Source organism: Salvelinus alpinus, chromosome 2 (assembly GCF_045679555.1).
Source record: "Salvelinus alpinus chromosome 2, SLU_Salpinus.1, whole genome shotgun sequence".
Classification (NCBI taxonomy): Eukaryota; Metazoa; Chordata; class Actinopteri; order Salmoniformes; family Salmonidae; genus Salvelinus; species Salvelinus alpinus.
In genome coordinates, this window is record NC_092087.1 from 77603929 (window position 1) to 77675516 (window position 71588).

A 71588-nucleotide genomic window follows, 5' to 3' on the forward strand; every position below is an offset into this window, starting at 1 on the left:
AAACATGTAACACCCATAATCTTTATGCGAATGATTGGCAAATGTTTGTTAGCGGGTGAAGAATATCAGATGTTGGAATTAGTCTGGTAGAATATTTTGTGACGATATGCAAGCTTTTATGTACTACATTACTTGGCTACTTTTCAGGTGACTTTCTGACTGTAGCCTATTACTTGGACCATACCGCCCCCTTATGGTGTGTGTATATATACAGTACCAGTCAAATGTTTGGACACACCAACACGTTCCAGGGTTTTTCTTTATTTTTACTATTTACTACATTGTAGAATAATAGTGAAGACATCAAAACTATGAAATAACACATATGGAATCATGTAGTAACCAAAAAGTGTTAAATAAATCAAAATATATTTTATATTTGAGATTCTTCAAAGTAGCCACCCTTTGCCTTGATGACAGCTTTGTACACGCTTGGTGTTCTCTCAAACAGCGTCATGAGGTAGTCACCTGGAATGCATATGAATTAACAGGTGTGCCTTGTTAAAAGTTAATTTGTGGAATTTCTTTCCTTCTTAATGTGTTTGAGCCAATCAGTTGTGTTGTGACAAGGTAGGGGTGGTATACATAAGATAGCCCTATTTGGTAAAAGACCACTTACATATTATGGCAAGAACAGATCAAATAAGCAAAGAGAAATGACAGTCCATCATTACTTTAAGACATGAAGGTCAGTCAATCCTAAAAATGTCAAGAACTTTGACAGTTTCTTCAAGTGCAGTCGCAAAAACCATCAAAGGCTATGATAAAACTGGCTCTCATGAGGACTGCCACAGGAAAGGAAGACCCAGAGTTACCTCTGCTGCAGAGGATACGTTCATTAGAGTTAACTGCACCTCAGAAATTGCATCTCAACATCAACTGTTCAGAGGAGACTCTGTGAATCAGGCCTTCATGGTCGAGTTCCTGCCAAGAAACCACTACCAAAATACACCAATAAGAAGAAGAGACTTGCTTGGGCCAAGAAACACGAGCAGTGGACATTAGACCGGTGGGAATATGTCCATTGGTCTGATGAGTCCAAATTTGGGATTTTTTAATTCCAACGGCCATGTCTTTGTAAGACGCAGAGTAGGTGAATGGAGGATCTCCGCATGTGTGGTTCCCACCATGAAGCATGGAGGAGGAGGTGTGATGGTGTAGGGGTGCTTTGCTGGTGACACTGTCAGTGATTTATTTAGGATTCAAGGCACACTTAACCAGCATGGCTACCACAGCATTCTGCAGCGATACGCCATCCCATCTGGTTTGCACTTAGTGGGAGTATCATTTGTTTTTCAACAGGACAATGATCTAACACACCTACAGGCTGTGTAAGGGCTATTTGACCAAGAAGGAGAGTGATGGAGTGCTGCATCAGATGACCTGGCCTCCACAAGCACCCTACCTCAACCCAATTAAGATGGTTTGGAATGAGTTGGACCGCAGAGTGAAGGAAAAGCAGCCAACAAGTGCTCAGCATATGTGGGAACTCCTTCAAGACGGTTGGAAAAGCATTCCAGGTGAAGCTGATTGAGAGAATGCCGAGAGTGTGCAAAGCTGTCATCAAGGCAAAGGGTGGCTACTTTGAAGAATCTCAAATATAAAATATATTTTGATTTGTTTAAAACTTTTTTGGTTACTACATGATTCCATATGTGTTATTTCATAGTTTTGATGTCTCCACTATTATTCTTCAGTGTAGAAAATAGTAAAAAATAAAGAAAAGCCCTAGAATGAGTAGGTGTGTACAAACGTTTCACTGGTACTGTATATATATAAAACATTGTTCCATATCATAATCATAATGCCATGTAATTTAACATAGTTTATTCAAAATAAATATCTCATTTTATGGAGTTTATTATCATCATATATGAGAGCTACATATTGTTGTAACGACAGGTCAAGGTACTTCATATAGCAAGATATATTTTAGGGATGCTGTTGTAATGAAGAGGCCTAGGGCCGTGGCCTATTCAGACTTGAGATAAGAACACTTAACTTGGACTCAAGTCAAGAAATGTGGACTTAAATCCATGTTAACTACTTATCTCAAGTCTGAATTTGGCCCCTACTGAATATATACAGTTGTCTCTTGTTTTGGTAGATAACTTGAATGTTTGCAGTAGTTTACAATATATTCTTATTGTTATATGAATCATTCCACTTCTTGTTATTCTCTAACTGTTCAGAGATGGGTGGCTCTTTAGCGTTATTCTGTGACTGTTAGTTCTACCTTCAAATATAAAGGGAACCAGATAACATTTTGTCATATTTCTCATGTTATCAACCTGATCACTAAGGTGGTCTTTATCGTATTATAATCATTGAAACATCAGGAGTAGATAAGTTAGTCAAAACAAGGTCTGTGAAGAGAAAATACATGCACATTTTGAATAATAAACTCTTGTTTATTTGTATGTGAGGTTTTTTGCAGGCATATTTTACTCAAAACTTTGCATGGAGGAATTCCGTGGTATATAGAGATCTGTTTTATATGTTAACGATGGCAGAAAATGCACATCCTAATCATGATTATGATGACTTGTTTGAAATGCACTTTATATTTTCAAGCGTTTGTTTCTTCATTTCTAAGTGTTTGTTTTGGTCTGTATTGCTACAGTTGTGTATTATCTGGGCGAAAATAAAATCTAAACTGTACTTAACCAAATATACAATTATATTTATTCGCAATGGCCACCAACGATTAATATATCTCATTCACCTCATTTGAAAATGTTATGTAGATAAAGGGCAAGCATGGTGACATTCTACCTTTCTCTTGTTGTTTGTCATTTCGGTGTTTCTTATTTACATTGTACATGTTGGTCCATTAGCTAGCAGATGCTCTTATCAAGAGTTACTTACAGTCAGTATAGTCAACTAAGGTAGATACAGCAATCACATATTACAGTCATTGCGGGTATTTCCTCAATAAACCAGATATCAGCTAAATCAGTGCTAGTAAGAAAGGACAAATGGGAGCGTTAGTGCCAGAAAGACAAGTACAACAGTCTAATACTAGACACGTGACGGGGAGAATGTGTAATAAAATTCAGAAAATGTATCCAAACTTGAACTTCTGCCACCGTCATTTTCTTGTGCATGCCGATAAGAAATACAGGCGTGGAGCTCATAACGTCAGCCTATGATCTGCACAACCTGACTCCAGATGGTCAATGTTCAACAGCAAAAGGTTACAGAAACATTTTTATATTCTACAACCTTTGTTTTCCACAAAACACCTTGTGTGAATTTATTAAAATTACTTAAGTCTAGTGTAACCTAATGTGCATTCATAACTACATTATGTCCATCATAAAAAAATATATAATTATATGCAGATCAACTAGGCTAAATGTAGGAAACTAGACAACAGAGACCTTTGGTAGTAGTAGTAGTGGTTAATCATAATAAAATGTGAATGAAATTAGTTCATGCAATTTCACTGGTACAGTATCTGTAGCCAACACCCATGGACGTCAGATGCTTTACATGACGTTAGTGTAAAATATTATCCTATGAAATGCGCGCTATGCCTTTAAATATATATATATATTTTGATATGATAAATCATACATTTTTATTACAAATTATACAGTACATCGAGAAAGAGTAAACACAGAATTGTTGTATTACAAAACAGATGACAGAAAAAGTGTATACATTTGTCTCACTGCCCCCACTCTCTGATCATCGGTACTCTCTCTGATCACACTGATCGATCTTTTATCTCTCCAGATAAGACGAAAGACAGAATATCCACAGAGGGCATTCCCAGGCTCCATCACCACTGGCAGAAGCAGCCCAAGGCACTCCACCTGTCGCCTCCACCTGGTCGAGAGCCTCCAGGGATGCAGGGTGGCTCAGGCTTCCTGCGACGAGGGCCATCTCCCCAAGAGCTGCTGGTCTAGTTGGGGAGGATCCATGGGCTTAAGGAGGTCCTCACAGCCTAGAGCAGCAGGAGTTGATTGGCTAAAAGACAGGAAGCAGAGGAGAGTCGTGGCACATAGAGCGAACATGGCTTCAGTGTCTAGGTCTCACTATATCTATGCACCAGTATATCAATCAATAAATGAAATGTATTTATCAAGCTCTTTTTACATCAGCCGATGTCACAAAGTGCTATACAGAAACCCAGCCTAAAACCCCAAACCGCATGCAATGCAGATGTATATCTATCTACTGTGGGTCTATTTATATCTATAGTATCTACAATATGTATCACTATATCTATGTTATAAATGTATATTTCTCAATGTATCTATCTTATATATTTCTATGTCTATAGTATCTATCTATTGTATGTCTGTCTATGTGTCACTGATGTGTCTGTCTGTATCGAACACGGGTTTAGCTAGAGGGGTCCAGTCTTATACATGTAGCTCTGCTGTCATGCTATGTCACAATGTTCTTCAATATCAGAAAGCTCCCAGTTGCAACAGAGTGCCAGTAAAATGGCAATTTTCCCTGGCAAATACAGGATTGCGAAATAAAAACAATACTTTTTTTGGTTTATCTATGTTTTGTGCACGCGTATTAAAAAATATTGACAAAAAATAACAATTCAATATAAAAGTCAGGCAAGATCCCACATTACACACACCACTGTACACACACATTTAAATAAATAATATAAATCAAATAAAGGAGATGAGAGATCACAATTTCTTTATACATCAACAATAATATTTTAATGTACAAATACTTTGTTTTGTAACTTAAGGGAATTCAAAAGGCTTGAAATCTGGGGGTCATTAAAAAAAGTAATTTATGAATATATAATTTACCCATAAGTATCATAACATTAACAATGAATTCGAGTTTCTTATCTATGTTACTGGAATTATTTTTTTAAGTATTTTTTGCTCAGGGTAAAGTTATGTAGAGACTTAGCTAGGTTTTTGTTTTTTTTAGCTAGTTGAGAAATATACAACAAGATCATCCCAGAGTTCTACAATTATGACTGAACGATATTTAGACAGCAGGCTTTTGGTAGTTTGCACGATTAGTCACATGACATGCTCAGGGGAGCATGCCAAGGATAAGCAGTACAGGTTAATCATAATAAAATGCATGAACTCATTTCATTCACACTAGGTCTATACACCCCATAGACGCCAGCTTATTTACGTAATATAACGAACGTCAATGTGTAAAATATTAGCCAATAAAACGAGCGCTATGATTTATTGTTAGGATTTAAATCAATATATTTGCTCGTATCAGTAGGTTGACCAATCATGTTGTTAGTACAGCCTGTCAGGAAGTATCTAGAGCCCTCCTTGTTGTATGTTGTCAACCCGCTGATCCTGCAAGCTAACTAGCGCAGACGTAGAGCAACTAGCTAGCATGCGAAGTAAATCGATGGGTGAGCTATAATTCGACTGAGTTTAACGTTACTCGTTGGATGTAGAATAATTCCTTTCAATCGCTGACATTGGCTGTGGTTGTCCTGGAGTCGTCAAGAAAGGCGAGACATTAACGCGTTAGCCTGTTTTCTACAAAGTTGCTAACCAGATGCGTTGACAGCTAGCTAGCTACTGTAGCTTGGCAGCTAACTATCCGTATTGAGTTACCACAGCAAAGCTACGTAGTACGTGGTCTCAACCCTGCACTCCCGAGCCGTCGCCGTCCTATCAAGCAATTTTAGGATTTTACTTGGTTAAAGACCTCATGTCAATGACACTCTTCACAAAGTGGTAAGGTTATGATCTTGGCTATGTTGTGTTGGATGAGGTTTAGCTAGTAACTAGCCGGCTAACTAGCTAGGTAAGTTAGTAGTTAAGCCAATATCATATAATTAAGCCAGCCTGTAGCCCCTTAATAGGTGTAACTAGCTGTCATGTTAGAACTAGTGATTTTTAAGAAACGTGACAGCTTGGTTACTTCTTTAAATAACAGGATGGTTATCATAGCTAATAGGTAGGCTACAGCATGGGTGTCAAACTCTGGCCCGCGGGCCAAATTTGGCCCTCGGGGTAATTATATTTGGCCCGCGAGACAATACCAAATTACTACTAGAGCTGGCCCGCCGGTATTATACAGCGCATTCACCGCTAATACTACGAATCCCATAATGCTCTGCTGTTGTTTTCGCGCGCCAATCAGGACAGGACCCAGAAACGCCCTCTCTAGTCATAGCAACATAGACGCTACAACTGTCAGCGCGCTATCCCTTCCCAAAAATGGCGAAAAGAAAGGCAGAAAACAGGAGCTTTCTGGACAAGTGGGAGGCAGAATGTCTGTTTACATATGTAAAAGACAAACCTGTTTGTCTTGTTTGTGGAGTCAACGTGGCTGTAAGTAAGGAGTACAACGACACTATGAAACGAAACACCATGACAAATACAAGGACCTGGACATGACTCAAAGGAGCCAGAAAGTAGAGGAGATGAAAATAAGTTTGGTTTCACAACAGAATATGTTCAAAAAAGCCACATCACAAAGTGAGGCTGCTGTAAAGGCTAGTTATATAGTGGCAGCAGAGATCGCAAAATCAGCCCGGCCCTTTAATGAGGGAGAGTTCGTGAAAAAGATTAGATCAGTGTGCAATAATTAACGTTTTCTTTGTGCACTTTTTCTTGCTACAAGGCATGGGCTTGAATGGTTGATTGATTTATTATCATTTTATTTGTAAAATTATTAGCCAGTGGAAAAAGTAAAAAAAAAGTTTATTTTGGTATTTAAATCAGAAGGCTGCAAATAGAAAAGAGGCATACGATTTTTATTTACATTTTATTTATTTAATAAATGAATGCCATTGATGTGTTTTTTCATTTGAAATTCGATTTTGCATGTCTCCACTATTAAATTATATATTGTATGGTAATAAGCGATGCTTGTTCCATATTCAATGTTAAAGCAAAACTTGTTTGGGTCCATATTAAAAGGTTAATTTGTTCAATGTTGGCCCGCGACTTTGTTCAGGTTTTACATTTTGGCCCACTGGGTATTTGAGTTTGACACCCCTGGGCTACAGTGTAGAAAATGCTAGTTAGTTAGCTACATCTTTTGACCATCCGCTACCAAGGCTTCTCACTGTCACCCCCAGCTGTTGTCACACACCAATCACATGATGGCTATTCTATCGTGTTTTCCCAGAAAGGACAGAAATTCCTCATTAGGTTAAATAAACTATTTCCAGTTTCAGTACAGAGTAGGAAGTGAAGTCACTTGTTCTACATTCCAGTGTTACCGTGTCTGTTACTGTGTAACATTTGTTCTCTTGTCACTCAGGCACATCATCCTGTGATGACTCTAAACTAAGTGATACCCACAGCTTTTTTCAACTATACTGAACAAAAATATAAAACGCAACATGTAAAGTTTTAGTCCTATGTTTCATGAGATGAAATAAAAGATCCCAGACATTTTCCATATGCGCTAAAAGCTTATTTTTCTCAACTTTTGTGCACAAATTAGTTTACATCCCTGTTGGTGACCATTTCTCCTTTGCTAAGATAATCCATTCACCTGACAGATGTGGCATTTCAGATCCACTTTCTTGTGAATCTGCATGAAATGAGAGAAAATCAGCCTCACATCAGTCATTGTTTAGACGCACAACTAGTTTAACCTCTCTGTCTTTCAATGTTAATGTTTAAACTTCATCTTAGTGCTGTGCAGACAAAAGGAGAGCGACACATATAGCCCTTACTCCATAGCTAATCAAATTACACATGCATGCACTGTCGTAAACATTGATTTTCTATATCTCTTCCCCACCCCACCCCTCTCTCTCTCATCCCTCTCTTCCGTCAGGCCCCTATTGCTATGAGAATCTGCAGAGCCCAGCTGTAAGCCTGAGCCATGAACTCCGTGTCTCCCAGTGCAGTTCAGTATGTGGGGGGAGTAGGAGTGGTGTGTCAGGATGACACCCTCCAGAGAGAGGAGACCAAGAGGTCTCAGCAGCCCCAGGTGGTGGACCCTGGCGGAGGAAGTAGCTTTGGTAACCAGCAGGGTACTGATGTCGGTGGGGGTGGAACCAGAGAGGCCACCACCGCTGGAGAGCCAGACGAGGTGGACAAACTCAAGACCAAACTGATGTCGGCGTGGAATAATGTCAAATACGGTCAGTAAGTGGGTTCAGTTGAACTTTTTTCCATAAGGCGGATAGTTCTGTATCGCTGTTTAATGAGCAACAAACATAACTTCCAGTGTTTCCATACAGTCAGTTTTAACAATGCCTTTATTTTCTTAAGAAATAGCAACAAGGGGGATTTTATAGTCTTTGTTCTTTCTGTATGAATAATCTTTGTTAGGTCTTTTTTTATTTTTTTTTATAGCTTTGTATGAGACTTCCGTTATGTGTAATAGCCCTCCCGAAGTCAACTTCCCCCTTCCTCACCCAGTCATCAAGACATAAAGAATCCCCTCTAAAAAGGTCCATTCTGTTTCTTTTCCCTCTTTAGGCTGGTCGGTCAAGTCGAAGACCACATTCAACAAGAGCTCTCCGGTGACTGTAATGGGCCACTCCTATCTGCTCAATAGTGAAGGTAGCTAACCTCCAACAACCCCACAAGTCTTCAAAAGACTTCCTGGTAAAATAAATGATGCTCTCTGCTCCATACCCAGTGAGAGAAACTGGTTAGAAAGATGTATTCTAACCAGTTCTGCTCACTGGGTATCTCTCTCCCCTTCCAGGCGAGGTGGAGCGGTTCAGACGGGCGTTCGTGTCTCGGCTGTGGCTGACCTACCGTAGGGAGTTCCCCCAGCTGGAGGGCTCCACCTTGACTACAGACTGTGGCTGGGGCTGCATGCTGCGGAGCGGACAGATGCTGCTGGCCCAGGGCCTACTGCTACATCTGCTGCCACGAGGTGAGACAACTCATAGAGTTAGAAAGAGGGCTCTAAATGGGTAGAGATACAACGATGGGTCCTCTTCCTAACTCTGAGACAACTGCACCAACTCTGGCCCAATCCCAAATGGACCCCTATGCACAAACAATTGTGGAGATCTGAGAGGATTTGTTTGGTATAAGCAATATGATCGGTGAAACTTACCCCTAGCAGGGTGGAGCTATTAACATATTGCATACACCTGTCAGATCCTCTCAGATCTCCACCAGTGCATAGGGCGTAGGGGTCCATTTGGGATGGGGCCCCTGCCTGTCTCTCTCACTCTTGTTTCTCTTTCTGCCACATCTCTCTTCAACTGTTTCTCTCTCTCTGTTTCTTGGTCTGTCTCCCCTCTCTCCTCCCTATGTCTCCTCCTTCCACCTCCCCATCGATCACTACTAACTGTCTGTATTGTGTTGTCTAGACTGGTCGTGGCCAGACGCCCAGCAGTTCGCCGACGTGGACTTTGAGGCTCTGAGACCCCGCTCCCCGTCCCGCGCTGGGGGCGTACCCATCCCCTCCTTCGGCTACTCCTCCTCCTCGCGGACCCCCACCACGCCCCAGAAGACCTCCATGCCAGGGGGCACGGCTCTCAACCATACCCAGAAGAAGAGGCCCGAGTCGGACAGGCAGGCTGAGCCCCTCCACCGGAGGGTTGTGGCCTGGTTTGGGGATGAGCCCCCGGCCCCGTTTGGGGTGCACCAGCTGGTAGAATTGGGGAAGAGCTCAGGGAAAAAGGCGGGGGACTGGTACGGCCCCTCAGTGGTGGCACACATACTACGGTGAGGGGCCCTCCATGGGGTGTGGTCAAGATAATGATGCTGTCAGAGCATCAGCCATAGAAGTAGAATCTATTGAACACACCTCATTCAAGTCAATGATGGCATCAGCATGCATTTGATTTCTATACCTAGATTTGATAGATGTCTGTAATGCCATAGTGCATCAGAATGATCTCCAGCAGACATGTTTACGGATGCACCTTTATTGCGTAGATGTTTTGGTTGCTATTATATTTTTTAAGAAGGCTCGGTGGTATGCCTGACTGCATGTTGACGTTTACCAGGGTTGGAGTCAATTACATTACAATTCCACTCAATTCAGGAAGTAAACTGAATTTCCAGTTGTTTTCAATGTTGTTCAATGAGGAACATTTGGAATTAGAATCAACATTTGGTTTACTTTCTGAATTGAAATGGAATTGAACCAAACCCTGATATTTACTTCATGCCCAGTAGCATCAGTATGTTGTGATATTCAACATGAGCCGTATGTTTGTTTTCCAGAAAAGCAGTTGCCAAGACTTCTGAGGTTCACAACCTGGCTGTATATGTAGCGCAGGACTGTACCGGTGAGTGTGACTTTACACTGTGCCTTTCCTACTGGGTGGTTGGTTGGTGTTGTTGGTTAGTGTTGTCATTTGTCGAATTCACCAGATATTGTATGTTTGGTCCATCTCAAATGTTCTCGTCATAAGTGATGTTTTTGTCATTGGTCTTCTGAATGTAGCTGAACTGTGTATCTCATTTCTGTATCACAATTCAATTACAAAATGGGGAGGGCAAAAACTACATTTCAGAATGTGGGGGGGGGACATGTCCCTAGTGAAACTTAGGCCCATAGTGTCATCGTGTTTCTTTCAGTGTACAAAAAGGACGTGGTGCATCTGTGTGACCAGTCGTTGAACCAGAGTATATCAGATCCTGAGCCCAGTGGTCCAGGCTGGAAGTCTGTCATCATACTGGTTCCAGTCCGACTAGGAGGAGACTCTCTCAACCCCTCCTACATCGAGTGTGTCAGGGTGTGTACACGCATGTACACACACACTTTCATAACCTAACCTTAGTCACAAAGCTTGTTTTTCTCCATGGTTGATGTCGCTCTAACATGAATATGGATTTCTTTGTGTCTGAAGAACATTCTCAGGTTAGAATGCTGTATCGGAATCATCGGCGGCAAACCCAAGCATTCGCTGTTCTTTATCGGCTGCCAAGGTAAGAACTGCACTCTACTTCCTGGTTCAGTTGCTTCTGATTGGACGGTGGGCTGTCATTTAACCTCGCCTTCTTCCTATTTCCTGTCCAATCAGACGAGCAGCTGCTGTATCTGGACCCTCACTACTGTCAGGCCGTGGTGGATGTCACTCAAGACAACTTCCCACTGGAGGTTTATATCACTCTTCTTTCTCCTTTGCCGCTCCGTCTGTCTTTGGACTTTGTCTGTCTGTGCTATGACCCAGATAAGCATGTTTTGACTGGATCAAAGTAGGTCATTTCAGATTCAGACGTGTACCTTGTCTGTAATGCTCTCCCTCTCTCGCTCCCCCCTCCCTCTCTCTCCTCCCCACCTCCCCAGTCGTTCCACTGTAGCTCGCCCAGGAAGATGCCCTTCAGTCGCATGGACCCCAGCTGTACTATAGGTTTCTACGCCAAGAACAAGAAGGACTTTGAGTCTCTGTGTTCTGCCGTCTGTGTGGTGAGCTCAGCCTCTTGGCCTCATTTCAAGTCTCTTACTCATGTATACATTCATCACTTATGCATCATTTTAAACATCAGTTATGCATCACATATAGATCATTTATAGATCTTAACATAATTTATAGATCTCTAACTTTGACGCTGATATGATTTATAGATGCATGAGTTGAAGCGACGCAACTTAGATGGCTTATTCGTCACTTATAGATAGACATGTTACACGTCTCTTACGCATCATCGATACATCACTTATACATCTGTTACTGTATACATCACTTATACATCTATTACTGTATACATCACTTATACATCTGTTACTGTATACATCACTTATACATCTGTTACTGTATACATCACTTATACATCTGTTACTGTATACATCACTTATACATCTGTTACTGTATACATCACTTATACATCTGTTACTGTATACATCACTTATACATCTGTTACTGTATACATCACTTATACATCTGTTACTGTATACATCACTTATACATCTGTTACTGTATACATCACTTATACATCTGTTACTGTATACATCACTTATACATCTGTTACTGTATACATCACTTATACAGAACCAGTCAAAGGTTTTGACACCTACTCATTCCATGTTTTTTTTCTTTATTTTGACTATTTTCTACGTTGTTGGATAGTAGTGAAGACATCAAAACTATGAAATAACACGTATGGAATCATTTAGCAACCAAAAAAAGTGTTAAACAAATCAAAATATATTTCAGATTGTTCAAAGTAGCCACCCTTTGCCTTGATGACAGCTTTGCACACTCTTGGCATTCTCTCAACCAGCTTCATGAGGTAGTCACCTGGAATGCATTTCAATTAACAGGTGTGCCTCTTTCCTCCTTAATGCGTTTGAGCCAATCAGTTGTGTTGTGGCAAGGTAGAGATGGTATACAGAAGATAGCCCTATTTGGTAAAAGACCAAGTCCATATTATGTTAAGAACAGCTCAAATAAGCAAAGAGAAATGACAGTACATCATTACTTTAAGACATGAAGGTCAGTCAATCTGAAAAATGTCAAGATCTTTGACAGTTTCTTAAAGTTCAGTCGCAAAAACCATCAAACATTATGATGAAACTGGCTCTCATGAGGACTGCCACAGGAAAGGAAGACCCAGAGTTACCTCTGCTGCAGAGGATACGTTCATTAGAGTTAACTGCACCTCAGATTGCAGCCCAAATAAATGCTTCACAGCGTTCAAGTAACAGGCACATCTCAACATCAACTGTTCAGAGGAGGCTGTGTCAATCAGGCCTTCATGGTCGAATTGCTGCAAAGAAACGACTACTAAAGGACACCAATAAGAAGATGAGACTTGCTTGGGCAATGTAGAAAATAGCAAAAATAATGGAAAAATCATGGAATGAGTAGGTGTGTCCAAACTTTTGACTGATTACACCAACTGTATACATTAGTTACACTGTTACTGTATACATCACTTATGCATCAGTTGCACTGTCACTGTATACATCACTTACATAAAGCTCTTATCTTATTCTGGGGGACTTTAATAAGTGACCAATTCAACACTTTCATATTCCCCCCCACCCTAGGCCCTATCGTCGCCCGACGAGAAGTACCCCATCTTTACCTTCATGGAGGGCCAGGCCCAGGACTATGGACTGGTGGGCCACAGCTCCTCCCATCCTCACTCTGACACCTCCCCCATCCCTGGCCCCGCCCACATGCTGCCCCAAGGCAAGCTCAGCAGGAGCAACAACATAGGCAGCTCTGACGACTTTGTCTTCCTGTGAGTACTGGTTTGTGTTCCTGAGGAACGAAATGTAAGCAAACGGGGAAAGACTGACTTAGAATTTTTGGGATGGATTCCATTTCCCTGTTTTTATAGAGCTCAAAGTTGGTAAATGCTTTCTGCTATATCACAAACTCTGGCTTTTGTGTCCGTCATATTCGAGGCGAGGCTTCAACTGAATCTCGCTGTCGGTCTGTCTCTGTCTGGGCAGAAACAGGTCTTAGAAACTAACGCTAGGCATTACTAAATTGGACTGTTGCCCCATCCCAAATGGACCCCTAAGCCCTATACACGTATGGAGATCTGAGAGGATCTGACAGGTGTTAGTAATATAAACTAGGCTAGGTGTAAGCTTCACCATATTGCTTATACCAATCAAATCCGCTCAGATCTCCAAGGACGTAGGGATTTGGGATGGGGCCTCTGACTTCATTTTGGGACTAATAACAACTGGAAACACGGAGCCTGTTTGATACATGACAGGGGTCACTAGTAGTGGAAGATGAGGTACTCAGCCCTCTTCTCTCTGACTTGTATTATAATACTGCTGTACACTTTTTACATTCATTTCTGTGTTGTAAGAGCTATTAAGTGTGTGTGTGAAATGATTTGTGTGTGAACTGAAGCTGTTGGTGTGTTGCGTTGCTGTTATGTTCACATTCCTCTACTGTACTCTCTTATATTCCCTATGCCTTAATTCAGTGTCATGGCTATAGTACTACATTCATACTACATGGCTGTAGTACTACATTCATACTACATGGCTATAGTACTACATTCATACTACATGGCTATATGAATTTCAGTGCAGCATTCCAACCCTCTCTTTAGTTGTGCCGTCCTTTGACACACCATTCGGTCAACCTGGGCTGGGCTCACTGTTTTCCAGACCTGGGACCTGGGTTTTTTTCTCCAAAAGGCACTGAGTTGATTTAACTTGCCTGGAGTGCCAGATGGGCAACGTTTGCATTTTTGGGACTATTCTTTTTGCCCTAGCAAGCTCAGAAAACACCAGGCAAGCTCAGAAAACCAATACTAATTGAACCCCAGGTCTGCTACACTCTCACACTATTTCATCAGCTCTCTCTTGTCAATTAGTCTACCAGTATCAACTTCCAACACAGGATTCCACTGTTACAACAATAGCCTCTTCTGTGTAATGTGTTACACCAGCTCCTATCTAGATGATGGGAAATTATACATTTACCAAGAGGCTGTGTCCAAAATGACACCCTATCCCCTACATTGTGCACTACATAGAGAATAGGATGCCTTTTTGGATGAAGACAGTTATTGGTTGGAGTGAGACTTGTTGAATGAATGATTCTGAGCTCCGTTCCTTTTAGGGTCCTCCTCATTGTTTTAACAAGGTGGTGCTGCTGAGTTCTGGCGGTGGGGATGCCTCACTTTGGACTCAGATTGCGTTTTTGAACATGTGTAACTTCAATTTATTATGGTAGAGTTAAAAGCCTTGCACTTTGGAGACCTGCATATAAATATCTAAGCCAGGGCTGTTCAATTCTGGTCCTGGAGGGCCAAAAAACTTCTGTTGTATTGTTTCTACCTGGTAGTTAGTTGTACTCACCTGGTGTGTCAGCCAGGTCTGAATTAGGTCCTTATTAGAAGAGGATGAAAACCAGAACCGACATTGAACAGCCCTGATCTAAGTATTACCCCCCCCCCCCCCCCCCCCCAAGTTAGATTTCAAAGTCACGTCACAAGCTCCATCAATCCCAAAATAAAATGAAATAGTCTGGGCAGTGGTTAAAACACTGTTGATTGGATGCTTGATCTCACGTTTTAATCAGGCTTCTGACCTGTAGCCAGAAACATGGAAATAAGTGCTGTATCTCACTATGGTCAGAAGCATGTCATTGCCTACAGAATATGCATGCATAGAAATAGAATCGGTAGAATGCATTTCTCCATTCAAGTCCATCAGTAAATTATTCTATTTCTATGTTGCAGTGTTGTCAGCAGTCCAGTCATGTGATCTTGCTTTCATGGATGTGCTCCATCCACATCGTGTATCATGTGACGCACTAAAACAACAGTGGCTTGCTTTAGTTTTCATGTCCTGGAAATGGCACTGTGTGCAACAGGGATCCTCTAAGGGGCAAATCTTGACTTTCACTTAACCTGAAGGTTCACTGATCATTCATTGAAGTCAATGGGAGAGTAAGAGAAAATGTGAGGTTAGCGAGTTAGGATTCACCCCAGTAATCTGTCTATTTCACTCTTATCCATGTGTATATTATCTCATAAAGGTGACATTTATTTTCTCAATAAAGTGAAGAATTGTCATGTGTAGAAGTCTTAAATGTGCTAATGACCACCCTAATAGGGGACTGCATTCATGTGGACAACATGACTTTGTAAAACTGTTGTATAGAATGTTATTAAAGGTAACTTTTTTTGTATTTATTGTCTGAATATAAGATTGATTGAATTCTTGGCCTACATGTGTATGTTGTTTTGTGCCAGCCAGGATTCTGGCGAGTAACAACCTCCTTATCCAATTATCTATTGTCCCACATAGTCACCATCTTTATCCTGTATAAAAACCTCTCCTACAGTGCCTTGAGAAAGTATTCACACCCCTTGACTTTTTCCATATTTTGTTGTTACAAATTGGGATTAAAATGAATTTACTTTTTGTGGAAGGAAAAATTCTAACACTTCAAAATATATATATATATATATATATATATATTCACACACACACCAGTGCATTTGAAAAGTATGCATACCACTTGACTTTTTCAGTATTTTGTCACGTTACAGCCTTATCCTAAAATGGATTCAAATGTTTTTTTCCCCTCTTATCAATCTACACACAATGTCTCAATGACAAAGCAAAAACAGGTTTAGAAATGTATTAAAAATAAACTGAAATATCACATTTACATATGTATTCAGACCCTTTACTCAGTACTTTGTTGAAGCAGCGATTGCAGCCTCAATTCTTCTTGGGTATAACGCTACAAGCTTGGTACACCTGTATTTGGGGAGTTTCTCCCATTCTTCTCTGCAGATCCTCTCAAGCTCTGTCAGGTTGGATGGGGAGCTTCGCTGCACAGCTATTTTCAGGTCTCTCCAGAGATGTTCGATCTGGTTCAAGTCCGGGCTCTGGCTGGACCACTCAAGGACATGCTGTGTGCTTAGGGTCGTTATCCTGTTCCTTCGCCCCAGTCTGAGGTCCTGAGTGCTCTGGAGCAGGTTTGTATCAAGGATCTCTCTGTACTTTGCTCTGTTCATCTTTCCCTCAATCCTGACTAGTCTCCCAGTCACTACTGCTGAAAAACATCCCCACAGCATGATGCTGCCACCACTATGCTTCACCGTAGGGATGGTGCCAGGTTTCCTCCAGCGGTGACGCTTGGCATTCAGACCAGAGAATCTTTTTTCTCATAGTCCGAGTCCTTTGGTTGCCTTTTTAGCAAACTCCAAGCGGGCTGTCATGTGCCTTTTACCCAGGAGTGGCTTCCGTCTGGCCACTCTACCATAAAGGCCTGATTGGTGGAGTGCTGCAGAGATGGTTGTCCTTCTGGAAGGTTCTCCCATCTCCACAAAGGAGCTCTGTCAGAGTGATCATTGGGTTCTTGGTCACCACCTCAATTTTGAGTCTCATAGCAAAGGGTCTGAATACTTATGTAAATAAGGTATTTCTGTTTTTTATTTGTAATACATTTGCAAAAAATAATAACTGTTTTTGCTATGTTTATGGGGTATTGTGTGTAGCTTAATGAGGGGGAAATATATTTAATCCATTTTAGAATAATGTTGTAACAATGTGGAAAAGGGGAAGGGGTCTGAATACTTTCTGATTGCACTGTATATCTCTATCTACAGTGCCTTCGGTAAGTATTCAGGCCCCTTGACTTTTTCCACATTTTGTTACGTTACAGCATTATTGTAAAATTTATTGAATAAAAACAATTCCTCAGGAATCTACACAAAATAGCCCTGTTTTTGCTTTTACATTTTGAGGTATGGTGTGTAGATTGATGAGGGGGGGAGAATCTATTTTAGAATATTGTTACTGTAGCGTAACAATGTGGAAAAAGTCAAGGGGTCTGAATACTTTCTGAAGGCACTGTATATCTCTTGTATTCACCCCTGAGCCAATACATGTTAGAATCACCTTTGGCAGCGATTACAGCTTGAGTCTTTCTTGGTAAGTCTCTAAGAGCTTTACACACCTGGATTGTACAATATTTGCACATTTTATTATTTTTAACTTCAAGCTCTGTCAAGTTGGTTGTTGATCATTGCTAGACAGCCATTTTCAAGTCTTGCCATAGATTTTCAAGCCTATTTAAGTCAAAACTGGTAATAAGCCACTCAGGAACATTCAATGTCTTCTTGGTAAGCAACTCCAGTGTATATTTGGCCTTGTGCTTTGGGTTATTGTCCTGTTGAAATGTGACTGTGTCCCAGTGTATGTTGGAAAGCAGACTGAACCAGGTTTTCCTCTAGGATTTGGACTGTGCTTAGCTCTATTCTGTTTGTTTTTATCCAAAAAGCTTCCTTGTCCTGGCTGATAACAAGCATACCTATAACATGATGCAGCAACCACCATGCTTGAAATAAGTGGTTCTCAGTGATGTATTGTGTTGGATTTGCCCCAAACTTAATGCTTTGTATTCGGGACATAAAGTTAATTTCTTTGCCACATTTTTTGCCGTTTTACTTTAGGATGCATGTTTTAGAAAATGTTTTTATTCTGTACAATCTTCCTTATTTTCACTCTGTCATTTAGGTTACATTTGTGGAGTAACTACAATGTTCTTGATCCATCCTCAGTGTTCTCCTATCACAGCCATTAAACTGTTTTAAAGTCACCATTGGCGTCATGGTGAAATCCCTGAGTGGTTTCATTCCTATCTGGCATTTGAGTTAGGAAGGACGCCTGTATCTTTGTAGTGACTGGGTGTATTGATACACCATCCAAAGTGTAATTAATAACATCATCATGCTCAAAGGGATAGTCAATGTCTGCTTTTTTTATTATTGTTTTGCCCATCTACCAATAGTATTAACAATATTATTGTTTTGCCCATCTACCTTCCTTGCATTGGAAAACCTCCCTGGTCTTTGTATTTATTAAGGATCCTGTCAGCAGCTACTCTTCCTGGGGTCCAGCAACGTTACTGCAGTTATATACTATTTAAAATATTACATGACATTACATAACCCTTAACACAATACATTACGTGTTTGTGGTTGAATCTGTGTTTTGTAGGCACTGTATGCTCCTACATGGATAGTGGTATTTGTTTTAGATATAACATCTGTAACACAGAATAGACCCTTTGCTGTAATAGCTTCAAATCAAATGGTATCCTTGGAACTGATGTTGATCTAAATTCAGTCTGGAAATAATAGTCTGTGCGAAGGATTCATCTTTGCATTTGGTTTTTATCTAAATATCAGTTATGAAATAACATGACTTGGAAATCTAGACAAGAAAAATAACTAATATACAATGTATAGTGTGTATCCTAGCCTACGGTCAGTTTGCAACAATACACAATAGGCTACCTTCGCTCTGTTGCTGCACAGGGACGCATGCGCAATTCTCGGCGGCCGTGACTCTACAGTCGGTCATCACTGCAACGGTGAGGAAGGGGGCGCTCGAGCCAAGTCGTTGAATCAAATAACCGCTTCAAGCGCAGCTCCACTGTTTACGAAAGAGCAAGGGTGAGAACATTAATTACGACAGTCGCGACGTCTCTAATAGAACCAAATTCAGGACAACGGGACACCGGCGAGCCTTGAATTTATCCCGGGTAAGTCCGACTGTGGCACAATCACAGACAGTCCGCCATTCCCCCTTCATCAAGACTCCCATTTAATGCTCTATAGGCAAGTGATAATATAATGTTCATGTTAACCCCCTTTTCAAGTTGAGGCGATAGACCGACGTGTATAAACAGCGGTGTAATTGCTATGCAACGGGAGGCTGTGCGCAACGAGTGCTTTGATGCAGCGCAGGGTGTGAGTGCATCAAACAGCCAGACAGAAAGGATGGATAACTAGTGAAATCATATTTTTCTATCAAGCAATCGCGATTTAGTAGCGATAGACAGATAATCGATAGGTTATTGGCTTTATATATTTCTTCAATAAACCTCCGGCATGTCATCATTCCAAACATTAATTTTATTATGGCCATACCATTTTTGCTATCATGGGTGGGTCCTATTAAAACGCTTATTACATTGTCATGTCTATAAATAAATAAATTACTAACTACACACATTTTAAAGAATTAGGCCCAATGAGATTTCAGTACTAATTAATGATCAGTCTTAATGCACGTTTATCCTCTGTCTCGCTCTCCAGTGGTCCCTACTATCATCCAAAAGCAGGAGGGTCTTCCCCCTCCAACCAACCCATCCATTCAGGATGTCCACTCCAGACCCTCCCATGGGGGGTACCCCTCGACAGGGTCCTTCCCCAGGCCCGGGGCCCTCTCCTGGGGCAATGCTTGGCCCCAGCCCTGGTCCTTCTCCAGGGGGGTCCTCTCACAGCATGATGGGGCCCAGCCCAGGGCCTCCATCCTCAGGTCACCCCCTGCCTCAGGCTGGGCCCTCTGGATACTCCCAGGAGAACATGCACCCTCTGCACAAAGTAAGGACACCTTGTGGATTATTGAGTGCTACTGTACCTAACCAGCTGTACCCTTCAGAACCAAAGGCACATTTCTACATTCTGTGGACAATAACGTTGTTTCTTCTTCTATTGTCTTCTATTCTATTCCATGCTACTCTGTCTGCCATCTACAGTACCAGTCAAAAGTTTGGACAGACCTACTCATTCAAGGGTTTTTCTTCATTTTGACTATTTTCGACATGGTAGAATAATAGTGAAGACATCAAATCTATGAAATAACACATATGGAATCATGTAGTAACCAAAAAAGTGATTATTCAAAGTAGCCACCCTTTGCCTTGATGACAGCTTTGCACACTCTTGGCATTCTCTCAACCAGCTTCATGAGGTAGTCACCTGGAATGCATTTCAATTGACAGGTGTACATTTTTAAAAGTTAATTTGTGGAATTTCTTTCCTCAATGTGTTTGAGCCAATCAGTTGTGTTGTGGCAAGGAAGGGGTGGCATACAGAAGATAGTCCTATTTGGTAAAAGACCAAGTCCATATTATGGCAAGAACAGCTCAAATCAGCAAAGAGAAACATCATTACTTTAAGAAACTTTGACAGTTTCTTCAAGTGCAGTCGCAAACACCATCAAGTGCTATGATGAAACTGGCTCTCATGAGGAACGCCACAGGAAAGGAAGACCCAGAGTTACCTCTGCTGCAGAGAATAAATTAATTCGAGTTACCAGCCTCAGAAATTGCAGCCCAAATAAATGCTTCACAGAGTTCAAGTAACAACATATCTCAACATCAACAGTTCAGAGGAGACTGTGTGAATCAGGCCTTCATGGTCAAATTTCTGCAAAGATATGGAATCATGTAGTAACCAAAAAAGGAATTAACACATCAAAACATATTTTATATTTGAGATTCTTCAAAGTAGCCACCCTTTGCCTTGATGACAGTTTTTCACACTCTTGGCATTCTCTCAACCAGCTTCACCTGGAATGCTTTTCCAACAGTCTTGAAGGAGTTCCCACATATGCTGAGCACTTGTTGACTGCTTTTCCTTCACTCTGCAGTCAAACTCATCCCAAACCATCTCAATTGGGTTGAGGTTGGGTGATTGTGGAGGCCAGGTCATCTGATGCAGCACTCCATCACTCTCCTTCTTGGTCAAATAGGCCTTACACAGCCTGGAGGTGTGTTGGGTCATTGTCCTGTTGAAAAACAAATGATATTCCCACTAAGCGCAAACCAGATGGGATGGCGTATCGCTGCAGAATGCTGTGGTAGCCATGCTAGTTAAGTGTGCCTTGAATTCTAAATAAATCACTGACAGTGTCGCCAGCAAAGCACCATCACACCACCTCCTCCATGCTTCACGGTTGGAACCACACATGCGAAGATCATCCATTCACCTACTCTGCGTCTCACAAAGACACGGCGGTTGGGACTAAAAATCTAAACATCCAAAGGACAGATTTCCACCGGTCTAATGTCCATTGCTCTTGTTTCTTGGCCCAACCAAGTCTCTTCTTCTTATTTGTGTCCTTTAGTAGTGGTTTCTTTGCAGCAATTCGACCATGAAGGCCTGATTCACAGAGTCTCCTTTGAACAGTTGATGTTGAGATGTTATTTGAACTCTGTTAAGCATTTATTTGGGCTGCAATTTCTGAAGCTGGTAACGCTAATGAACTTATCCTCTTGCGACGGCACTTGAAGAAACTTTCAAAGTTCTTAATTTTCCACATATACTGACCTTCATTTCTTAAAGTAATGATGGACTGTCGTTTCTGTTTGCTAATTTGAGCTGTTCTTGCCATAATATAGCCTTGGTCTTTTACCAAATAGGGCTATCTTCTGTATACCACCCCTACCTTGTCACAACACAACTGATTGGCTCAAACGCATTAAGAAGGAAAGAAATTTCACAAATTAACTTTTAAGGCACACCTGTTAATTGAAATGCATTCCAGGTGACTACCTCATGAAGCTGGATGAAAGAATGCCAAGAGTGTGCAAAGCTGTCATCAAGGCAAAGGGTGGCTACTTTGAAGAATCACTTTGTTTAACACTTTGGTTACTACATGATTCCATATGTGTTATTTCATAGTTTTGATGTCTTCACTATTATTCTATAATGTAGAACATAGTAAAAATAAAGAAAAACCCTTGAATGAGTAGGTGTCCAAACCTTTGACTTGAACTGTAACTCCTCCCTATAAATACAGTGCATACACTTTTTTTAAACAATTCCTTGCAACAATCAAAACCTGTTTCCATGTCGATATATCTACATTTGTTTGTATCTATGTCTCCCTCCCTGTAGCCACTGGAAGGTATGGAGAGAACTACCATGGAGAGGACTGCCATGGAGAGGACTGCCATGGACAGGACTGCCATGGACAGGACTGCCATGGAGAGGACTGGAATGGAGAGGACTGGTATGGAGAGGACTGGTATGGAGAGGACTGCCATGGAGAGGACTGCCATGGAGAGGACTGGTATGGAGAGGACTGTCATGGAGAGGACTGTCATGGAGAGGACTGCCATGGAGAGAAATAACATGGAGAGAAATACCATGGAGAGAAATACCATGGAGAGGACTGCCGTGGAGAGGACTGGTGTGGAGAGGACTGCCATGGAGAGGACTGGTATGGAGAGAAATGCCATGGAGAGAAATGCCATGGAGAGGACTGCCATGGAGAGGACTGCCATGGAGAGGACTGCCATGGAGAGGACTGCCATGGAGAGGACTGGTATGGAGAGGACTGGTATGGAGAGGACTGGTATGGAGAGGACTGCCATGGAGAGGACTGCCATGGAGAGAAATACCATGGAGAGAAATACCATGGAGAGAAATACCATGGAGAGAAATACCATGGAGAGGACTGCCATGGAGAGGACTGGTATGGAAAGGACTGGTATGGAGAGAACTGGTATGCATGAGAAGGGCATGAGTGAGGAGTCACGCTTTGCCCAGATGAAGGGCATGAGACAGGGAGGGCACAGTGGCATGGGCCCTCCTCCCAGCCCCATGGACCAACACTCTCAAGGTAGGTACACACTCTCACCAGGGGTCTGTTCAGGAGGGTGCACAGTTGAACAATGTTCAGAATTAACTGTATTGTATAGAACCTATATGATTATCTATTATGGTAGAATTGGATATTGTGTCAGATCTATTCATTTTTATATGTCATGTTTCACCTCACTAAATATCCACTTTCTCTATCTTTCTCTCTCTTTCCGTCTCCCTCTCTCCCCACCAGGCTACCACTCCCCACTTGGCGGCTCTGACCACTCCAGCCCCGTCCCTTCCAACGGGCCCCCCTCTGGCCCTCTCCAACCCTCTAGCGCAGGCCCAAGCCCCTCAGACACCTCCTCCAACCCGGACTCCCAAACCCTGGGGGGCCAGAACCAGTTGCACAACCGTCCCGGTGGGCCCCAGCAAAGTGGCCCCGGCCCTGTTGGCCCCGGAGGAGGCCCTACTCCTTTCAACCAGAACCAGCTTCACCAGCTGCGGGCCCAGATCATGGCCTATAAGGCATGTACAGAATATTGATGATTTAATGGTTGAAAGACCGATACGTGTTTAAGATGATACATTATAACTGATATATAATGTGTAATGACTGCCTATGGTTATTTATAATGTCTCCAAACTCTGAGCAGTCCACAATGTTGTTTTTAATTTGTAGCTAATATGCCTTGTCACCTGTTGTATAAATATTGTAGAGTGACACTTCATATGCTTTTTAATTGAATTACCATTTCATGACTAAAGGGTAGACAAGCAAGTCAATGAACATCATTCACATGTTACAATAACTAACATTAACGTACTGGATTGATACTTTAATAAACGTTTCTCTCTATAAGATGCTGGCCAGGGGGCAGCCAATACCGGACCATCTCCAGATGGCTGTCCAGGGGAAGAGGCCCATGGGATGCAGCCCAGGGATGCCGGGTCCGGGGCCAGGGCAGGGGGGACTGGGGCAGCCCATGCCCAGCCTGGCTCCTGGAGGTCCTGGAGGTGTGGGGCCAGGACAAGGACCAGGAGGACCCATGGGCCAGGGCTACAGCAGAGCTCACGGTGAGGGAGGCAGAATGAAGAGCATTGGATATTGATCTGTATAATTACAGTAGCTAGTTGAAACGGGAAGATTGATCAGTCAAAGCATTGATCAGTCTGCTCCAGCCTCTCCAACCTAATGTGTGTGTATCGGGTGGGGTTAGATACAAAGCAGAAGACACATTTCCATCTCGTGTGGACTAATAAAATATATTTTTATCTCAAGCATTTCACTACACCCGCAATAACATCTGCTAAACACGTGTATGTGACTAATAAGATTTGATTTGATCAGTAAATTAATGCTGTGAGAAGTAGCAAGCTTGTATTGTTTTGATCTGGTACAGTAGCTGGAAAACTGTTTTCCAATAGGTCTGAAAAGTATGAAACATTAGCCTTTCTCTGAATATACCACTGATATAATGTTGTAGGGATGATGGGACCCAACATGCCTCCTCCAGGCCCCTCTGGTCCAACAGGCATGCAGGGCCAGAACCCCAACGGACCCCCCAAGTCCTGGTCTGAAGGTGAACATAATAACACCAGCATTATTGTCACTTTCTTCTGAGGGGCAATGAGTTCAAGTTTATTATAGTTAGTCACATAGTAGGAACAGATGTGGGATCTTAATTTGATCACTGTTTTGTTACTGAGAATTTTCCTTCAAAGCTGAAAATGTGAACTTGTAGTGTATTTGAGTTTTCAAAAGTCTTCTAAAGTTTGTAATTTCCACTTTGAAATTGTTGACTTGATTTGCCCTAATGAACAATCTATCAACCCATACAAAAATGTCCTGTTGCTGCAGGATTATTTTCCTGCTGTAGCGAACTAAGATCCTACATCTGTACTCACATAGTAGTTAGTCACATAGCAGTTAGTCAACACAGAGTTAATTGTTAAAACATTATTCATGATGGTATTTCATGATTTTAATTCATGTTAGGTTTTGGTCAGTTACAATCACATCAATAAATTGATTGATGGTTAGTTACCTTTGCCCTTTCTTTCCTTCCCCCAGGTCCAATGGTAAACGCCGCCGCCCCCTCTAACGCCCCCCAGAAGTTGATCCCTCCCCAGCCGACGGGCCGTCCCTCCCCCGCTCCACCCTCCATACCCCCCGCGGCCTCCCCAGTCATGCCCCCCCAGACCCAGTCCCCTGGGCAACCGGTCCAGCCCCCACCCATGGTGCCCCACCATGCTAAGCAGAACCGCATTACCCCCATCCAGAAACCCCACGGACTCGACCCGGTGGAAATACTGCAGGAGAGGGAGTACAGGTAACCTATGAACCCTGACCCTTAAGCCCTGACTCTTAAGCCCTGACCCCTAACCCTGTGGAGAAACTGCAGGAGAGGGATTACAGGTAATATACTAACCCTGACCCTTAACCCTTGACCACTAACCTGGTGGAGATACTGCAGGAAAGGGATTACAGGTACAGTACACAATTAATCAAAATGTATTTATAAAGCCCTTTTTACATCACAAAGAGCAGTAACCTGGCCTAGACCCCAAAGAGCAGTAACCTGGCCTAGACCCCAAAGAGCAGTAACCTGGCCTAGACACCAAAGAGCAGTAACCTGGCCTAGACCCCAAAGAGCAGTAACCTGGCCTAGACCTCAAAGAGCAGTAACCTGGCCTAGACCCCAAAGAGCAGTAACCTGGCCTAGACACCAAAGAGCAGTAACCTGGCCTAGACCCCAAAGAGCAGTATCCTGGCCTAGACCTCAAAGAGCAGTAACCTGGCCTAGACCCCAAAGAGCAGTAACCTGGCCTAGACCCCAAAGAGCAGTAACCTGGCCTAGACCCCAAAGAGCAGTAACCTGGCCTAGACCCCAAAGAGCAGTAACCTGGCCTAGACACCAAAGAGCAGTAACCTGGCCTAGACCCCAAAGAGCAGTAACCTGGCCTAGACCCCAAAGAGCAGTAACCTGGCCTAGACCCCAAAGAGCAGTAACCTGGCCTAGACACCAAAGAGCAGTAACCTGGCCTAGACCCCAAAGAGCAGTAACCTGGCCTAGACCCCAAAGAGCAGTAACCTGGCCTAGACCCCAAAGAGCAGTAACCTGGCCTAGACCCCAAAGAGCAGTAACCTGGCCTAGACCCCAAAGAGCAGTAACCTGGCCTAGACCCCAAAGAGCAGTAACCTGGCCTAGACCCCAAAGAGCAGTAACCTGGCCTAGACCCCAAAGAGCAGTAACCTGGCCTAGACCCCAAAGAGCAGTAACCTGGCCTAGACCCCAAAGAGCAGTAACCTGGCCTAGACCCCAAAGAGCAGTAACCTGGCCTAGACCCCAAAGAGCAGTAACCTGGCCTAGACCCCAAAGAGCAGTAACCTGGCCTAGACCCCAAAGAGCAGGAACCTGGCCTAGACCCCAAAGAGCAGTAACCTGGCCTAGACCCCAAAGAGCAAAAAGCATTATACCTATCATTCATCATACATTAATTGAATAGATAGATACATAGTTACAAAGCTAGTCCTACTATATATACATTTATAAAAGTAGACTGAGTTCTCTACAGCACTAGTACTGTCTCTCTCTCACACTATCCCCCTCTCTCTCTCACACTATCCCCCTCTCTCTCTCACACTATCCCCCCCTCTCTCTCACACTATCCCCCTCTCTCTCTCACACTATCCCCCCCTCTCTCTCACACTATCCCCCTCTCTCTCTCACACTATCCCCCTCTCTCTCTCACACTATCCCCCCCTCTCTCTCACACTATCCCCCCTCTCTCTCACACTATCCCCCCTCTCTCACACACTATCCCCCTCTCTCTCACACTATCCCCCCTCTCTCTCACACTATCCCACCCTCTCTCTCACACTATCCCCCTCTCTCTCACACTATCCCCCTCTCTCTCACACTATCCCCCTCTCTCTCACACTATCCCCCCCTCTCTCTCACACTATCCCCCTCTCTCTCACACTATCCCCCTCTCTCTCTCTCACACTATCCCCCTCTCTCTCTCTCACACTATCCCCCTCTCTCTCTCTCACACTATCCCCCTCTCTCTCTCTCACACTATCCCCCCTCTCTCTCACACTATCCCCCTCTCTCTCTCACACTATCCCCCTCTCTCTCTCTCACACTATCCCCCTCTCTCTCTCTCACACTATCCCCCTCTCTCTCTCTCACACTATCCCCCCCTCTCTCTCACACTATCCCCCCCTCTCTCTCACACTATCCCCCCCTCTCTCTCACACTATCCCCCCCTCTCTCTCACACTATCCCCCCCTCTCTCTCTCACACTATCCCCCCTCTCTCTCACACTATCCCCCCCTCTCTCTCACACTATCCCCCCCCTCTCTCTCTCACACTATCCCCCCCCCCTCTCTCTCTCACACTATCCCCCCCCCTCTCTCTCTCACACTATCCCCCCCTCTCTCTCTCACACTATCCCCCCCTCTCTCTCACACTATCCCCCCCCTCTCTCTCACACTACCCCCCCCCTCTCTCTCTCACACTATCCCCCCCCCTCTCTCTCTCACACTATCCCCCCTCTCTCTCTCTCACACTATCCCCCCTCTCTCTCTCTCACACTATCCCCCCTCTCTCTCTCTCACACTATCCCCCCCCTCTCTCTCTCACACTACCCCCCCCCCTCTCTCTCTCACACTATCCCCCCTCTCTCTCACACTATCCCCCCCTCTCTCTCTCTCACACTATCCCCCTCTCTCTCTCTCACACTATCCCCCTCTCTCTCTCTCACACTATCCGCCGCTCTCTCTCACACTATCCCCCCCTCTCTCTCACACTATCCCCCCCTCTCTCTCTCTCTCACACTATCCCCCCCCTCTCTCACACTATCCCCCCCTCTCTCTCTCACACTATCCCCCTCTCTCTCTCACACTATCCCCCCCTCTCTCTCTCACACTATCCCCCCCCCTCTCTCTCTCACACTATCCCCCCCCCCTCTCTCTCTCACACTATCCCCCCTCTCTCTCTCACACTATCCCCCCTCTCTCTCTCTCTCACACTATCCCCCTCTCTCTCTCTCACACTATCCCCCCTCTCTCTCACACTATCCCCCCCTCTCTCTCACACTATCCCCCCCTCTCTCTCACACTATCCCCCCCTCTCTCTCTCACACTATCCCCCCCTCTCTCTCACACTATCCCCCCTCTCTCTCTCACACTATCCCCCCCCTCTCTCTCTCACACTATCCCCCCCTCTCTCTCTCACACTATCCCCCCCTCTCTCTCTCACACTATCCCCCCTCTCTCTCACACTATCCCCCCCTCTCTCTCTCACACTATCCCCCCCCTCTCTCTCTCACACTATCCCCCCTCTCTCTCTCTCACACTATCCCCCTCTCTCTCTCACACTATCCTCCCCTCTCACTCCTTTTCTCTCTCTTTCTCTCCTTTCTCTCTCTCTCCCTCCCTCCTCTCTATCTCGTGTCTCTGTGGTATCTCCAGACTGCAGGCTCGTATCACCCACCGTATAGCTGAGTTGGAGAACCTCCCTGGCTCTCTGGCTGGAGACCTGAGGACCAAGGCCACCATCGAACTCAAGGCCCTCCAGCTGCTCAACTTCCAGAGACAGGTAGGCTACTGGCCCGCCCTGCGGATCACACACAGGACTGTTGTACTGCAGCACTCCTTCGTAACGTCTACATGCCACTGTCATTACAATGACCCTTCATAATGGCTACATGACACTGTCATTACAGAAGTCCTATAAACAGTCATGACTCTTTAACTGTGTTGTACTGTTGTAACGGTCCTGAAAACATTGGAGACTGTTGAGACCCTCTCCCATACAGTATTCCCACACATGATGGTGACGATGCATTTATATCCACATTTCTCATTCCTCCGGTCTCTTCCAACCCCACAGCTGCGTCAGGAGGTAGTGGTGTGTATGCGTAGGGACACAGCTCTGGAGACAGCTCTGGACGCTAAGGCCTACAAGAGGAGCAAGCGCCAGTCCCTACGAGAGGCCCGCATCACAGAGAAACTGGAGAAACAGCAGAAGATCGAACAGGAGCGTAAACGTCGACAGAAACACCAGGTACACTAACACAAACCTAGGGCCGGATTACACCTGCCTCTAGACTAAAAGCTATTTACAATGGAGATTATTTGTGTCAGAGCTGCTAGGAGTACTGGGTGGAGGAGTCAAGCGCAGAGAGCAGTGATTCAAGAACGTGGATTTATTTTCCAGTAGACAGGGAAAAAATGATCATGCCCTAAACACACGGGCGCATGAAAATACGAGTCCACAAACACAGGACTAAACTGTCCAGAACAAATAATAAATCCACATAACAATCCAACACCAAATAACAGAGAAACAAGCCCGCACAAAAGCCAGCGGGCTTACTGCCCTTAAATAGCCTACCCACAAAACTAAACTCAAAACAGGTGCACCCAATCAGCCCAAACTAACAGAAACAAAAATAAAATAATCGATGGTAGCTAGTAGGCCGGTGACGACGACCGCCGAGCGCCGCCCGAACAGGGAGAGGCACCATCTTCGGCGGGATTCGTGACAATTTGTGAGAAGTGAAGTGCTTTTCAAGGCACAATGTCAGATAAAATCCTTCCTGAAGTTTAGATTATTTTAACTCCTTTAATCCTTAATGAGGACATTTGGGAGAAGTATATCTCACTGTAATATATTGCACTCTTTCGCTGTTCATCATAAAAACAAAAGTTATTAGATACAGTACATTACGTTAATCAGTAGTAGCAGTAGGAAAGGGTAAGGGGGATATCTAGTGAGTTGTACAACCGAATGCCTTCAACTGAAATGTGTCTTCCGCATTTAACCCACCCCTCTGAATCAGAGAGGTGCGGGAGGGCTGCCTTCATCGACGTCCACGTCTTTGGCGCCCGGGGTCCAGTGGGTTAACTGCCTTCCTCAGTATTAGTAGTAGTGGCAGCAGTAGTAGTAGTAGCAGCAGTAGTAGCAGCAGTAGTAGTAGCAGCAGTAGTAGTAGTAGCAGTAGTAGTAGTAGCAGCAGCAATAGTAGCAGTAGTAGTAGTAGCAGCAGCAGTACCACCACGCCAGCTAGAAATGCTTGCTATGGGACAGAACTGAATACTGACTCTCATCTCTTGTCTGTCTCCAGGAGTATCTGAGCATTATCATGGCCCACGCCAAAGACTTTAAGGAGTACCACCGCTCCATCACAGCTAAGATCCAGAAAGCCACCAAGGCCGTGGCCACGTACCACGCCAACACAGAGCGTGAGCAGAAGAAGGAGAACGAGCGTATCGAGAAGGAGAGGATGAGGAGGCTGATGGTGAGGACCATTACATACATAGACAGACAGCACATATTCTCATTCACACACTTGTGTGTGTATAAAGACACACACGTGCAAACACTCATACTCTTTCCCGTACTTAGACACACACTCTGGTGTATACAAAGACACACACTAATGTGGAAACACACTCTTACAATGCACATTACTTTACACTACTCTCTCTACTCTGATTCCCACACACACACACACTCATCCATCTCACATCAATGAGTTTTGTCTGAATATCTCCCCATTCTCTCTCTCTCTCCCTTTCCCCCCATTCCCCTCTCTCTCCCTCCCTCTCCACCCTCTCTCCCTCTCCACCCTCTCCACCCTCTCTCTCTCTCCACCCTCTCTCTCTCCAGGCTGAGGATGAGGAGGGCTACCGTAAGCTGATTGACCAGAAGAAGGACAAGCGTCTGGCCTACCTGCTGCAGCAGACGGATGAGTACGTGGCCAACCTCACTGAGTTGGTCCGGGCTCACAAGCTGGTACAGGCCCTCAAAGAGAAGAAGAAGAAGAGGAAGAAGAAGAAGGTATGAGAGAGAGAGAGAGGTGACAAAGGACACATACACACATCCAATAGGTTCAGGTGCTGGACAGAAGGGGGGGGGGGGGAGTATGTCCACGACTGCTATGTTCCTATAGTGATTCGTTGAGACGGACACATGACAGACGAGGTTTCAACCCGACCGGGATCTCCTGAGGAATTTGTGTGTGTAGATGTGTTTGTGAGCTGTAGTCAGCACTCGTCTCTGTAGGGAGTTGATAAAGTCAGTGTGTAGATGTGTTTGTGAGCTGTAGTCAGCACTCGTCTCTGTAGGGAGTTGATAGAGTCAGTGTGTAGATGTGGTTGTGAGCTGTAGTCAGCACTCGTCTCTGTAGGGAGTTGATAGAGTCAGTGTGTAGATGTGGTTGTGAGCTGTAGTCAGCACTCGTCTCTGTAGGGAGTTGATAGAGTCAGTGTGTAGATGTGTTTGTGAGCTGTAGTCAGCACTCGTCTCTGTAGGGAGTTGATAGAGTCAGTGTGTAGATGTGGTTGTGAGCTGTAGTCAGCATTCGTCTCTGTAGGGAGTTGATAGAGTCAGTGTGTAGATGTGGTTGTGAGCTGTAGTCAGCACTCGTCTCTGTAGGGAGTTGATAGAGTCAGTGTGTAGATGTGGTTGTGAGCTGTAGTCAGCACTCGTCTCTGTAGGGAGTTGATAGAGTCAGTGTGTAGATGTGGTTGTGAGCTTGATAAACATACTGATGTGTGGATGTCTTTCCTACAGAAGCTGGAGAACGCTGAGGGTCAGACTCCTGTACTGGGACCTGATGGAGAAGTGAGTGGGATATTAAACTAACGTACTGGACATTTGAGTCATTTAGCAGACGCTCGTATCCAGAGCAACTTACTGTAATGAGTGCATACATGTCCATACTTTTTCATAACCAATCTACAGTACACTGTTACATCACTATGGTTACCAGTATGTTACCTGTTGTTATACAGTACTTCTAAACATAGTATTTGCCAGCACAAAAACATCCTGTGGCGTACTGCACTAGCATCGAATAGTCCCCGCGATATGCAACTTTTCAGGGAAGTCAGGAACCAATACACACAGTCAGTTAGGAAAGCAAAGGCTAGCTTTTTCAAACAGAAATTTGCCTCCTGTAGCTCTAACTCCAAAAAGTTTTGGGACACTGTAACGTCCATGGAGAATAAGAGCACCTCCTCCCAGCTGCCCACTGCACTGAGGCTAGGAAACACTGTCACCACCGATAAATCCACGATAATCGAGAATTTCAATAAGCATTTCTCTACGGCTGGCCATGCTTTCCTCCTGGCTACCCCAACTAGACACTCTAGACCCAAACTGTTACAGAACTATATACACCCTGCCCTGCCTTTCAAAAGTCTTCGAAAGCCAAGTTAACAAACAGATCACTGACCATTTCGAATCCCACCGTACCTTCTCCGCTGTGCAATCATGTTTCCGAGCTGGTCACGGGTGCACCTCAGCCACGCTCAAGGTACTAAACGATATCATAACCGCCATCAATAAAAGACAGTACTGTGCAGCCGTCTTCATTGACCTGGCCAAGGCTTTTGACTCTGTCAATCACCATATTCTTATCGGCAGACTCAACAGCCTTGGTTTCGCAAATGACTGCCTCGCCTGGTTCACCAACTACTTCTCAGATAGAGTTCAGTGTGTAAAATCTGACGGCCTGTTGTCCGGACCTCTGACAGTCTATGGGGGTACTACAGGGTTCAATTCTCGGGCCGACTCTTTTCTTTGTATACATCAACGATGTCGCTCTTGCTGCTGGTGATTCTCTGATACACTTCTACGCAGATGACACCATTCTGTATACATCTGGCCCTTCTTTGGACACTGTGTTAACTAACCTCCAGATGAGCTTCAATGCCATACAACACTCCTTCCGTGGCCTCCAACTGCTCATAAATGCTAGTAAAACTAAATGCATGCTCTTCAACCGATCGCTGCCCGCAGCCACACCCGCCCGCCCGACTAGCATCACTACTCTGGACGGTTCTGACTTAGAATATGTGGACAACTACAAATACCTAGGTGTCTGGCTGGACTGTAAACTCTCCTTCCAGACTCACATTAAGCATCTCCAGTCCAAAGTTAAATCTAGAATCGGCTTCCTATTTCGTAACAAAGCATCCTTCACTCATGCTGCCAAACATACCCTCGTAAAACTGACTATCCTACCGATCCTTGACTTCGGCAGTGTCATTTACAAAATAGCCTCCAACACTCTACTCAGCAAACTGGATGCAGTCTATCACATTGCAATCCGTTTTGTCACCAAAGCCCCATATACCACCCACCACTGCGACCTGTATGTCCTCGTCGGCTGGCCCTCGCTACATATTCGTCGCCAAACCCACTGGCTCCAGGTCATCTATAAGTCTTTGCTAGGTAAAGCTCTGCCTTATCTCAGCTCACTGGTCACCATAGCAACACCCATCCGTAGCACGCGCTCCAGCAGGTATATCTCACTGGTCATCCCTAAAGCCAACACCTCCTTTGGCCGCCTTTCCTTCCAGTTCTCTGCTGCCAACGACTGGAACGAATTGCAAAAATTGCTGAAGTTGGAGACTTATATCTCCCTCGCTAACTTTAAGCATCAGCTATCTGAGCAGCTTACCGATTGCTGCAGCTGTACATAGCCCATCTGTAAATAGCCCATCCAACTACCTACCTCATCCCCATATTGTTTTTATTTACTTTTTTGTTCTTTTGCACACCAGTATTTCTACTTGCACATCATCATCTCCATGTCTATCACTCCAGTGTTAATTTGCTAAATTGTAAATACTTTGCTACTATTGACCTATTTATTGCCTTATCTCCTTACTCCATTTGCACACACTGTATATAGATCTTTCTATTGTGTTATTGACTTTACTTTTGTTTATCCCATGTGTAACTCTGTGTTGTTGTTTTTTGTCGCACTGCTTTGCTTTATCTTGGCCAGGTCGCCGTTGTAAATGAGAACTTGTTCTCAACTGGCCTACCTGGTTAAATAAAGTTGAAATAAAAAAATATTTAAAAAAATAGTCATGGTTCAGCAGGTATCTACATTACCCAGCAGCAGGTATCTGTATCAGTATCCAGAGAAGTTCTGACTCTTATCACCAGACATATTGGACCCCAGGAAGAGTAACTGATGTATTAGCAGCAGCTAATGATGATCCTAGTAAAATGAAAGAAATTATCAGTATTTGTAGACGCCAAGAATATTATATTTCCCCTTCAACGTCAGCATCCAGTGTTTTTCTGACTCCCCCCTCCAGCCTCTAGATGAGACGTCCCAGATGAGTGACCTACCAGTGAAGGTGATCCACGTGGACAGTGGTAACATCCTGACAGGGGCGGACGCTCCTAAAGCTGGACAGCTGGACACATGGCTGGAGATGAACCCTGGGTACGAGGCTGGAGGAGGAGGATGAGATGGGCCTATTAGGTGTTTAGGGGTATATTTTAGAGGGGGTAAAGGTATGTTTGTGGTTGTAGTACTGATGTTTTCTGCTGTTCCAGGTACGAAGTGGCCCCTCGCTCTGACAGTGAAGACAGTGGATCGGAAGAGGAGGAGGTGGGTTGGGTAATAAAAGATAGTAACCAACCATGATTAAACTCTTATTATAGAGATTACAGGATGAAAACGCTAAGTAGGAACCAAATCAACTGGATTTGGTTGTACAGTCATAAAGACTAGATTCATTCCACACTCTCTCTGTACCAAAGCTATGACCAGTCTGTCTGAGTGGTGATTGACAGGTTGTTGTTGTCCCGCCCCTGGCCTGTCATTGGCCTGTCAGGAGGAAGAGGAGGAGCCCCAGCCAGCAGTGCCTCCAGTAGTGGTCCTCCCAGGGTTAGTGGGGTTAGAGGAGAAGAAGAAGAAGATCCCAGACCCCGACAGTGAAGAAGTATCAGAGGTGGACGTACGACACATCATAGAGTGAGCACACTACACCTGGGTCCCTGTAGAGTAACAAAGTATGAGTCATACCCATAAAACCTAGCGGTCAAACAGGGAAATGGTTCCAATCGTCACCATTCCTTTTTCCCTTTTCTCGATTTTAGAAACACTTAAAATAAGGGCTGTGTTTCATGTAGGCTTACCCTGGCATGACGTTTTGATAACCGTGGAGTGAATTTTCCAGCTAAAGATGCTTGTCTCTCATAGCTATAGAATTTTTAAAAATAGCACACTTACTTTATAGGGCTCAGGCCAATATGTAATAATAAATAATAATACATTGAATTTATAACACGTTTTTACTCAAAGTGCTACAGTGATTGCATTAAAGCCATTCAGCCACTGATATGGTTTCTTCCCTGGTTCTGTCCCTAGGCACGCTAAACAGGATGTGGATGATGAGTATAACAGTGCAGAGGCAGCGTTCGCTCGGGGACTCCAGTCTTACTACGCTGTGGCCCATGCTGTCACTGAGAGAGTGGAGAAACAGTCCACTATACTCATCAACGGACAACTGAAACAGTACCAGGTGAAGCAGCACTGACAAGAGGCTGAATAAGCCTGAGAAGTGACATTTCCTTTCTTAAGTCATTAGAAGAGACCCAGACCAACCTGTACAATTTTGACTGGCTGACATTGTCCTTTGTCTTCCTCTGTTGATTCTCTCTCCTCTCTCCTCTTGCTCTCCTTGACTCTCTCCTCTTCCTTTCCTTGTCTCGCCTTTCCACTCAAACTGTTTCTCCCTCCCTCCCGCTGTCCCTCCCTCCCTCCTCCCTCAGATTAAAGGTCTGGAGTGGCTGGTGTCTCTCTACAACAACAATCTGAATGGTATCCTGGCTGATGAGATGGGACTAGGAAAGACCATCCAGACCATCGCTCTCATCACGTACCTGATGGAGAACAAACGAGTCAACGGACCTTTCCTCATCATAGTACCGCTCTCGTGAGTACTGTACCGCTCTGCCACGCACGGAGAACCATGGCTTCAATTACAATTTAACTTTAAAGGGACGTTACACTCCAAAATCAATCACATTTTCAAGACCCCAACATTGGTTGTATGTTGAGCTACTGTAAGTCCGTGTCACAGGCCATTTTGTAGATTCAGCTGTATGCCACAATCCAAAATGAATGGAAGACATAAGCTCCACATCATTTTCCAGAATTGCTGTGCTTATTTTTTCCATTAATTTGGGGTTGAGGTACAGTATATAGCTGGATATACACAACTGATGGTGTGGGACTTTTGAAGAGTACTGTCCCTTTAATTGTAACTGTATTCATAGTACACTTAACGTGACTGTCATACATGATATGATGGAGTACAGTACTAATGAGAGGGAAACAATGATCCGGAGAGAGGGGTGGGTAAGGTTTGGTACAGTCGCATAATTAAAAAGTAATAACTAAAATAGAAATAGAATAGTAATATATATGTATCTATCGCTATGGGTACAGTGCTATTTGTTTGCTTAGGTAAGTTTGGCCCTCTGTTTTCCTCTCTTCTCACATTGACAGAACTCTCTCTAACTGGGTGTATGAGTTTGACAAGTGGGCTCCGTCTGTAGTGAAAGTCTCCTACAAGGTGAGTTGGAGCAGCTAACCTTCCGCCAACTATATGGTAACCATGGAAACACTCATTGCTTGGGGTCCTGAAATACAGCCATATGGGCGGCCGTGTGGAAGCCTGTCTATTAAGCATTCAAATCAAAGTGTATCACTTGCAGTCAGAACAACAACAACTAGGCCTATTATGAATACAAATGTAAAGTCACGCCATTCTAGTAATTATTAATTTAATTCATTCATTAATGTCAAGTTAAGTCCAAGTTCCTGTCCTTCATGTTGTCTCTGTAGGGCTCCCCTCAGGCCAGAAGGGCCTTCATCCCCCAGCTACGCAGCGGCAAGTTCAACGTTCTCCTCACTACCTATGAGTACATCATCAAGGATAAACAGGTCCTAGCCAAGGTAACACAGACACACACTCTACCTCCAGCGTGATTCTGAACAACTCTCACCATGACCATTTGACTGATGACCTATATACCCTCTTTCTGTCTTCTCCTACTCCCCAACCCTCTTTTTCTCTTGCTCTCTCTCTCCATCACTCCCCTGCTCCCTCTCCCCCCACAGATCCGGTGGAAGTACATGATTGTGGACGAGGGCCACCGGATGAAGAACCACCACTGTAAGCTGACCCAGGTCCTCAACACCCACTACCTGGCCCCCAGGAGAGTGCTCCTAACTGGGACACCGCTCCAGAACAAGCTGCCTGAGCTCTGGGCCCTGCTCAACTTTCTCCTGCCCACCATCTTTAAGAGCTGCAGTACCTTCGAACAGTGGTTCAATGCACCATTCGCTATGACTGGAGAGAAGGTGAGTTTTTTTTAGCTGAAAAAAATGGAGAAATGCTATATATACTGAACAAAAAGATGAACGTAACATGTAAAGTGTTGGTCCCATGTTTAATGAACAGAAATAAAAGGTCCCAGAAAGTGTATTTCTCTAATTTTGTGCACAAATTAGTTTACATCCCTGTTAGTGAGCATTTCTCCTTTGCCAAGATAATCCATCCACCTGACAGGTGTGGCATATCAAGAAGCTGATTAAACGGCATGATCATTACACAGGTGCACATTGTGCCGGGACTTGAAAATGTGCAGTTTTGTCACACAACACAATACCACAGATGTCTCAAGTTTTGAGGGAGTGTGCAATTGGCATGCTGACTGCAGGAATGTCCACCAGAGCTGTTGCCAGAGAATTTAATGTTAATTTCTCTACTATAAGCCACCTCCAACGGCGTTTTAGAAAATTTGGCGGTACGTCCAACCGGCCTCACAACCGCAGACCAGGTGTAACAAGGAGTCGCGAGAGCGCAATGAGCCAAGTAAAGCCCCCCAGCCAAAACCCTCCCCTAAACCGGACGACACTTGGCCAATTGTGCGCCGCCCTACAGGACTTGCGGTCACGGCCGGTTGTGACACAGCCTGGGATCAAACCCGGGTCTGTAGTGACGCCTCAAGCACTGCGATGCAGTGCCTTAGACCGCTGCGCACTCGGGAGGCTGCAGCCCACATTTAATCGGCTCATCTGTCCCGCGGGCTGCCAGCTGCCAATCACTGCTACGTACAGTACTGTTCAAAAGTTTGGGGTCACTTAGAAATGTTCTTGTTTTTGAAAGAAAAGCAAAAAATTGGTCCATTTAAAATAATATCAAATTGATCAGATATACAGTGTAGACATTGTTAATGTTGTAAATGACTATTGTAGCTGGATTTCTAATGGAATGTTTTTCATTCCATTAAAGTTTTTTTTTTTTAACAGAACATGAACGTTCTGTCTCTAGACCCTCTAATGTACTTGTCCTCTTGCTCAGTTGTGCACCCGGGCCTCCCACTCCTCTTTCTATTCTGGTTAGAGACAGTTTGCGCTGTTCTGTGAAGGGAGTAGTACACAGCGTTGAATAAGATCTTCAGTTTCTTGGCAATTTCTTGCATGGAATAGCCTTAATTTCTCAGAACAAGAATAGACTGACGAGTTTCAGAAGAAAGATCTTTGATTCTGGCCATTTTGAGCCTGTAATCGAACTCACAAATGCTGATGCTCCAGATACTCAACTAGTCTAAAGAAGGCCAGTTTTATTGCTTCTTTAATCAGAAGAACAGTTTTCAGCTGTGCTAACATAATTGCAAACGGGTTTTCTAATGATCAATTAGCATTTTTAAAATGATAAACTTGGATTAGCTAACACAACGTGCCATTGGAACACAGGAATGATGGTTGCTGATAATGGGCCTCTGTACACCTATGTAGATATTCCATTAAAAATCTGCCGTTTCCAGCTACAATAGTCATTTACAACGTTAACAATGTCTACACTGTATTTCTGATCAAGTTTATGTTATTTTAATGGACAAAAAATTTGCTTTTATTTCAAAAACAAGGACATTTCTAAGTGACCCCAAACTTTCGAACGGTAGTGTACCTTTCGTCAATTGTATACATTTCTGTTCATGAAATTAAATAATATTTAACTCCGTTCTCTTCTTCTCTCCAGGTGGATCTAAATGAAGAGGAGACCATCCTGATTATCCGTCGCCTCCACAAGGTGCTCCGCCCCTTCCTGTTACGCAGGCTCAAGAAGGAAGTAGAGGCTCAGCTACCGGAAAAGGTATAGGTCGTCTCTCCATCTTCACATTTCTTTTAAATACAAACTTGTGTTCACAGCTTTCTTCAGTATTTTGTCCATTGGGTGTCCTCTTACCTATGCTGTCAGGTATTTTTCAGCTGACTCTGTTTGCATAATATCTCCATTCTGTGGTTTTAATTGATTGATTGGCTGATTGATTGGTTTATTGATCTCTCTCTCTCGTTGTGTCTCTCTCTCTCTCTCGCTGCGTCTCTCTCTCTCTCTCTCTCTCGCTGCGTCTCTCTCTCGCTGCGTCTCTCTCTCGCTGCGTCTCTCTCTCGCTGCGTCTCTCTCTCGCTGCGTCTCTCTCTCTCTCTCTCTCTCGCTGCGTCTCTCTCTCGCTGCGTCTCTCTCTCGTTGCGTCTCTCTCTCTCTCTCTCGCTGCGTCTCTCTCTCTCTCTCGCTGCGTCTCTCTCTCTCTCTCGCTGCGTCTCTCTCTCTCTCTCTCGCTGCGTCTCTCTCTCTCTCTCGCTGCGTCTCTCTCTCTCTCTCTCGCTGCGTCTCTCTCTCTCTCTCTCGCTGCGTCTCTCTCTCTCTCTCGCTGCGTCTCTCTCTCTCTCTCTCGCTGCGTCTCTCTCTCTCTCTCTCGCTGCGTCTCTCTCTCTCTCTCGCTGCGTCTCTCTCTCTCTCTCTCTCGCTGCGTCTCTCTCTCTCTCTCTCTCGCTGCGTCTCTCTCTCTCTCTCTCTCGCTGCGTCTCTCTCTCTCTCTCTCGCTGCGTCTCTCTCTCTCTCGCGCTGCGTCTCTCTCTCTCTCTCTCTCGCTGTGTCTCTCTCTGTCTCTCTCTCTCTCGCTGCGTCTCTCTCTCTCTTTGTCTGTCTCTGTCTCTCTCTCGCTGTGTCTCTCTCTGTCTCTCTCTCTGTCCTCCAGGTGGAGTATGTAATAAAGTGTGATATGTCAGCGCTCCAGAGGGTTCTGTACAGACATATGCAGGCCAAGGGAGTCCTACTGACAGACGGCTCTGAGAAGGACAAGAAGGTGAGGAGGAATAACTCAAGTTCTTTGTCCAAAACATACAGTTTGTAAAATATGCTCTTTTTAGATCATATTCTGCATATATGAATATGTGTAAGAAGCTTTTTGATTATATTACAAGGTAAAATAATTATAAAATGTACAAGGCAATATTAGTTTTGTCTTGTTTTGAAAACAGTCTCACATGCCTCACTTCCATAAATGCATAGCTTGTGGTGGCTAAAGTCAGCTAAAGTTTGAAGTTGCAGTTTAAAGAAAACAGATTAGTTTCCCCAGGCCCATATACTATTTTCATGGTGAGGAACCATCTAACATCAAGTGGTAAAATCCTGAACTCCTCCTGTAATATATGTGTTTCTATTGTAGGGTAAATCCTCCTGAAATATCTGTGTGTCTATTTTACGGTAAATCCTGAACTCCTCCTGTAATATCTGTGTGTCTATTGTAGGGTAAAGGAGGTACCAAGACTCTGATGAACACCATCATGCAGTTGAGGAAGATCTGTAACCATCCCTACATGTTCCAACAGATAGAGGTACAGTGGGAACACACACACACACACACACACACACACACACACACACACACACACACACACACACACACACACACACACACACACACACACACACACACACACACACACAGAGGTACAGTGGGAATGCACACACACACACACACACACACACACACAGAGGTACAGTGGGAATGCACACACACACACACACACACACACACACACACACACACACACACACACACACACACACACACACACACACACACACAGAGGTACAGTGGGAATGCACACACACACACACACACACACACACACACACACACACACACACACACACACACACACACACACACACACACACACACACACACACACACACACACACACACAGAGGTACAGTGGGAATGCACACACACACACACACACACACAGATAGAGGTACATACAGTGGGAGTATACTTTCTATTGATGAACTAACCCCACCACAATTCTGAATTTGTTCACAGGAATCTTTCTCTGAGCATTTAGGATTTTCCGGAGGGATAGTGAGTGGGTAAGTGCATAAGTCGATTGAGAATCATTTTCACAACAACGACCCGAAATGCTTTCTCTCTATTGGCCTGGTTGTGTTCTCTCTCTGCCCCTAGTCTTGACCTGTACCGAGCCTCAGGGAAGTTTGAGGTGCTGGACCGTATCCTGCCCAAGCTGAGGGCCACCAACCACAAGGTGTTGTTGTTCTGTCAGATGACCTCGCTCATGACCATCATGGAGGACTACTTCGCCTACCGCAACTTCAAGCACCTGCGTCTGGACGGTACGGTGTGTGTGTGTGTGTGTCTCGGTATCAGAACTGGGTTCAAATAGTTACTTGGCGTCTTTCTAATACATGCCTAGTGCAAGAGAACAAATGGTACAAACCCCACCCATCTGGCATTCCATACAGGCTCAATCATACTCAAAGTGTTTTATAGTCTAGAAAATAAATACTTCTTGAACCCATGTCTGCTACGCATATGATACAAAATCAAAGTTGGGGTTTCTGTCTCTCTTAGTTGCTGTGTTTTACTCATCCACTTCCCTCTCCCTCCTCTCTCCCTCCGCCCCCCTCTCCCTCCTCTCTCCCTCCGCCCCCCTCTCCCCTCTCCCTCCTCTCTCCCTCCGCCCCCCTCTCCCTCCAGGCACCACCAAAGCAGATGACAGGGGCATGCTGTTGAAGGCGTTTAACGACCCGGCCTCCCAGTACTTCATCTTCCTGCTCAGTACCAGAGCCGGGGGGCTGGGCCTCAACCTGCAGTCAGCTGACACCGTGGTCATCTTCGACTCTGACTGGAACCCTCACCAGGTAGGGGGAGTAACACAGACACAACTCCTAAGGGATTGGCTGGAGCCCACAGCAGGTACACTTGCAATGTTAGTAGTTGAAGTCATATTTTAACATTACTTGAGTGAGTATTCAGTTAGAAGTACAAAATAGCCCACTAAACTTGCCATGTTAGTATTGACATGCCACCATGGGCCAGATACTAACTGAATCATTGCTACGAATATCTAACGATTCAGCCCAAAGTATCCTACCGTATTCTAACCATCTCTCCCTCTCCTCCCTCTCTCTCCAGGACCTGCAGGCCCAGGACCGTGCGCACCGCATCGGCCAACAGAACGAGGTCCGCGTCCTGCGTCTCTGCACCGTCAACTCCGTAGAGGAGAAGATCCTGGCAGCGGCCAAGTACAAACTCAACGTGGACCAGAAGGTCATCCAGGCCGGCATGTTTGACCAGAAGTCATCGAGCCACGAGCGCCGGGCTTTCCTGCAGGCTATCCTGGAGCACGAGGAACAGGATGAGGTCGGGGCCCCGGGTGGCGTGTGGAAGTCTGGGGGGTCTTGGGTGGGTGTGACTGACGAAAGCCCGGAACTCCCACACCCTCAGAATTCCCACGCTGCCCACTGACACACCTACCTCTCTCCGTTGTACTGTTCTTCCTCTTTTTCATCCGTACATCTCGCTCTTTCTTTCTTTCTTTCTTTCAATCCCTCTTTCTTCTTTTCACCACTCTCTTTCTCTCACATATTTTATGCCTTGTGTATTTGTCTTAGGTGGACAAACACAATGTGGATGGTATTTCATCTACATTTCTTTTGGATGCTAATACTGTTTTAAAGACTTTACATGTACTGTAAATTATATGTTGTATATATTGACCCATTCCTTGATGTTGTCACAGAGCTCTTCTTTACAGAGTGGTGGATTGGATAGTCTGGTCCCAGACCTGTTTGTTCTGTCTGACAATTCCTCTTGTCATTGGTCATATGGTCACAAACAGATCTGGAACCAGGCTAGAGTGGATAGAGCTATAGCTTTGCTCATGTCCTTCTGTCCTGCTGTGTGTTGTGTCTGTCCATTGATGTGTGTTTGACCGCTCAGGAGGAGGACGAGGTGCCAGACGATGAGACGGTCAACCAGATGATCGCCAGGAGCGAGGAGGAGTTTGACCACTTCATGGTTAGTTAGTGTCTGTTGGTCATCATGGTCATTTCTCTGGGTCAAGGGCCAATCCAATATCTATACATACAATGATGCAGAATACTCTGTTCTATTCTCTTCCTACTACCTTCGTTTCCTCTTTCTCCTCTCCTCCCTCTACCTCTGTCTTCTCCTCTCTCCTGCCCCTTCTCCTTGTCTCTATCTCCCCCTCCAGCGTATGGACCTGGACAGGAGGCGTGAGGACGCTCGTAACCCCCGCCGTAAGCCCCGTCTGATGGAGGAGGACGAGCTTCCCACCTGGATCATGAAGGACGACGCAGAGGTGGAGAGACTCACCTGTGAGGAGGAAGAGGAGAAGATGTTCGGGAGGGGGTCCCGCCAGCGCAAGGAGGTGGACTACAGTGACTCACTCACTGAGAAGCAGTGGCTCAAGGTTAGAGGTCAAGGGTCAGGGGTTAAATTACACTCTGGAATTGGTGTATTCATTTGATGTTGTTTATTAAGTGACAAGGTGCTCATCATGTTTGCCTCCCTCTCTCTCTCGCTTTCTCTCTCTCTCGCTCTCTCTTTCTTTCTCCCTTCCTCTCTTTCTCCCTCCAGGCCATTGAGGAAGGCACGTTAGAGGAGATCGAGGAGGAGGTGCGTCACAAGAAGACCACCCGGAAGCGAAAGCGTGACCGCGATGACCTCCCTGGCCCCTCCTCTTCCTCCTCTGGGGGCAGGCGGAGCCGGGACAAGGACGAGGACGGGAAGAGACAGAAGAAGAGGGGACGCCCCCCCGCAGAGAAACTCTCCCCCAACCCCCCCGCTCTCACCAAGAAGATGAAGAAGATAGTGGACGCTGTTATTAAATACAAAGACAGGTAAGACTGAGGCTAGTGTTCTCTTTTGCTTGCTTTACAATTTTGACTTACATGCTGGTTGGAGCTAGCCTGGGTACCAGTCCGTTTGTGCCGTCACGCCACTCCTTGTCATGACAAATATGTTTGGGACCAGGCTAGGTTGGATCAAGGTGCTTGCAACACCAGAGTTGTGACTGATTCCCATATGGGCCACAACATGCTGCAATACAGAATATCTGTGTAACTGCTGTGTAACATCAGTACTACGGGCACTAACATCAGTGTCTCTGGTGATGTCTTTCACAGCAGTAATGGTCGTCAACTGAGTGAGGTCTTCATCCAGCTGCCCTCGCGCAAAGAGCTGCCAGAGTACTACGAGCTCATCCGCAAGCCTGTCGACTTCAGGAAAATCAAGGTCAATTAACACACACACACACACACGCTCTCATTCTCATCCCCCCTCTAATCTCTCTCTCTCCCTCTCCCCTGTCTGCCCCTCCTGTAGGAGAGGATCCGTAGCCACAGATACCGTAGTCTAGGAGACCTGGAGAGAGATGTGATGCTACTCTTTCAGAACGCACAGACCTTCAACCTGGAGGGATCACTGGTGAGACACACACACTTTATACTGGAATGAGTACACAACAACACAAACACATCGATAACAATAGATGTAACAATAGATGAAATAAGTGAATGACTTTGTGTGTTTATCGACTTTAACTCACATCGTCCAGTAACTTCATTAGAGATGCTGATTACAGGAGTTATAACTGCTCTTCCTATATGCGCTCTTGTTACTGTATAAAAATGTATCAAGGGACCAACCCTTTTTTTGATAAACTTTTTATTTGAATGTTTTGAAGCAGGTTAAGGCTGAATAACAATAAGCAGTGGACCAAATAACAATACCATTGTTGCCACGTGTCCAACTGCATCTGTGCATGAGCCTAAAATAGCTACATCGGTCTATCGTCTGGTTGCTGCCTCGTTCCCAGATCTACGAGGACTCCATCGTGCTCCAGTCGGTGTTCACCAGTCTGAGACAGAAGATCGAGAAGGAGGAGGACAGCGAGGGAGAGGACAGTGAGGAAGAGGAAGAGGACCTGGACGAAGGCTCCGAGTCAGAGTGTGAGTCATCACTGAAGAAAGGATGTAAGGAATGAAGAAGCAAAGGAAGGAAGAAGGGGAAAAAAATATTGAGAAAAATAAAGAATGAAAGACGGAGAGAGAACGATTAGTAAACCAGCCATCTCTGTGACCAATAAACTGTGTTGTGTTGATCCTGTGGTGTGTGTGTGTCTGCATCTGCATGTGTATGATATGAATGTGTGTGTGTGTCCATCCTCTAGCCCGCTCAGTGAAGGTGAAGATCCGCCTGGGACGGAGAGAGAAGAGTAGTGACCGGGGGAAGGGTAGGAGACGTATGGGACGCACCCGAGCCAAACCTGTAGTCAGCGACGACGACACTGAAGAGGAGCAGGAGGAGGTGAGGGGAGAGGAGGTGTGTGTGTTTGCACCTTCCATCTTTGATGTTTTGTTTTATGATCCCTCTGCAAAAATATGTTGGCCATATTGTGCATGACACCCAGAAATATTCCCCCTTCTCTCTCTCTTTATATTTCTGTCTCTCTCCTCTCCTGTTCCACCTCTCACAGGAACGCTCCCCGAGTGGCACTGATGAAGAATCCTAAATGGAAACTAGCTGCTTACTCCAAGGTCCAACTCTACTTCCATTATTACCAGGTTTTGTTCAACTCCATTTCATATCTACTTGGGAATGTGGAATTTCACTTAATATTGATGCCAATTCCCTCCCTGTTATGTACATTAGCACAGCTTTCATAACATCAACTACTGGACATGAAGCACTGCTTAGGTCTGGAAAATAGACCAATTCTGCCTCATCCTGTTAGTCGATCTAAACAACCTTGGTAATGTAATATGTGTCAATTACTAAAAGTGTTATTTATTATGTCTGATGTCTTTTGGGGGGTAAGTTGAGGCCATATACAGTGCCTTCAGTAAGTATTCATACTGCTTGACTTATTCCACATTTTGCTGTGTTACAGCCTGAATTCAAAATATATACTTTTTTTGGGACACCCATCTACACACAATACCCCATAATGACAAAGTGAAAACATGTTTTTACAAATGTTTGCAAATGTATTGAAAATGAAATATCTCATTTACATAACTTGAGTCAATACTTTGTAGAAGCATCTTTGGCAGCGATTACAGCTGTGAGTCTTTCCGGGTAAGTCTCTAAGAGCTTTCCACACCTGGATTGTGGAACATTTACCTTTTATTATTTTCAAAATTCTGTCAAATTGGATATTGATCATTGCGAGGCAACCGTTTTCAGGTCTTGCCATAGATTTTCAAGCCTATTTAAGTCAAAACTGTAACTCGGCCACTCAGGAACATTCACTGTCTTCTTGGTAAGCAACTCCAGTGTATATTTGGCCTTGTGTTTTAGGTTATTGCCCTGCTGAAAGGTGAATTTATCTCCCAGTATTTGGTGGAAGGCAGACTGAACCAGGTTTTCCTCCAGGATTTTGACTGTTCTTAGCTGCATTGTTTATTTCTATCCAGAAAAACTCCCCCAGTCCTTAACAATTACAATATGTAGAGTGGTACTCGGTAATGGATTTGCCCACAAAAACATTGCATTGCTTTTCCACATTTTTTGTACTATTACTTTAGTGCTTTGTTGCAAACAGGATATAGTTTTATTCTGTACAGGTTTCCTTCTTTTCACTCTGTCATTTAGGTTAGTATTGTGGAGTAACTAGAGTGGTGTTGATCCATCCTCAGTTTTCTCCTATCACAGCCATTAAACTCTGTAACTGTTTTAAAATCACCATTGGCCTCATGGTGAAATCCCTGAGCAGTTTCCTTCCTCTCTGGAAACTGAGTTAGGAAGGACGCCTGTATCTTTGTATCGACTGGGTGTATTGATACACCATCCAAAGTGTAATTAATAATTTCACCATGCTCAAACGGTTATTCAATGTCTGCTTTTATTTTTACCCATCTACCAATAGGTGCCCTTCTTTGCTAGGCATTGAAAAACCTCCCTGGTCTTTGTGGTTGAATCTGTGTTTGAAATTCACTGCTCAACTGAGGGACCTTACAATTATCTGTATGTGTGGGATACAGAGAGGGGGTAGTTATTCAAAAATCATGTTTAACACTAGTCCATGCAACTTATTATGTGACTTGTTAAGCACATTTTACTCCTGAACTTGCCATAACAAATGGGTTGAATATTTATAGACTCAAGACATTTCAGGTTTTAATTTTTTATTAATATATTTTTTTTAAAGAATCCACTTTGACATGATGAGGTATTGTGTGTAGGCCAGTGACACAAAATCTCAATTTAATCAATTTTTAATTCAGGCTGTAACAACAAAATGTGGAAAAAATCAAAGTGTGTGAATTCTTTCTGAAGACACTGTAGGTGTGTGTTAATCGTCTATGTTGACAGAGGCCCTCTGTTAGAATTGCCACCGTTTCTTTCTGTGTTGGTTCTAGGAATCTGTGTACATTTGAGCAAGGCTCTGTCCTAAACTGACTTGAGTTGAAATGGAATTGACCCCAAGCTAAAACTGACATACAGTACCTGTCCATGTATTATACCATAACTCACCCAGTAACTGCACCAGAGACGCTGCTTACAGTAGTTGTAACTGCTATTACTATACACTCTGTTATTACTGACGATTGTATAACAATTAATTAAGGGGCAAATCCTATCTTCCATTTAGGTCAAATTTTCACTTAGTCTCACTTAGGCCTGGATTCAATCCGGAAGCGTGGATGATCCTCGTTATAGCACATTTGACATTTAAAGGTGATTCCCGATTGAGCCTACATAGGCAGCGTTTACCGTGAATGCGGTCTCCGCCAACGCGGAAATGTTGCCTTTCAAAGGTGCATAGTCGGAAAGGGCCGATCGAATTAAATCTATCCCAAAGTCTCCCATTGACGTCAATGATGACTACGTGAAAATGATATTTAAATGGAAGTTAAGTTTGCCCCTAAGTATTAATAATACATTAAGTAATGTAGCAGTAAGTGAAATTTCAAATGCTTCTATTTGGATGTTGTGCTGCTTTCCTAGCGTAGCTAAACAAAATGTCAGACTGTTTGAATCTACTTTTTTGCACATTTTCATGTTTGTTGTTTTTAAGATGACGGACCAGAGGGACAGTAGTTCTTCTCTGTATTCATGTATGCCTCATGGCGGTACGGTGTTAGATATCTATGGTTATGTCATTCTAGATATGCATGTATACACTGAGTGTACAAAACATTAGGACCACCTTCCTAATATTGGGATGCGCCTCCTGTTGCCCTCAGAACAGCTTCAATTCTTCTTGGCATGGACTCTATAAGGTGTTGAATGCGTTCCACAGGGATGCTGGCCCTTGTTGACTCCAATGCTTCCCACAGCTGTGTCAAGTTGGCTGGATGTCCTGTGGATGGTGGACCATTCTTGATACATATGGGAAACTGTTGAGCGTGAAAAACCCAGCAGCGTTGCAGTTCTTGACACACTCTAACCGGTGTACCTGGCACCTACTACCATACCCCGTTTAAAGGCACTTAAATATTTTGTCTTGCTCATTCACCCTCTGAATGGCACACACACAAACCATGTCTCAATTGTCTCAAGGTTTAAAAATGTATTCTTTAACCTGTGCCTTCATCTACTCTGATTGAAGTGGATTAACAAGTGACATCAATAAGAGATCACAGCTTTCACCTGGATTCACCTGGTCAGTCTGTCGTAGATAGAGCATGTGCTCTTAATGTTGTGTATACTCAGTGTATGTGTGTAGGATACAATCAAATATACTGTATTATTTCATATGACAAAGTTAATGTTATGAGTAGGTCTGAGTGTTTTGTGCAATTATGTGACATGCCTGGATTTGAACCTTTATTTAAAGCTTTTTCATCAAACTGTCCTCTTTTACTTTCATGTCATATAGTTCAGGGCCATCCTAAGTCAATTGCTTCGATTTTTGGTGTAATGATCATTTCTGGAAAAGGTTTTAGATACAAGATAAATGATTGCGCAAAACACAGGGCCCTAGAAGAGGTATCAACCAAGGCGGCAGTATTCAACTCCCTCCTTCGATGTTGGGGAGCTCTGTATCGTGTTGTCATTCACTGGATCTTCAAGACTACAGTAAGGAAACCATTGAGAGATATAGGCTACAGTATTCATATTCAATTTCTTATAAAGAAACGTGATGATTTCCATTTCAGATCTACAGGTAATTGTGATTAGTGCATGATGGTGTAATGGCAGTTCTTGTCCACAGTGAGGCGATCTCACTCAAACCTTCCAAGCAGCCTTTCCCAGCTAAACTGAGGTGTGTTCCTATCTTATTGGTAGACTAGATAGATCAGATAGATCTTTTCAATGCGTTTTTATTTCTGTTTCCTTCTTCCGTCTCAGTCTGAGTGAGTGTGTGTTAGTGGGGTATTTTGACAGAGGGTGAATGACTTGGAAGGGTTTCTCTCTGACAGAGAAGCAGTGATGCGAAGAACACTTCTTGACAGGTCAACCAAAAACACATTTGATGTTATTCCACAGACACAAACTCTCCTCAACAAGAGGTTGCAAGAGGTCCATTTAAGGTCAGGTGACTCAGGTCAACAAATGAATGTCTTTCTATCTAACCTGTTTAAACAACATGGAATACACCAATCAGAACTGATGTTTAATTTTGCGGCACATTGGGTGGATTCGATTATGCTGAGTTGTGGGGCACCAGGCAAAGGCCCATCACCTCATTGGGCTAAAGCTAGTAGGGAGGAGCAGCCTTCTCAAATAGAACAGTTTAGGCCACTGGTTAATTTTTTTATTTTAGGAACTTTGTTGGGCTTTCAACTTACTCTCGAAAGTTGTAAAAGTAGAATGCACAAGGTGCAATTTTTAAATTGGGTAGTGCATCATCAGTATTCCTCTTGTCATGTCGGTCATTGCAGGCCCTAGAGAGCTATTTATAACTTGTCAGAAATATACAGATCAACTAGCCCATGTCAGGTAATGTTTTTTTTAGCTAGGTTTTTTAGCCCATAGATTTTGTTGTAATGTTTGAGTCACTCAAATATCACATGATTAAACATTAGACATGGCAAAATGTATATAATTGCAAGACAATTAGCTTTAAACTGCTAAATGTTCTCTCCGCCAACAAGAGAGGTGTGAACAGTTTGAAATAGACGTGCAGTGTGCATACGTGCATGTTGCCCAATGCTGGAATGGGGACCTGAGTGAATAAGTTTGGGAACCACTGATTTAGGGGGTTAGAAATAAATTCCTACGCCACCCGTGATGTAGACGAGAATAGCTTTCTGGACATTTAGACCCTCTGTTAAATTACACATTTCTCGAGGTAGGAATATCACAAAAGGTCGAGGTAGGAATATCACAAAAATTTGATCAATGGCTCATTCTAGAGAAGACATCCTCCGAGTTATGACATCGGCCAGTTTTGAAATTTACACGTATGATAGACGTTTTGGCGATGTAAAAGTCTTATACTTATTAACTTCCAGTGTAGTGAGAGACTTTATCACAGTGCTACGTCATACTGGCCGGATTTCTGCCTGCTTGAACGCTAATAACTCAGATACACGTGAAAACATGAAATGACTAAGGGAATCGATAGAGCACCACTCAGAGATGCACAAAAACAATATAATATAAAACATCAGTGAACCTTTCCTTTAAACTGATGGATTTCGATGGGGATTTTAAAAATTGTTACTTAGATTGATGCACTGGTGTGTCAATCAACTAGGGGATTAATTACAAACTGCAGCAAATGTATGGAGCCTATATTTTTGTTTCTGGTTGATGTTAAGCCACATCATTAGGTGATAGTTCAACCTTACCTTACTCACTTGATGCAGGTCAACCGTAACTGTTAAAAACACATTTCAGGTTTGTCCACAACATGACAAGAGGTCCAATAAATGACTCACTATCTGACTGATATCAACAACCTGGATTACACCAATCAGAACGGATGTTTATTTTTGTGGAGCATTGACAGTAGGCACAGGATAGAGAGCGGTCAGTGTAGTGTGCAGTCTGTCTAGGGGGGCGAGTTGATGGCAATAGAGTGTGTGTGTGTTTTGACAGCGGCCCCAATGTTTGACTTGGAAGGGTTTCTCCCTCTGGAGCCGTGCTTCGAGGAACACTTCCTGACTTCTAGGAACCCCTTGTCTGGACCTCTGGAGGAACGCGCACACACACATCCAGAGCAAGTCTCAGCGAGCTGTTCACATCTGTCAAGGGGGAGGGGCGGCACGTTCATGTTCTCCCAGTCGGAGGGAGGAAGGGGAGCGGGAAAGCCATGTCCATAGAACGGGTCCTAAACGTGAGTAGAACAGGTAGGGTAAACACTACCTAACTTGGAAAACAAGTTGTTGTTTTGAATGTAGAGTCCTTAGGATTGCTATCTAACGGTCATATGAAAAAGGTTATATGAAGTCAATCAATAGCCTCTGAGAAAATATGTTTTACACTCGCACACACCAACAGGGCCAGACAAGATTAAAGCTAAAGCCATCCTGTCCATTACGAGGGATGGGGAGAGGTACCATTTTCACAGGCCACATGAGTCTGTCTGTGTGTGTGTGAGTGCTAGTGTGTGTATGGACACAATGGTCATCACCCCTCTTGCTGTACCAAAGTATGAAGCACTTATCAGAGTCAGAGGTCTTAAACGTTAGGCCCTAATCGGAGTAGAGTGTAGCCCTCTTCCTCCCACCCTATCCTAGCACTGGGCTTGAGATGCTGTATACAGAGTACAGGGCCGTGGTATCAGCTTTCAGTCCAACCGGCACATGGCCTGACTGGCTGCATCTATCGATCTGTCAAGGACACACACACGAAATAATCACTCTAGGACATGCAATGTTACTTGATTGAAGACTACTGCACTGAAAACCCTGTGTTGTTAGATAATGTGATATAGGATATTGCTGGAGTGTTGCCCAGGCAGGGTGTTTGGTTCCCACAAATGCTCCATGTTGCACTTTCTGTCTGAAGGGGAGATCAGTTGTCAGCCTCGGGGTTCGTTTAAGTTCAAGATTCCAGATTGTTTTATAGGAGTCAATGATTCAAATCAAAGTGCATTTAAAATCGCAAACACACATTAGGGAAGTCAAAGCAAACAGGAGCAGTGAAAGAGATGCATAAAAGAAAGAGATACATAAAAACACAAAAGATGTCGAAAACAATCAAATCCAAGGTGTGACAGTGGTGTGAACTACCTTGATTCAGCACCTGAGTGAGCCAACTCATCCAGCATGCAACAGTAGATAGGATGGAATGTGATGAAAATGAGTCATCGTTATCAACAAGAAGTGTAGGAAAGTAATCAATACTTCACAGTTTCTGTTGGGCAATCATTTTTGGTAACGGTAGTAGCCCTAACCCTACCTTCATGTCCACATCCTGTTTTCACTGGCCACGTGTGTATGGACACAATGGCCATCTCCACTCTTGCCGTGTCAGAGGATGAAGCACTTATCAGGGGCCTTGATAGTTAGACCTGAGTTGGAGCAGAGTGTAGTCCTCCTCCCGCCCTATCCTATAGAGCTGGGCCTGAGAGTACAGCAGTGGAGGCTGCTGAGGGGAGGACTTCTCGTAATAACGGCTGGAATGGAGTGGTATCAAATATATTTTGTAGTACCATTCCATCGACTCCATTCCGGCCATTATTATGAGCCATCCTCCCCTCAGCAGCCTCCACTGGAGTACAGGGCTGTGGTATCAGCTTCCAGTCCAACCAGCACATGGCCTGACTGGCTGCATCTATCTATCTGTCAAGGACACACACACACAAAACATTCTACTGTTCAGCAGAAAACAAAACAATCACTCTCTAGGACGTACAGTGTAGACTACCACTGCCGCTGTGTTTTTAGATAATGTGATATAGGATACTGCTGGAGCGTTGCTCAGGCAGGATGTTTGGTTCTTTAATGCTCTGTTGTACTCTGTCAGAGAGACATATCCATTGTGATAGGAGCCACTGATTCATAGATGTGACCGTGGACGCCTTGATTCAGCAACCAAATAATCCAGCATGCAACAGTAGATGTGATGGAAATGAGTCGTCATTATCAACATGGAGTGTAGGAATGTAATTAATACTTACAGTTTCTGTTGGGCAAGCATTTTCGGTAACAGTAGTAACACTAACCCTAGCCTCAACCCTAACACTAACCCTAGCCTCAACCCTAACCTCAACCCTAACACTAACCCTAGCCTCAACCCTAACCCTAGCTTCATGTCCACATCCTAGTTAAACCCTAACCCTAGCTTCATGTCCACATCCTAGTTAAACCCTAACCCTAGCCTCAACCCTAACCCTAGCTTCATGTCCACATCCTAGTTAAACCCTAACCCTAGCCTCAACCCTAACACTAACCCTAGCTTCATGTCCACATCCTAGTTAAACCCTAACCCTCAACCTTAACACTAACCCTAGCCTCAACCCTAACACTAGCTTCATGTCCACATGTCGGTTCAACCCTAACCCTAGATTCATGTCCACATCTCAGTACAAGCCTAACCCTAGCCTCAACCCTAACCCTACAACAGAGTTACTATGGATACCTTAACAGGAAGTGTCAGTCAGGGAGTTGACCCAGATCCACTTCCTGCTCAACTATGTTCCTTCCTGTAGAAGTCAGAATATAATGTAGTTTACAATGACAGGAAGTCACAACTATCGTAAACCATGTTTAGTTTGATAACGTAAAGGAAGTCAAGGCCATAGAGTACATTGTATAGTGAACATTTCCACTTAATAAGTTACATATTTGACCACCCATATCTAAATTGGAATAGGCTGGAAGATAGTTTATTGCCCATGAACAAAAGATGACAGGAATTTGCTCTGACATTGATTAACTCGGTACAAAAGTATTTCTGTTACTACTAGTTCTTCTTATTCAGTCATGCCATGCTGTATGTAGGTAGGTAATTAACGTGCACTTGTCTCTTTCTATGTCAGTCTGCCTACATTTATGTGTAGGTAAGGAATTAACATACACTAATTCATACACTTGTCTCTGTCATGTCAATCTGTGTATTTATGTATGCATTTACATTACATGATCAAACTATGTGGACACCTGCTCATCGAACATCTCATTCCAAAATGATGGGCATTAATATGGAGTTGGTCCCCCCCTTTGCTGCTATAACAGCCTCCACTCTTCTGGGAAGGCTTTCCACTAGATGTTGGAACATTGCTGCGGGGACTTGCTTCCATTCAGCCACAAGAGCATTAGTGAGGTCGGGCACTGATGTTGGGCGATTAGGCCTGGCTTGCAGTCGGCGTCCCAATTCATCCCAAAGCTGTAGGATGGGGTTGAGGACAGGGCTCTGTGCAGGCCAGTCAAGTTATTCCACACCAATCTCGACAAACCATTTCTGTATGGACCTCGCTTTGTGCACGGGGGCATTGTCATGCTGAAGCAGGAAAGGGCTTTCCCCAAATTCTTGCCATAAAGTTGGAAGCACAGAATCGTCTAGAATGTCATTGTATGCTGTAGCGTTAAGATTTTCCTTCACTGGAACTAAAGGGCCTAGTCCGAACCATGAAAAACAGCCCCAGACCATTGTTTCTCCTCCACCAAACTTTACAGTTGGCACTATGCATTGGGGCAGGTAGCGTTCTCCTGGCATCCGCCAAACCCATATTAGTCCGTAAGACTGCCAGATGGTGAAGCGTGATTCATCACTCCAGAGAATGCGTTTCCACTGCTCCAGAGTCCAAATGTTTACACCACTCCAGTGGACACTTGGCATTGCACATGGTGATCTTAGGATGGTGTGTGGCTGCTCGGCCATGGAAACCCATTTCATGAAGCTCCAGACGAACAGTTCTTGTGCTGACATTTCTTCCAGAGGCAATTTGGAACTCGGTAGTGAGTGTTGCAACCGAGGACAGATGATTTTTACACGCTTCAGCACTCTGCGGTCCCGTTCGGTGAGCTTGTGTGGCCTACCTCTTCGCGGCTGAGCCGTTGTTGCTCCTAAACGTTTCCACTTCACAATAACAGCACTTACAGCTGACTAGGGCAGCTCTAGCAGGGCAACAAACTGACTTGTTGGAAAGGTGGCATCCTATAACGGTGCCACGTTGAAAGTCACTGAGCTCTTCAGTAAGGCCATTCTACTGCCAATGTTTGTCTATGGAGATTGCATGACTGTGTGCTTGATTTTATACACCTGTCAGCAACGGGTGTGGCTGAAATAGCAGAATCCACTAATTTGGAGGGGTGTCCACATACTTTTGTGTATGTTTGTATGTACAGTATGTATGTGTGTGTATAAACAGAGTTTATACACAATTACACGTACACTCGTCTCTGTTTTTCAACAACTGACGGGCAGCCCCCAGGTGGTAAAGGTAGGCAACAACATATCTGCCACAAAGATCCTCAACACGGGGACCCCTCAGAGGTGCGTGCTTAGTTCCCTCCTGTACTCCATGTTCACCCACGACTGCATGGCCAAGCACGTCTCCAACACCCTCATTAAGTTTGCGGACGACACAACGGTGGTAGGCCTGATCACCGACAATGATGAGACAGCCTGCAGAGAGGAGGTCAGAGACCTGGCAGTGTTGTGCCAGGAAGACAACCTTTCCCTCAACTTGATCAAGACAAAGGAGCTGATTGTGGACTATAGGAAAAGGAGGGCCGAGCTCGCCCCCATTCTCATCGACGAGGGCTGTAGTGGAGCAGGTCTAGAGCTTCAAGTTCCTTGGTGTCTACATCACCAACAAACTATCATGACAGTCGCGAAGAGGGCATGACAATGCCTATTCCCCCTCGGGAGACTGAAAAGATTTGGCATGGGTCCTCAGATCCTCAAAAATGTCTACAGTGGCACCATCGAGAGCATCTTGACTGGTTGCATCACCCACCGCCTGGTATGGCAACTGCTTGGCATCTGACCACATGGCGCTACAGAGGGTAGTGCGTAAGGCCCAGTACATCACTGGGGCCAAGCTTCCTGCCATCCAGGACCTCTATACCAGGCGGTGTCAGAGGAAGGCTCCTTAACAGCTTCTACCCTCAAGCCATAAGACTGCTGAACAGTTACTCAAATGGCTACATGGACTATTTGCATTGGCTGGGCTTTTTTTACGCTGCTGCAACTCGCTGTTTGTTATTTATGCAGAGTATTACCTCAATTACCTTGACTAACCTGTACCCCCGCACATTGACTTGGTACCGGTACCCCTTGTATATAGCCTCGTTATTGATGTTTTATTGTTACTTTCTTAAACTTTCATTTAGTAAACATTTTCAAAACTGCATTGTTGGTTAAGGGCTTGCAAGTAAGCAATTCACTAAGGTTGTATTCGGCGCATGTGACAAAACATTTGATATGATTTTATGTCAATCTGTCTGTGTTTGTAGGTATAGAAGGAGGAGCATGTCAGTCTTTCAACGTACAGTATGTCGGATGTTGCAGGAGGAGCTACACATGAGAAGAGTAAAATAGGTTAAGATTATGGCTGGGCTCTGTTGGCAACCCACCACTATATCTATGGTGATATACAGTTATTAAACCACTACTATATCTATGGTGATATACAGTTATTAAACCACTACTATATCTATGGTGATATACAGTTATTAAAACACTACTATATCTATGGTGATATACAGTTATTAAACTACTACTATATCTATGGTGATATACAGTTATTAAACCACTACTATATCTATGGTTATATACAGTTATTAAACTACTACTATATCTATGGTGATATACAGTTATTAAACCACTACTATATCTATGGTGATATACAGTTATTAAAACACTACTATATCTATGGTGATATACAGTTATTAAACCACTACTATATCTATGGTGATATACAGTTATTAAGCCACTACTATATCTATGGTGATATACAGTTATTAAAACACTACTATATCTATGGTGATATACAGTTATTAAAACACTACTATATCTATGGTGATATACAGTTATTAAACTACTACTATATATATGGTTATATACAGTTATTAAGCCACTGCTAATGTAGGTCTGGATTGAAATCATTGCATGCTTCATCCATGGCCTGAAGGAGGTTGGTACGCTCATGGGGATGGCAATTGTACATCTTCCACCTGTATTGTAATCATGTATTGTATTTTACTGTACTTATGTATTGTTGTGGTCCTGTACGTGGCTCAGTTCATAAGAGCATGGCACTAGAGTTGTGGGTTCGATTCCCACTGGGGTCACATACCAAAATGTGTGGACTGTTGTCACTTTATATCAAAGTGTCTGCTACGTAAATGGCATATATTACAGTATTACAGTACTGTATTGGCCAATGCAATTTTAGTAAAGGGATGCATTTCTTTCTTGTTTTGGACTTTCTGGATTATTTGCGTATTGTATTAATATTGTATTATTGCACTGTAGAAGCTAGAAACACAAGCATTTCACTGCACCTGCTGTAACATCTGTTCATGTGGGTGCGCGACCAAAATGAAGTTGCTGGGGTCTTTTAGATCGGGGGTCACACTGCTTTACTAAAGTCACAAACTCATTATGCTGTGGTCTTTTAGATCGGGGGTCACACTGCTTTACTAAAGTCACAAACTCATTATGCTGTGGTCTTTTAGATCGGGGGTCACACTGCTTTACTAAAGTCACAAACTCATTATGCTGTGGTCTTTTAGATCGGGGGTCACACTGCTTTACTAAAATCACAAACTCATTATGCTGTGGTCTTTTAGATCGGGGGTCACACTGCTTTACTAAAGTCACAAACTCATTATGCTGTGGTCTTTTAGATCGGGGGTCACACTGCTTTACTAAAGTCACAAACTCATTATGCTGTGGTCTTTTAGATCGGGGGTCACACTGCTTTACTAAAATCACAAACTCATTATGCTGTGGTCTTTTAGATCGGGGGTCACACTGCTTTACTAAAATCACAAACTCATTATGCTGTGTTTTGGTGATTAAACCAATGTACTCATATCTCACAGTAAACGTATACCCTGAGTGTACAAAACATTATGAACACCTGGTTTGGAGTTTTGTGCTAATTCACCACATACTCGGGAAAATGGTACCAAAACGATTATAAAGAAAACTAACACACACTCGTCCCTTTGTGCCGGTCCCTGAGGGTGTGCGTGTGTGTGTGTGTGTGTGTGCGTGTGCGTGTGTTTGTGTGTGTGTGCATATGTTGAGTCATTGTTGGCTTTCTGAAATATGTCATCCAGCAGCCATTTCAGCATTACAGGAGTACCAGCCTGCTACCTTCACTACCAGGAGTACCTGCCTGATACCTTCACTACCAGGAGTACCAGCCTGCTACCTTCACTACCAGGAGTACCAGCCTGCTACCTTCACTACCAGGAGTACCAGCCTGCTACCTTCACTACCAGGAGTACCAGCCTGCTACCTTCACTACCAGTAATACCAGCCTGCTACCTTCACCACCAGTAATACCAGCCTGCTACCTTCACTACCAGGAGTACCAGCCTTCTACCTTCACTACCAGGAATACCAGCCTTCTACTTTCACTACCAGGAGTACCAGCCTTCTACCTTCACTACCAGGAATACCATCCTGCTACCTTCACTACCAGGAATACCATCCTGCTACCTTCACTACCAGGAATACCATCCTGCTACCTTCACTACCAGGAATACCATCCTGCTACTTTCACTACCAGGAATACCATCCTGCTACCTTCAGGAGCTGGGTCTCAACTAGTAACTTACTAGCCCCTCCCCCCATCGAAAACACACACATCACCCAATTGAAATACTTCCTCTGATTATTAACTATCCTACCCCATCCGCACACACAGACAGGCAGATACACACATACACACCTCCCAAGCAGGAGCCAGCTAACAGGGGCCGACCAGAAGTGAACTGTACATTTCCCCTCCTGGAGGATGAATAAAGTTGTATCTTATCTTATAACTGATAACTAATTAACCCCTCCTCCTACTGAAACACAAACACACATATCACCCCATGGAAAGATTTCCTCTATTCTATAAATATTAACAAGGCTTCCCCTGATTACACACACACACACGCACACACACACATGCGCACACACACACATGCGCACACGCACACACACACACACACACACACACACACACACACACACACACACACACACACACACACACACACACACACACACACCTCATGGAAAGATTTGCTCTGACACACACATTCTATAAACATTAGATCCACCCCACACTCTTAGAATCTCTCTCCATTCCAATGGGCTTGCTCACAGACAACCTCTCGGTCTTTCCTTTATCCACTAGGGGTGTGTGGGACATGTCATGTTTTTTGTGTTTGAATTCCTGGTGATTTTACAGTAGAGAGTTCCCAGAGTTCCATTTAATAGGTTCTAGGAAAATGTATGACTTTCCAAGATGAACTGTAAACAACTAGAGGGGCTGGATCGAGGAGAGGAGGAGCGGTAGACTAGGAGAGAGAGAAGGGGGGCAGGATTTCCATCATCCTCCCTAGTCTTATTTCGGGAATCCCCAACCAGCCTCCAACCGATGATTGTACACCAACCTTGTGTATCAATACAGGCTGAATGGAGGGGACAACATGATGGCAGGAAACATAACATAAACATAATAACATAGAACGATTGTGTCAACAATGATTTTCATTTATTTTGTCCTTCCAGTTACTGAATCTGTGTAATACCAGATTTATATATAAATACTCACTAAATAGAAGAGTGACAACAATGTGGAGAATATATATTGAATATACAGTGTATATACATAGATGGATATGATGGCTAATGTGATTTAAAGGTATCTTCTAAGTGTGACATCCCTCCCTGCTGGGATCTCCTGTTTGGCAGTCTGCGTGTTGCAGGAGGCCAGTGGGCAGAGTTGGGAAGATCGTCAGCTGATGTGGCACACCTGGGCAGGCTTGGCCTGCAGGCTATAAAGGGTTGTCACATCAGCCAACTCTCGGTCTTCCCTGACTGGCAGGCTGGCTTCCACCACCTTTAGTTTTTTGGGGTTTGTTTTCACCATACAACACCCTCTCCACTCATCCACACACTGCATACACGACTGATCCTACAGACGTCCACAGTATGTTTCTTATTATTTAGTTGAATAAATGTATTCCTTTTTACATTTAAGTCATGTGTGGTCTCCCTTTGTTGTTACAAACTACGAGTCAGGTCGTAACGCAAGTTACTAAATCTGTTTTGAACTGTCTGTCACGCCCTTGGGAGTCCCGGCATCTTGCTCAACTACCCAAATACCTCAGTTACATCAGCCAATAGGACTCCTATAAGGAGTAGCCTGTTCACTCTAGTCATACTTCACATACAGCAAATCATTTATGATCCACAAGACTTATGTTTTGCAAATCTGCCCACGTTGCTGACTTAGAGAAACTAGGGTACATACAGGATGTGGTGGAAATGATGAACATTTGAATACAGATAGCATGCTGCCATTGGCTCAGGATAGACTTGACAGTATGTAAAGTAGTGTCTAGTTGATTTAGATGTTTTAAATGTTCCATTCATTTACTACATTTTCCAAAACAAAAGTCTGTCTAGGTGAAGTTGAACTTTCTGCTGTGAGAAAGAGCCTTCGATTCATGGAGGAGCTGCTATTATTTATATTCAAATGGATTACTGTGCAAGAGAATGGTTATTGGATTCTCAGACCGGTTTTGATATGGAATAGAATGTGACAGCTTACATCATAACTGTTATCTTGTGTAAATGGCACTTTGTTCCTGGGAGTAACATTGAAACTGTACTGTGTAACCGTTTTGAAATACTTTTCAATGGCCAAGAACATACCATTGAAGCTTAGATTGACACAGCTGCCGAAGGCTTCTAGTGAGTTTCCTAATATTGGACTTCTTGAAACTATCTTGCAAATTCTCTGCAAAGCATTTGGCAATGATTTCACTACTGAATAGGCCATTTTCTTATGTAATACTTACAATAGGCTTCATGTAGTGATTCAACAAAGATACATTCCTACATGAACAGTAAAATAGCTTATTGTTGTTATTGTATAACACGTACAAAAATTAAATGTGATTTTACCTCCACAAAACTTTACCCAGGTGGTAAATTCTATATCTTGAATTCATCCTGTTTAACTTTATTAAATGTTTAATATCTTGTTTTTAATTCTTCTTCTTCATGAACACAACAGAAAAACACAAGCTTTTCTTTTGCACATGATTTGTGTACATGTGCCAGCCACAAGACTATGGGCACAAAACCGTGACTTGTCAGTGAAGAACACTTTTTGCCAGTCCTGACTGGTCCAGCAACGGTGGGTTTGTGCCCATAGTGTTTGTGCCCGTTATTGCCGGTGATGTCTGATGAGGACCTGCCTTACAACAGGCCTACAAGCCCTCAGTCCAGCCTCTCTCAGCCTATTGCGGACTGTCTGAGCACTGATGAAGAGATTGTGCGTTCCTGGTGTAACTCGGGCAGTTGTTGTTGCCATCCTGTACCTGTCTCGCATGTGTGATGTTCAGATGTACCGATCCTGTGCAGGTGTTGTTACACGTGGTCTGCCACTGTGAGGACGATCAGCTGTCCGTCCTATCTCCCTGTAGTGCTGTCTTAGGCATCTCACAGTATGGACATTGCAATGTATTGCCCTGGCCACATCTGCAGTCCTCATGCCTCCCTGCAGCATGCCTAAGGCACGTTCACGCAGATGAGCAGGGACTCTGGGCATCTTTCTTTTGGTGTTTTTTAGAGTCAGTAGAAAGGCCTCTTTAGTGTCCTACGTTTTCATAACTGTGACCTTAATTGCCTACCGTCTGTAAGCTGTTAGTGTCTTAATGACCGTTCCACAGGTGCATGTTCATTAATTGTTTATGGTTCATTGAACAAGCATGAGAAACAGTGTTTAAACCCTTTACAATGAAGATCTGTGAAGTTATTTGGATTTTTACGAATGATCTTTGAAAAACAGGGTCCTGAAAAAGGGACGTTTCTTTTTTTGTTGAGTTTATTTCACTTTTATCTACTTCACTTGCTTTGGCAACATATATTTCCCATGACAATAAAGCCCTTAAATTGAAATTGAAGGTGGGGTCAGGCTAGGCAAGACAGGGAAGCCAGCCCAGCCAGATAATGATAACAGTAACATTGTGGTTGGGTGACTCTCTTTCTCTTACTCTCTGTCTCTGACTGCTGTAGCTCCACCCCTGCGGTGCTGATGTCGAATTTCAAGTATCACACCACTCTGCTGATCCCGCCCACTTGTAGGACCACATAGAAATAGTCAGAAGTGACTCAAAAAATCTAATATTTCTCCCTGGCACTAGTCCTAGACACAGGCGCACAGTAAGTCTTCTCTATATACCCAAACAACAGTCATTCGTTTATCCCAGTTTGTTTTAGCTGTGACTGCAACATCCACAAAGATATAGAAGCATGTCTCAGTTGAGTTGAAATAGTGCTGTTCAGTAGGCTAGCTGTCAAACATTTTGCGTGCCGGGTGGTCGATATTAGACCAAGAAGAAACATTTCGAATTGCGTGGAAGCCCAAAGGAGAAAAGATGCTACCGACTCGTGTGGGAATCACCGGGCTGACGGCATGTTGCCTGGTGTTGCTTTCCCACTGTTTTGCTCCTACAGGTAAGGATGTGAAGTCAATTGTATCATGCAAGATGCTTATGATGCGTATTTTTGGGGCTGACTCCGGCTGAGTGCAGAGCGTGTTTTGCCCTTGGGGGTTCTCTAGTCTAAACGATCTGACATGAAATATTACATCTTTAAATTACTTATAACATGACATAGTTGTCAATTGCCTATATTTCAGTCAGCTTTTTATTTTATGTCTGACATGGAATTGCAAATGCAACCGTGCTGCTCACATAGAATAAATGGCTAAATTTACATTTTCTGAATTAATTTCTATTTTGGTGATTTAATACCAGTCGAATGTTAAATTAAACCAATGTTTATACCCTCGTGTCCTAGGCTGAACGTGTAATAGTGGGTTTAGTGCGCAGGAAAGGGGCATGTTCTTGACATTGACAGTCAAGCGCTAGCTAACAGCTTTTCAAGACATCTTCCCTTTCAAAGCCGATTAAAGATTAACTTAAGCTATCATTTTCGTTGACAATATGTTTATCTATAAAAGTTAAAATGTATCTATTTCGTCCGTATGAACGGAAGCTACGCTCGGGAAGTCGATTGGCTGTTCTTCAAATAGTATGTAGCCGCGAGCCAATCCGAATGAGAAATAGGCTCATCACATCCGGTAGACCTACATGTCAAGGCTGTCTGGTTTTACCTGTGGGCTTGATGTGTTGGAGGAAAAAGACGGTTGTCAACGAGAAAGGGCGCGGCAAAAGGGCGTCTAGCCCAGCATCTATACCGTGTGGCAAGAGGTTATTTATCCCAGCTTCTGTGCCATGTATGGAGGAAATAGAACAACTTCGATTTTTACAGGAATGGTTTTATATTACACCTTTGGATGGCCTATTTTGCAAAATTCTGATTGTTGCAGACCTTCCAGATCACTCATTTTATGCATTTATAGGTTAGATGTAGCTTATGTCAAAATACATTCTCAATTGGCATTTAAAATCATAGCTTTTGTCATCAACAATGAAATGTAATAGGCTTATTAATAGATGCATGTTATTAGGATATGTTTATCACCTCAAGCAAAGTCTGCTTCCTTTAGATGTCTTTATGATAAAAACCCACCAACTTCCTTCACCTTTACTTCTGTGGCAACCCACAGTAGGAACTAAACACACTATCATACGACTCACATGTCCATTAACTTATTTGCTAACATTATTACAATGTATTACATTGTATTGCAATGCATTAACAGCAGTCGAGGCAAATTCCTTATTGGTTTCAGTAGGTAGGCTAAGGGTGAACTTACCGGCCTCTAGGTTAATAGTGTGTTGTGTATTGGTCTAGTTGTGGCTCCATTCTGCCACCCGTTCTACTGTAATCCCTCAATCTTTAAGGTTGCATCACAAATGGCAACATATTTCCTTTAATGTGCACTACTTTTGACCAGAGCCCTATGGGACTATGCCATTTGCGATGCAGACTAGCTCCTGCTTCCAGGGATTTGAAGATTAGAACTTCCATCCAATGTTTATAGTTCAAGGTATACATTAATGTAGTGATTAAATCTGCTGCTGACATGTGCAGAGTGTGTATGTCCATGAGTGTATGTGTGGGGCCCCAACAGTAGGTCAGCTGTTACTGTATGTGTGGGGCCCCAACAGTAGGTCAGCTGTTACTGTATGTGTGGGGCCCCAGCAGTACTGTAGGTCTGCTGTTACTGTATGTGTGGGGCCTTAGCAGTACTGTAGGTCTGCTGTTACTGTATGTGTGGGGCCCCAGCAGTACTGTAGGTCTGCTGTTACTGTATATGTGGGGTCCCAACAGTAGGTCTGCTGTTACTGTATGTGTGGGGCCCCAGCAGTACTGTAGGTCTGCTGTTACTGTATGTGTGGGGCCCCAGCAGTACTGTAGGTCTGCTGTTACTGTATGTGTGGGGCCCCAGCAGTACTGTAGGTCTGCTGTTACTGTATGTGTGGGGCCCCAGCAGTACTGTAGGTCTGCTGTTACTGTATATGTGGGGTCCCAACAGTAGGTCTGCTGTTACTGTATATGTGGGGTCCCAACAGTAGGTCTGCTGTTACTGTATATGTGGGGTCCCAACAGTAGGTCTGCTGTTACTGTATATGTGGGATCCCAACAGTAGGTCTGCTGTTACTGTATATGTGGGGTCCCAACAGTAGGTCTGCTGTTACTGTATATGTGGGGTCCCAACAGTAGGTCTGCTGTTACTGTATATGTGGGATCCCAAGGGGCTGTATTAGTTGACACCATGGAGAATAATGGGAAAATCCCTGTAGAGTTGCATCAGTGGTTCTAGAATAGAATAGATTCTAGAATAATCCCCATATGAATCATGCAGCCCCAAGAGCATCTGATAGGAGAATGTACATCATGCTATGCCTAACACACCAGATCTCTCAATCAGTCACCAGTGGCATGCAAAAACACCCTTAATAACCTCACAATGAAGGTCCAAGTGGAATTGGATGAACTAGTATAAACCAAGTGCAGTTAGATTAACTAGTATAAACCGAATGCAGTTGGATGAATGAGTTTAAACCAAAAATGCCGTTAGCTGAACTAGTTCAGACTGAGTTCTGTTGGTTTAGCGTCTTGACAGACGACCATCAGTGCACGTGTCACCTAGTTCTAAATTAATCTGTGGCTATGGAAAGACCAAGCCCTGACCTTTGGCAAGATTTGTGTATACATACAAACACTTTTCTCGCCGTGGGTGTGTGTTTGTGTGTGCCACTGCCCACGTGCCAAAACAAGCAGCAATGCATAGGCAAACTAACTTAAAGAAACAAGCCTGTCACACACAATGACAAGGGCGTTGATGAGGACTCCAATATTAGCCCCGCCTTTGACCTATATGGACCGTCCTCCTGTTGTCATCCAGTGTAGCCTTTCATACACATCAACTAAAGCTGCAGAGACTGTTGGTTTTCCTGCTAAACAATATAGTCTTTTCAGCTGTAGTTTTACATTGACATTTTAGTCATTTAGCAGACGCTCTTGTCCAGAGTGACTCACAGTTGGATTCATTCATCTTAAGATAGCTAGGTGGGACAACCACCCATCTCAGTCGTAGTAAGTACGTTTTTCCTCAATAAAAGGAGCTATCAGCAAAGTCAGAGCTAGTAAGGGGGAGGAGTCGCGTGCTAGTGTTGTTGGATTACTTAAGATACTGTTTGAAGAGGTAGGGTTTCAGATGTTCTCTGAAGATGGGCAGGACTCTGCTGTCCTAGCTTCAGGGGGAAGATGGTTCCACCATTGGTGTACCAGGACAGAGAAGAGCTTTGACAGGGCTGAGCGGGAGCTGCCCTCCCGTAGGGGTGGGAGGGCCAAGAGACCAGAGGCGGCAGAACGGAGTACTCGGGTTGGGGTGTAGGGTTTGCGCATAGCCTGAAGGTAGGGAGGGGCAGTTCCTCTTGCAGCTACGTAGGAAAGTACCATGGTCTTGTAGTGGATGTGATCTTCGACTGGAAGCCAGTGTGGAGTGTGCGGAGGAGCGGGGTGACATGGGAGAACTTGAGAAGGTTGAACACCAGGCGGGCTGCAGCTTTCCAGTTCAAATATATAAAAGGTTACATGGATGACATTTGGGGCTATTGGAAAGTCTATTGCAGACTAGGGTCTGGTTTTTAGTGAGCATGTTCTTCTCTTCCATCCGTAGCAAAAACACCAACGTTGAATGACCTTACATGGTCAAGTTGTCATCAAGCAGGCAGGCAGTGTTTATTAATAGAACCTGATGAAGATTGGGAGGTGGGGACTCTCTCTATAAAATGTTTCTCTCTCTCTTTCTTTTTCTCTCTCTCTCTTTTTGTCTCCCTCTCTCCCGCTCTCTCTTTCTGTCCCTCTCTAACTTTCTCTCACTTTTTCTCTCTCCTTCACTGTCTCTTTCTATCTCTCTCGCTCTGTCTCTCCTCGCTCATCAGCACGGCTAAATCAAAGTGATTTCTGTTGTATGTTGGCAGCCATATGAAGGTCTATTCAGGTCATAATGTAACTTGGTCATGATGCTAACCTTTGAGGACAGAAGGCGTACATTACAAGAAGTGAGCACTGTCTGTCTGCAAATAGAGCTTCCTCTATTTAACTGTGAGCCGGCAGCAGTGGATAGGCCTTTACAGTAAATTGGCCGCATCCAACAAGCACCTAACTACATTAAGACCCTGTCCGGATGGCAGCTGTGGTCAGCTGTGTGTCTCTGCTAAAGGTGCACGGGTCAGCTGTGTGTCTCTGCTAAAGGTGCACGGGTCAGCTGTGTGTCTCTGCTAAAGGTGCACGGGTCAGCTGTGTGTCTCTGCTAAAGGTGCACGGGTCAGCTGTGTGTCTCTGCTAAAGGTGCACGGGTCAGCTGTGTGTCTCTGCTAAAGGTGCACGGGTCAGCTGTGTGTCTCTGCTAAAGGTGCACGGGTCAGCTGTGTGTCTCTGCTAAAGGTGCACGGGTCAGCTGTGTGTCTCTGCTAAAGGTGCACGGGTCAGCTGTGTGTCTCTGCTAAAGGTGCACGGGTCAGCTGTTTATTCACCAACACCCGCCCGCAATTGCTAATAAGCCATCCACAACCGCCAGATCAAGTGTAAATCTGAGGCCCACACCCAACCCACAAATATAGAACATGCACTATAGGCTACAGTCAAAGACGGCAGAAGATTTTTTGACATCAGTTTGACCAGTTGTAAGGAAAAAGAAAGCTGTGAAAACGATCCAACGTGTTTCTGATCAGATTTCAGTTGGACTTCGATGCACATTTTATGTGGTTCAAATCAAATCTAAGTGTATTTGTCACGTGCGCTGAATACAACAGGTGTAGTAGACCTTACAGTGAAATGCTGAAAACAACAGGTGTAGTAGACCTTACAGTGAAATGCTGAATACAACAGGTGTAGTAGACCTTACAGTGAAATACTGAATACAACAGGTGTAGTAGACCTTACAGTGAAATGCTTACTTACAGGCTCTAACCAATAGTGCAAAAAAGGTATTAGGTGAACAATAGGTAAGTAAAGAAATAAAAAATAACAGTAAAAAGACAGTGAAAAAGAGTAGCGAGGCTATATACAGTAGTGAGGCTTTAACAGTAGCGAGGCTATATACAGTAGCGAGGCTATAACAGTAGCGAGGCTATATACAGTAGTGAGGCTTTAACAGTAGCGAGGCTATATACAGTAGCGAGGCTATAACAGTAGCGAGGCTACATACAGGCACCGGATAGTCGGGCTCATTGAGGTAGTATGTACATGTAGATATGGTTAAAGTGACTATGCATATATGATGAACAGAGTAGCAGTAACGTAAAAGAGGGGTTGGCGGGTGGTGGGTGGCGGGTGGCGGGACACAATGCAGATCGCCCGGTTAGCCAATGTGTGGGAGCACTGGTTGGTCGGGCCAATTGAGGTAGTATGTACATATGTACATGAATGTATAGTTAAAGTGACTGTGCATATATGGTAAACAGAGAGTAGCAGCAGTGTAAAAGAGGGGTGGGGGGGGCACACAATGCAAATAGTCCAGGTAGCCATTTGATTACCTGTTCAGGATTCAAAAAAGGTTGAAATACTATCAGATTGTATGATGAAGACAGCACCTCTACAGACGGTATCTAACTGAGCAATGTATTCTCTCAAGATGCAGAAAGAAATCCTATTTCTCCACTCCTGTTCCCAAGTCCAAATTCAGCCTACATTTGCTTTATAATTTACCTGCAAGAAAGGCTTAGTTCTGCAGGAGTTATTATTAAGGCTCTGTGAGAGGTTATAGAACTACAGTCAGTGTCCAGATCTCAGTTTACATTTAACCCTTCTGAACAGTAGGCTACAGTTCCCTTGACATAGGCCTATTTTAAGTCCCGTCTTGTGACTGTCAAATTTGTATAGTGTCTCACAATCACATAGCAGCACTGCTATCCTCCTCTTTCACTACTTCACCAAATCTTTCCCAAACATTTATTTTCAGGCCTTCCCTTCTCCTTATTTTCAACTCTCCTTTTGCAGCTTTTGTCTTATTGAATGAAATTTCAACCATGTCCTTAACTTTTTCTGCCTGTTTCCCGAAAGCATTTGGCGATTGGCTGTGTAGGCTATTTGGAGGGCAGCTAGGCCCTAAAGCTTAGTCTTCTGCACTAATGCCAGAGAGCCTACAATAATACAATAAGAAGCCCAATGTAGCCTGTTGATAGAAATTGCACTAGAATTATACATTGATGAATATTTTGAAGGTATTGTTTCTCTTTATTTAACCTGCCTGCCACACACATCCGCCAATATTTAATGACCATGAACCTGTCCGCCCCGCGGATATAACTGCTGGGACTGCAGGTTATAAGTCAACCTCCTCATCACTAGTCTCTGCCTCGCTCTGTCTATTTGTCTCTGCCTCGCTCTGTCTATTTGTATCTGCCTCGCTCTGTCTATTTGTCTCTGCCTCGCTCTGTCTATTTGTCTCTGCCTCGCTCTGTCTATTTGTCTCTGCCTCGCTCTGTCTGTCTCTGCCTCGCTCTGTCTATTTGTCTCTGCCTCGCTCTGTCTGTCTCTGCCTCGCTCTGTCTATTTGTCTCTGCCTCGCTCTGTCTATTTGTCTCTGCCTCGCTCTGTCTATTTGTCTCTGCCTCGCTCTGTCTATTTGTCTCTGCCTCGCTCTGTCTATTTGTCTCTGCCTCGCTCTGTCTATTTGTCTCTGCCTCGCTCTGTCTATTTGTCTCTGCCTCGCTCTGTCTATTTGTCTCTGCCTCGCTCTGTCTATTTGTCTCTGCCTCGCTCTGTCTATTTGTCTCTGCCTCGCTCTGTCTATTTGTCTCTGCCTCGCTCTGTCTATTTGTCTCTGCCTCGCTCTGTCTATTTGTCTCTGCCTCGCTCTGTCTATTTGTCTCTGCCTCGCTCTGTCTATTTGTCTCTGCCTCGCTCTGTCTATTTGTCTCTGCCTCGCTCTGTCTATTTGTCTCTGCCTCGCTCTGTCTACTTGTCTCTGCCTCGCTCTGTCTACTTGTCTCTGCCTCGCTCTGTCTACTTGTCTCTGCCTCGCTCTGTCTGTCTCTGCCTCGCTCTGTCTATTTGTCTCTGCCTCGCTCTGTCTATTTGTCTCTGCCTCGCTCTGTCTATTTGTCTCTGCCTCGCTCTGTCTGTCTCTGCCTCGCTCTGTCTATTTTTCTCTGCCTCTCCTCCCCCGTGGGTCAAATTGTGTGGGGATGGCGTCAGGCATAGGAAGGAGAATGCGAATCAGGTGACTTGCCGGTAATTCCATTTGCAAGACAGACATGCGGGCGGGCGGGTGGGCGGGCGGACAGGCAGGCAGGCAGGCAGGCAGGCAGGCATGCGGGCGGGCAGGCAGGCAGGCAGGCAGGCAGGCAGGCAGAGAGACACCTAAGAATGTGCTGATTGGTGAATAAGGAAGGTTGCTTAATGGCTTTTTGGTTCTTAGAATCTGAGATCATTGTGCAATAGTTTACAGGCTGCATGCAGAGCTAGTTTGAATGTAATTTGTTGTAACTAATGGAAAGTACCCTGCTGGTAGAACTGTGTAGATTTGTTAAAGTAACGTTCCACTCGAAATACAACAGGATTTTCCCCACTCACTTTGTCTGAAGTCGATTCCCCAAGACAATTCTTTTCTGGAGTAATTGTGAAGAAAACCAATGCAATACAACTATTATCCCTCAAGGAAACGCGACAGAGAAATCACCCCATATTTGTTATCTTGATTTAGTTTAGTCACAACCTCAAAGACAAATAAAATGCCCATATGGTGACTCACTGTACATACAGTAACCGTACAGACAGTAGGTGGACTGCATTAAGTGGGCCCATAAGGAAGTTAAGTAGACAGGAACCAAACTTCTATTTTATCATTGTTTAATAATAATTAACTGTAACCTGAACAGTGTACCACAAACAAACTTCCTCCGTCTTCTGTGCTTGGTTACTACGCCAAGTGCATGGCTTAGTTATCGATCAATGACATGCACGACACGCACACAAATACACTCTGACGTCACGACACACCCACACTGGGAGAGAGGGGTATGTATTGCTATGGCGTGGCCCAACCTTTCCAGCCAGATGGTTTTGGGTTCAAACGTAAGCTAAACTTGCCCTCTGTCGTTGATAACGTCTCACATCCAAAGCAAGTCAATGGAAAGAAGTTTCCATTCACACTGGCTGGGCTTTTTAAAAAGATAAATGACTTACAACATCCTGGGAAAATAACTCTCACCCACTGCATTTCAATTAGAGACCAAGTTGAATACAGTACAATTCCTCTATTACCCAATGTTTATCTAATCGTATAGGCTACAAAGAGAGAGTGCAGTACAGTATGCTTGGGAATGGAGATTTGTGACCCAGAGAGAGAATGGTAGACATAGTTGTGACGTACAGTCTAACATACTGTACACACAGATGCCTGTTGAGAGAGTACAGTGGGCTATGCTGCTGGAGGTTGAGCGTCTTGTGACCTAGAGAGAGAATGGTAGAGAGAACACAGTATGCAGCTTGAGATGCTTGTACATTTGTAGATGATGGGACAGAAGATTAGCAGGAGAGAAAATTAAAACACAGACAGAGAAATAGGGGAAAGATGAGAGGAGAGAGACAGACAGACAGAGAGAGAGAAAGGGGGAGGGAAGACAGAGAGGATCATGGAAAGAGAGAGAGGCAGAGTGCGTGTCGGGGCCAAGTAACGTCTCCGTTTTCACTTGAGCGACTGTATAAGTCTCAGGGCGAGCTAACAGTTGGCCGGCCTCGTAAATGTATCACTACTCTCTCCAAGAACAGCTGGAATAGGATGGGGGGAAACTATTCCTGGAACCTCCACATCTGGTGTGTGTGTGTGTGTGTGTGTGTGTGTGTGTGTGTGTGTGTGTGTGTGTGTGTGTGTGTGTTTGTTGGGTTCACTGGAAACACAGACACAGTCCTGGCGGTTACAGTGCCTGGGTATCATCATGGTTCAGCAGGGTTCAACAGTCGTTTTTTCCCATGAAAAGCCCTAATTGATCAAGTCAGGCCAACATTTCTCAATACAAGATCGTCTTATGATATTATAGTCCCACATCTCTACAGGAAGGTGTGAGCATTGGTGACGTCACATGCCAATAGATGGCGCAAGCACCCTCTATCTTCTGAATCTACTTCACTAACTCTCTGTGTAGCAACCGACTTTACGACTTGAGTCATGCCTGTGTAGCCGCGGTTACTATTACAAGTGTCAACATCCGACAGCTTGAGTTCAGAAAATTCCTGGTGTTGTGACCGGTTGTGCCCCACCTCCCCCTGTTGCTCTCACTAGTGCTCTTGTTATGAGTATCTTGAGGAATGTCCCTCGAGGGCCAATCAGCAGCTGGTGGTG

General features: G+C 44.2%; 4 protein-coding genes across 17 annotated transcripts in view; all 4 read left to right on the top strand.

Moving 5' to 3' along the window:
• Positions 1 to 2772, top strand: part of LOC139567839 (microtubule-associated serine/threonine-protein kinase 1-like) — a 99502-nt gene extending 96730 nt beyond the window's left edge. For all 3 annotated transcript variants that reach the window (XM_071389392.1, XM_071389393.1, XM_071389395.1), the window contains one exon: positions 1 to 2772. This exon is cut by the window's left edge and continues 3470 nt beyond it. The gene's annotated coding sequence lies outside the window, so the exon portion shown is untranslated.
• Positions 2773 to 5249: 2477 nt separating this feature from the next.
• atg4da (autophagy related 4D, cysteine peptidase a) lies at positions 5250 to 15520 on the top strand. 2 transcript variants are annotated; one of them, XM_071389397.1, is made up of 12 exons: positions 5250 to 5371; positions 7765 to 8074; positions 8415 to 8498; positions 8647 to 8820; positions 9266 to 9623; positions 10128 to 10192; positions 10485 to 10642; positions 10757 to 10835; positions 10931 to 11007; positions 11197 to 11316; positions 12901 to 13097; positions 15069 to 15520. In XM_071389397.1, exons 2-12 carry the CDS (start codon positions 7813 to 7815, stop codon positions 15091 to 15093), a joined length of 1599 nt encoding a protein of 532 aa, XP_071245498.1. In that variant the 5' UTR covers positions 5250 to 5371; positions 7765 to 7812; the 3' UTR covers positions 15094 to 15520. The 2 variants fall into 2 exon arrangements, with proteins under 2 accessions (XP_071245498.1, XP_071245497.1); XM_071389396.1 differs by having other exon boundaries at positions 5266 to 5702.
• Positions 15521 to 18688: 3168 nt separating this feature from the next.
• On the top strand, positions 18689 to 48531 carry LOC139567800 (transcription activator BRG1). 11 transcript variants are annotated; one of them, XM_071389324.1, is made up of 35 exons: positions 18689 to 18892; positions 19449 to 19736; positions 22038 to 22764; positions 22981 to 23255; positions 23591 to 23804; positions 24215 to 24310; positions 24802 to 25060; positions 28207 to 28333; positions 28628 to 28801; positions 29865 to 30038; positions 30410 to 30580; positions 31316 to 31366; positions 33859 to 33989; positions 34103 to 34157; positions 34384 to 34523; positions 34920 to 35073; positions 35324 to 35487; positions 36063 to 36129; positions 36402 to 36512; positions 36678 to 36920; positions 38605 to 38718; positions 39605 to 39712; positions 40158 to 40244; positions 40736 to 40782; positions 40877 to 41043; positions 41408 to 41571; positions 41846 to 42115; positions 42653 to 42730; positions 42927 to 43145; positions 43313 to 43575; positions 43861 to 43969; positions 44060 to 44161; positions 44553 to 44709; positions 44907 to 45058; positions 45213 to 48531. In XM_071389324.1, exons 2-35 carry the CDS (start codon positions 19512 to 19514, stop codon positions 45246 to 45248), a joined length of 5631 nt encoding a protein of 1876 aa, XP_071245425.1. In that variant the 5' UTR covers positions 18689 to 18892; positions 19449 to 19511; the 3' UTR covers positions 45249 to 48531. The 11 variants fall into 11 exon arrangements, with proteins under 11 accessions (XP_071245425.1, XP_071245428.1, XP_071245426.1 ...); XM_071389327.1 differs by having other exon boundaries at positions 44907 to 45043; XM_071389325.1 differs by having other exon boundaries at positions 43864 to 43969.
• Positions 48532 to 61928: 13397 nt separating this feature from the next.
• ldlrb (low density lipoprotein receptor b) overlaps positions 61929 to 71588 on the top strand; it is a 22376-nt gene continuing 12716 nt past the window's right edge. Inside the window, exon 1 of the mRNA XM_071389398.1 lies at positions 61929 to 62278. Within this exon, the coding sequence (XP_071245499.1) occupies positions 62200 to 62278 (79 nt within the window). The 5' untranslated portion in view covers positions 61929 to 62199. The remainder of the gene's footprint in view (positions 62279 to 71588) is intronic.

What these genes read in the sequence shown, in the direction of transcription:
- atg4da (XM_071389397.1), top strand. Translation starts at nt 7,813, where the DNA reads ATGAACTCCGTGTCTCCCAGTGCAGTTCAGTATGTGGGGGGAGTAGGA. An exon ending in GTGGTGGCACACATACTACG is followed by an intron (nt 9,624 to 10,127) that starts GTGAGGGGCCCT and finishes TTTGTTTTCCAG; the next exon opens with AAAAGCAGTTGCCAAGACTT. An exon ending in TGTGTTCTGCCGTCTGTGTG is followed by an intron (nt 11,317 to 12,900) that starts GTGAGCTCAGCC and finishes CCCCCACCCTAG; the next exon opens with GCCCTATCGTCGCCCGACGA.
- LOC139567800 (XM_071389324.1), top strand. Translation starts at nt 19,512, where the DNA reads ATGTCCACTCCAGACCCTCCCATGGGGGGTACCCCTCGACAGGGTCCT. An exon ending in GTTATTAAATACAAAGACAG is followed by an intron (nt 43,576 to 43,860) that starts GTAAGACTGAGG and finishes TGTCTTTCACAG; the next exon opens with CAGTAATGGTCGTCAACTGA. An exon ending in TCAACCTGGAGGGATCACTG is followed by an intron (nt 44,162 to 44,552) that starts GTGAGACACACA and finishes CCTCGTTCCCAG; the next exon opens with ATCTACGAGGACTCCATCGT.